This window comes from Pomacea canaliculata, linkage group LG14 (genome assembly GCF_003073045.1).
Source record: "Pomacea canaliculata isolate SZHN2017 linkage group LG14, ASM307304v1, whole genome shotgun sequence".
In the NCBI taxonomy this organism is placed as follows: domain Eukaryota; kingdom Metazoa; phylum Mollusca; class Gastropoda; order Architaenioglossa; family Ampullariidae; genus Pomacea; species Pomacea canaliculata.
In genome coordinates this window covers 1,116,553-1,178,534 of record NC_037603.1, presented here as the reverse complement: position 1 = coordinate 1,178,534, position 61,982 = coordinate 1,116,553, and the positions used below count along the sequence as shown (strand labels likewise).

The window sequence follows — 61,982 nt, the reverse complement described above, 5'->3', positions numbered from 1 at the left end:
CATTTGGATGGTTGCGCGAAACACATTCGTAATGTTTAGTAGTTTAGTTTGTTCCTTATTACTGCTGCGAGAGCACAGGCGGAACAACACCTCGCAAAAGCCGACCGGTGTGGGCACACCTCTCAGTTTAGCCATGTGGAGGCAACAAGACGTCGGAGCACAGTTTAATGTAGAAAATTATAATTTGAGTCATCTGCATTTAGCAGCAGTTCGAATATTTCCGACATCTTGCGCTTTCTAAAGCTGACATTTTTTGTTATCACATCAATGCATCAAATATCAATCCAATCATATACGTCGCGTCGGTGCACAGATCATACATTGCAATCATCAACAGTCATTATTAATCATCATATCGCCTGTTGTGGTGGGTGTTGGTGGTGAGGGGGGGTGGTTGTGGGCGCGTTAATCTCCTACCTGCTGTTATGCTAGACAAGGTAGCGCATCATCTTTATCTGAAGTTATCGCCAATGAAACCTGCTAACAGACACACGGTTCCCATGTTGCATTATGTCCATTGATGAAGCACACGGTTGCAGACGTGTCGAGATTGCTGATTAGAATGCTCTCGCGGTATTGCAAATTTCGTTTTAGACGAGAAAACATACTGGGGATGACGGATAAAGTGGCATTCATCGATATTTTTGGCGTCCCAGAGACCTGCTGTCATCATGCGTCCCTTGACTGGCACTAGCTGACCTGCCGATGTCGGTCGTTGGGGAACCTCACTAGATACACCTGTGGCCTCTTGGGCAATGTTTGCTTTTTTACCACATCATGTTGTGTGTGGCGAATTAATTGGTGTCAACCAGTCTACTGTTAGTCGCGTGTGTCGAAAAGTTCGTGTTTGGTTTTTGGCGACCGATGCATTAACACAGTCATGGGCAAGACCAAAAAGGAATACCTACACCGCACGGATTAATTGATTTACAACGGGTAAACCGATTAGAATTCAGGCTCCAACTGAACAAGTTGCTTGAATTGAAACCGCACAAGGAATACCGGATGACACATCAGTAGAACCAACAGTGCGCTAATCTACGTGTATCCGTGAGGTGAGTGAGTTGGTGTAAAGAGTCCGTCTTAACATTGATTCTCTCTTCACACAAAACGAAGCTGAATACTATAGAAACATATGGATAATTCTTAGACTAAAACGTTAGAAAGAACAGTTTTACAACCTTTTATATGTTAAACATTGACCGACGAAGACACCTTTTTCCATGTTCCAACATTTTGTTGTCTATTAGTGCATCCAGAAGAAGATACTTCATCAAACTTCCTGAAACGTCATAGCGGGACAGTTTTCTCCTGCTTTCAGGACCCTGAAAAACAGAAAGATAAGCAGGAATATACACATCGTGTAAATAAATAGATAACAGCAATTTTGTAGTGTCCCGCTTGAAGCAGGATCGGCAGACACGTTGTATGGAATACAGAGATAAGATATACATACAGAACTGGATCATCACACGCAGAGAGAAAGAGAAAGACGTGGGTTAATCAAAAAAACCGTTTATGAAAAATATAAGACCTCATACTTCACTGCCATGGAGATAGTATATTACTACCATATAGGGACTGGAAAAACACAGGTCAGTGAAAATTGAGCGCACTACGACATGCACCCTGTACATGTGAACAAACCTTGTAAATGTTCAAAGATCCACTATGCAAGGTGAAACTATGATATGATAGATAAACATGAGTAAACGAGTTGCTGCTTGTGAGTTCAACAGAACAAACGCCAAGTCTACCTTCTTGTGAGTAAAGTATTGTCCACTGAATTGTTACAAACTCATGCTACTCGTGTCTATCAACAGCTATGCTCCTCGCTCTATGATAAGCTTAAAAACGTGTAGTACATCTGTACGATGAAAATGCCGAACCGAATGTTGTCAAGATTAACCAGACCATTCACCCTGTCTAGAAAAAAAATATAATATAACACATTCCTTTTTATATGCAAATCTCCTCACACACATTTTTACTGATAAAGTTTGAACAAAATCACTTGTCTACACTTTTCACCACTTAAAGCATATCACGTGTCTCTGTGTATGATCAATAAATATCAGTACCATGCGACCGGTACTGTCACAGACCTGAGCGGACTACGCGACATGTGATTGCAGCCTCCAGATGTCCACTGGGATGAACAACTTCTCGAAGCCAGTCGCCATCCATACCCAGCCATCCGAAGCTGGCTGTTGGCTTTGAGGCATCAGCGTTGACCTCACATCTTAACTGGGTGTTGTCCTCTGACCTGCTCACGTTCACTGATATGATGACCGGATAATCCGCTGAAAACAGTTAGCCAGATTAGTGTCTCGGGCAAACAGACGTCTCCTTATTCTGTTCTGCTCTGTTAATCCTACTATTTGCTGAGAACATTTTATTACTAGAAGTATATCTCAACATAATTTAACTAATGTGAAAAGTTGAAAATGTTGACTGTATAGCGGTTTTTTTTAAGATTAACATTCTGGAAGTGAAGTAATTGTAAATAGGAATGGAATTTGGAAAAAAAACCCTACTTCGCAAAAATTAAAATTTTATATATCGTATTCTCACATGGAACTGTAGGTACGGGAGACCACTCTGTCATGCTAAGGGAGACAGTGCAGACCTGAGAGTTATCCTTCGGATTGAGTTCTCCATCTTGAAACACAGGCTGTTGATAACAGACACAGACACGTGTTTGGCTGAAGACACAAAATCAGAGAAGTATATGCATTGCATCGACTTCATTATGGATTCTATGCACACACCTGGAAATTTTTTATTATCATTTAAATATAAATATTAAACGTTCTAGTTAGAAACATGCGTATAGAAGATGATTCTAAGCATTATCTGGATAAAGAACTTAAATTTTACCAAACAAAGATCTGAAAGAAAAAACGGAAAAGGTCGTAAGAGATGTCAGAATGGATAGGTGCATAAAAGAATTGAAAAGCATAATGTGAAAAGGATATATTTCTGAACTGAAAGAAGGGAGAAAACTACCAGTTCCGGCATCCCTCCTGTGTACAGTTTCTGACAGGACGAGTCGTAGACAGTCATTCACCTGCGTGCCTATAGCGATGGCCTATCGATAGTAGCCGTGATATAAACCGCTTGATAGACTTCTCTGAATTTTGTTAAAATCTCTGACATTTTATTTGGACACTTTTCTAGTCTTCTTCCTTACCATTATCTCTACAGTCACGTCATGTTTGTCTGGTAGTCATCATTTATTGATAACCGCCAAATTCAGAAACAGAGAAGCACTGCCAATGAACGAGGATAATATGGAGATATACTACGTGAAGGAAACATTGTTTTTTTTTTCATTCTATTTTAGCTCAGTTAGGCCACAATTTATAGAAAACTTTAGAGCAGTTAACACCATCAAGTGCAAGACTAAGTGGTCTGTCTGAGTATTAAACTCAGAGGACATAAGCATCCCACCAAACACTAGTAAAAGCAATTATAAATTACCGAACATTCTGTTTTAATGCCTGCATCAGGCAAGATGCATCCCAGTTTGTTGAGAGTCAGAAAAACAGCTTCTTCTTTGGAGAAACTTTCATGAAACTGACCTACATCATCTCTAAAAGCATAAAATATATATTCCTGTTTCGTAACAAGGGAACTTACTAAACAGGACCTGACCTAACTAGTGTAACAGCCAAATAGGAAACATCAATACACATTCCGACTTTGTGAATCATAGTTTTTATTTATAACTGTATTGTATTTCTGACATATTAAAGAAGTTTAATAATATTAGAAAATATATTGATTTCATTAAACCTTACCATAAATTTCCTGAACTTTGCATGCATTGTCTCTGTATTTGAATAATTTTGGTAGCATCAATGAGATTTTTCGGCAAGGTTTCTCATTAAAGTCACACAGGCTGGACCTTAATGAAAAAGGATGAAATCTTACTTCATTGGGAATTATTGTTTCTCGGTAATCATACCCAAACAGACTTTTAACTAGGTTACATTTTTGTGACTAATAGGAGTTTCCAATGGGTTCTTTTCTTATTAGCAGCATAAGCAAACAACATAAACACTTAGACTCGTTATCGACAGATTTTACTTAAAGAACATAGTATGAGATATGTTAGCACAAAGTTCGCTAAACTTCAATCGGGAACAAAAGGATATTAAGTCAAAAATATAAACTGATTTTCAACCAGTATTTATGTTTAATACCTTCTACATATCACTATAATTATATAACGGGTAGGATGTAAAGCAGAAGCCACTTATTTCTCATTTTTCCCCAGTTTTAGACATTAATAACTGTACTGCATTTTCGTGTTGTTTGTATGCTATTTTGCTTTTTTTTTTTTTTCTTTTGGCATTTTCCTATTACTAAGATGACTTGAAATATTATGCTAATCTAATTCTATAGTGTGCTACCTTTACTGCGTTTTATGACAAGTATTAAAGTATATTTAATGAGTGTCTATCTCTCTATATATATGAAAATGTATAAATGAATTTGAACTAAACTCTTTAACCGGTTCCTCAGCTTATTCATCCATTTTCATACTCATTTCGTTAGCTTTTCTCAGGCTTTGCAGGTATTTGGATCATTAAGGTACGGAAACAGAGTCGAGCGCAATATTGACTTTGTAGGACTGTCAGTAGTGAAAGACGAAGTTTTTGTACAAACGTTTGGGTACTTGAGCCTCGTGGGATTTTTTCGGCAGCAATTAATTTTTGCCCAACAAAGGTGAAAAACGCCAGTCGTGCATGATTCAGATGTGGGTAGTTTCTTGGTTTTTTATTATTTTATTTATTTATTTATTTTTTTTTATTTATTTATTTTTTATTATTATTATTTTTTTTTTTTGCTTTTAGAATTTTTGATTTTGGGGTTTTTTTCAACCAATCATTTGAGTGTTGCGTGAAACGTACTCGTTAACTAGTTTAGTTTATTTCTTGTTATTGCTCGAGGGGAGCACAGGGCTACAGCAACACCTAGCTAGCGGACCCGGTGTGGGGCAGCATCTCTCAGTTATTCTCACGTGGAAGTAAAGGACGTCGGAACCACTCGTCAATAAGAAAATAATTAAATGTTAGGTCATCTACACTCAGCAGCCGTTCAGCAATATTTCCTACATTTGCGCTTTCGACAACTGACATTTTTTGTTTGTCACCTTCATCTTCATTATCATCATCATCATCATCATCATCATCATCATCATCATCATCATCATCTTGTGTGGTGGGCAGGTTAATTCTCACCCTCGTATGCCAGACAAAGTAGGTGGTTCGTCTTTTATCTGACAGTTATCGCCAATGAAGCCCTTGCTACAAACACAGTTCCCCTTGTTACAATGTCCATGATAAGCACACGGGGTTGCAGACGTCGTCGGAGATTGCTGGCATTAGAATGCTCTGCGCCCGTTGGGTGTGGAGACGTAGTTATTCGGGTCCTTGGCAGCTCCACCCGACAAATTGTTCATGAAGGCGTCCACATGGGTTCCAGTCCGTTACTTATCAGCATCTGGAAGGTCAAAGGTAAATGACCAAACCATATCGGTGGGTGTAACTGCGTGCAATAAGCCATAAGAGACTTGCTGGCTTAAATGGCACACGGCTTTCTGCAGGCAAAGTTCGCCTTTTTTTTTGTTGGCAGCCATTTTATTGTTCTGATATAAACAGGGACTGGTAAGCTGCGGGCCCCTGCATTAAATATAGGCATACGAGGCCTATTAAGAGATAAAATGAGGGGCCAACAATTAGTATCTAGGCACCAAAGAAAGAGTCGTGAATTACGATATTAAAACTGCGCGTGGAGGTTTCTGCTCTCAGATTAATGTCCAAGAATTCTTACATGTTCTAAACGCCTAAAACGCTAAAAATTCTAAAAGCAGAATATAAAAGATACATGAATGTAGCGACCTAAGACACAGTCTTTAAAACTAACCTGTAATATCAATTTTACAATTTTCAATCAGCCCTTGAATCTCTTGTCTCTGTCTGACAGTGAGACAGAGCTGAGACTGTCTCAAGGCGGTGGAGCAAGTAGTTCTCTGCTTGACTTTCGCTGATGCCAGTCGATGTCGCCAGTGACAGAGTTGGTGGCTGGAAATCTGAAAGTGTCAGGACCACAAATAATGCTTTTTTTTTCCACTTCTTCAAGCTCCAGCTTTCCTCTGCCAACACTACTACGTTACCCAAACTCACCATCTATTACTACAAGCCGATGGATAATGTGAAATTGTCGTTTTTGCCATCAATGAAATCTACTTTTCGCGAAAGAAATGTTACGAGGATGTATTCTTCTCTATTGTCCATGCTTAAACTTAAAAGATGGTTTTTTTTTACCAGTCTCGACAATGACAATGACAAGGACAATGATAATTATCAACTTTATTTGTCCCAGTAGGCAATTTAGACATGGTAGGGTGCTCTAGTTACAGTAAAATTAAAAACAAAAGTAGAACACGTTCACTGCAAGGTGCAGCGTTAAGATGTATATTAGTCTTCTGCGACTTTTAAGTGTGAACTTAAAATGCATGGTTTTTTTCGTAAATATTCTCTTTAAACATGTAATTTTCTAATTATGTTTATATTTTATATATTATTATGCTGGGGAACTGTTTTAATTCAAAAATTGTTTAACATACATTTTCCCATAATATGTAATTGATCTCTTGAGCTCGCTTTAAGGCTCGCAATTTTCAATGCATGGTATGCACACTTGATTAGAATGATGCAGCCTTAGACAAGCTCTTATATTATTGTTTTATTATATTTGTAGTTTTAGGTTTGTCATCTCGTCAAGTTTATATTTATTCACTTACAGAAAATAAAATGTGTTTTTACCTGCGTATCTGCTAGGGTCGTAAACACTGTTCACCTCATCGCTGTCTATGTACAAACCGCCATTGGCAGATCTCTTACCGCTTGTAGGTTGCCATCCAATAAAACCACTTCTTTGACGTTCTCTGCAGTTGCGACACTGACACGCAACGAATTTTTTTTTTTAAATTGGTATCAGTGACAGAAAGGAATTTAATAAGAATTGTATAGGTTAAATAATAAAGGAATGTTCTTTGGCAACAATAATCAGTTACTCATGACCAAGAAGTGAATGCGGGTTAAAATCACAACAATTCTTTTCCCCTTTAATTCAAAATGCATCGTTTAGGTTATCGTTGTTTCTTCATTTACACGAAATTTAGAGTAATTAAGACAACTATATTCAGTAGGTTTTATTCATAATGGAAACAATGGTCTTGAACTCTAATTTAAAATTAATAAATAAAGCGGAAATCTGACTAATCTGTTTTCTTCGAATTACGAAGCATAAAGGAATTCTACCCAGTGCTGAAGAAAACTAGTAACCCTATAAAAGAAATTAATTCTTATCCAAGCCGAAATATTAATTTTACTGGTATCAAAGAACCAAAGAGCAATATTTAATGGCGAAATTATTTACTTCATTCATCTGGTGTGTAACATGAGAATTTTGCTGACAGTAATTGGTTCTGAGAGCATTAATGGCCCGTATTCAGCAAAATAAATAAATAAATAAATAAAAAGAGTAAAATGACAAAACCAACAACATTTTATATATTATTTTGATTAAAATTCATTTCCTTTTCCTAAACAAGGATTGGGTACAATCAATTTCACCATACTTCAAATCGTACCCTGGATTTTGCGCACTCCAGCAATGAAATTATAAATCTAAAGGTCTGATAGCCTGGTTTAAGATGGGGCAGTAAAGGTGTTTGCTTATGTTTAGAACATGGACCAAGCTTAACTCAGCCACTGATTAGTGAGACCAACCCCCTTCATCCCGCATCTTCAGGGTTTCCAAAACGATGAGGTACCCGATAACAGCTGAGGGGACAGGGTGTTCCAGTCACTGACCTGAACAGTCTGTGACTATTTACCTCGAGGTCCAACCGACTAATCAAAAGATTCAAAGTGCCCTAATTACTAAAAATATGTAAATAATGTAAAAATTACTGAAAAAAATAACATTTCGGCTAACCTGCAGCTTGACTATGTTGGTCTTGTAAGTACAAGTCACATTATCACCATTCTTACTGCAGATGCAGTGTCGAGGCACACTAGAATTTCCCGAAGACGGAGGTATAATATCAAACAGGCTTGTCCTATTGTAAATCCTGCCACCAAAATAAGTGTTTTTTGAAGTTTTTTTGAGGTAAGGAAAGGAATGAGCATGGTGCAAAAGAAATATGTAAGTAAATGGTGTCTTACTGCGCAAGAAATGTCAGAACCCTAATCTAGACAAGTGGTACATCCCTCAGTAAGCTGAATACTCGCAGAACCGTATCACAACTGCAATGATCATCTCGACAGCTAAAGCTAAGCGACAGAGACCGGAAAACTAAGATTTGTTTTCTCTGATCGTGCAATCTGGCCTGCCGCGATAGCTTTTTCACACTAGCTTGAGAGACGCATGGTCAAATCATCGTTATTTTGCCCTTCGATGGGTCTATCCCCTTTCTTCAAAAAAGAACCTTACTTTCACATCCCTTTTGCCCTAAATTCACACGCAGACCTATCCTTTAGTCACAAAAATGGGCTATTTAAATTATAAGGGTTTGTAGTACTTTTTATTTATTCGTCTGTTTGCTTAATTGAGGGGAGGGGGAAACCAATAACGTTCAACTGAAGGTCTAAACCATCACAAAATCTTGTGTTAATAACTGCAAGCCCCTTTTTTTCACTCGCGGGACATGAGATCGTGACCTGTTTCTAAAACATTTGTGTAAATTCCAATCTTCAAAGGCTTGTATCTCTTGAGTGTATCTGGTATAAAAATTTTAAATAATAATTTCACATTATATAGAATTATACTGCTAATGATATAAACCATTGTCTTAATTACATGGACTACAAACATCAGGAAAATCATACCAAACATCATTTTCTGAGCTTTAAAATGCAGTAATTTTTCAAAAGATAAAATGCAAACAAGTGACCTGTGCGAAGAAAAATTCCTTACTTCCAGGACTCTGTGAACTTCACCGGCACGTTGTTAGCGGGCATTTTTGTCCAGAACCATTGCGATGGTAGTTCGTTGTTGGCGTTGTTGTCAAACGTCCCACATAAACCCTTCCATGGGAAAGTCAGAGCAGGAACAGATAGGTCAGGTTAAGATGTCCCCATACAATGCTGATGCAGTTACTCTAATCTCAGAACCAGACGGAAAATACAACTGCAGACAAGAAATAAACCATCCGTGACACCTGCTATATCCTGGAACGACTAATTCTTGTCAAGTCACATAAATGAGCTCCGAACTTACAGCTTGATTTGGTTAATGCTGTAGAAGTAGATCATGTCGTGGATAAAATCCTCAACATCGCAATTACAACCAGTTTTCATGAGTAGCTAACAAAATACGACAGTATAAACCAAGCTGTACTGATATTTGCATTCTTATTGTTCAGTTTTGTGAGTGCTTATTTAAGGTAACGTAGCCATGGACGTAGGGAATTACACTGGCTGTTGTAGCTGTTTAAAAAGTAAAATAAACTACACGTGCAGGACTTGTTCACATCATCCAAAATGGGTCTGAGTGGGTCTCGTTAGCTGCATTGTCTATCTGTATACTTCACCGAGACATGTACCAGTCAAAGAACAAATGAATGACTGACTTCTGAAGGTCCTGAAGGCCATTTTTTGATTTCTCAATTTCCACACAGGTAGTGAGAGCATTGAGCATTTTGCTGAGACCTTCAATCCTTTAAGACTTCCACACTTTAAGCTACAAATAGCCCCGTTGGACCTCTTCAAATAGCCTGCATGTACATTGTTCATAACCTGGTCGTTTTGGAAGATATTCGGTCGTCGCCAGCAGAAAGTTGCACGTCAGTGTAGTGTTCGGTCCATGGTCTGTACAAGCCTTGCCTTGTTAGGAGGTGACCCACGCTGTCTTTTGATGTTTTCTTCTATCTTGTCTTGAGGAAGTGAAAAGCCTAATTGTTGTACCTGAAGCCATCTCTCTTCTTCTCATGACACTTATCCTCAATCCAGTTCCTTGGCTCCTTCATCCTTTCTGATATGCTGTTGCATTTCGATACTCGACAGCTGATTAGGGTTCATCTTTTTCTCACTCCAGGGATCGCCTGGGGTCACAAAGATGATAATCGAATTCGACACACAGAGTCACTTCTTTGCTTTGAATTCTCCTAGCATCTCTATGGATGTGGAAATCAGCACACCTTTCATGTTATCAGACAGAATTTCACATCAACAGATCGATAAGGTTTAGGGTGGCAAATTCGCCTCCAACTTGCCCCTGAAATATTTCCCACAATCGACGGGTCTCCAATTTTTCAGTGACTGCAAATTGGAGAATGTGTGCAACGCTTTCCCTTCTGTGTCAGCTATCGGCTGGTCGGAGTTGGCTACTGTTATGTCCACGCTCTCGTCTGGTCCTTATTGATGTCGATTGATGTGCTCGACACTAAGACGAAGTCAATCTGGTTAAGTGTCAAATCACCTGAGGAATGCAGTTCCATTCTCTACCTTTTGTAAGAGTGGAATGTGTTGGCAAAGTTAGTCTGTAGCTTTCAGTGGACTCTAGGATTCAGGCCCTATCACTCGTATCACCAAAGACCAAATGGCTGAAAGTAAGCGTCTGGGCCGACATTCGAATCAATGCCTGATTAGGGGCAAGGGAAGGTCTTTTTGAGAACAGTCTTTGCAGATCCTTACTACCTCTTCATAGAACGCCTCACTTTGTGATTGTCGGTATGGAGGAATGGAACCAAAGCTACAATGTTTCCAGTCCTGTAGTACTTGTTTGTTGCTCAATAGAATTCAAGCTTTCGCTAGTTCTGTTAGATCTATAGGATCAGATTTTTCCTTTCACTAAAAGTTTCATTCTTCTTTAAAATGAAATATTAAAACATAAATGATTGAACCATCCAAGACTAATCAGTGATTATATTGATGTGTTGACAAGACGAGACGTTTATTGAAAACCACTGAAATATAAAATGTCAAGATATGGAGGAATATTTTATATGTGCTTATGTTATCGTCGATCCATCCGTAGCTTGAAGAATAGTCGTACCTTCTCTCAAAGGCCTGGCACGGTGATTTCGGTGACCAACGTGTTGGCCGTAGAAGCCATGATTGCAGCCGTTGACCCTGATCAGATCGTCCTTCTCACGAACGCAACTCCACAGATACAGGTTGCTTTATCATTGTTACAAGGCCAGGTTCGAATCTGAACCTGGGAAAATTGTGTACAAACCAGTCGAGTAACAAGTCATGCTATGATAATTTTGGAGTCAAAAGTTGTTAGTAATTCTTAATATCGACTACTTTACAAACTTCATATGGCTATAATGCCGCTCTTATCCTAGGACGTAAAATTGACCATGCTACACTCCTAATCCACGAGTTTGACAAGCTATCAGTCTGAGCTTGCATTGATTACAAGGTCGTCACAATGGACTGCTGTTATCTCACGGCATTTCTCATACAAACCTCTCAAGCTTACCTAAACCTTACTCGTCAGTCTGTCTCTTTGGTCTGCTTGTGTTTGCCTTACTCTCATGCATTAAACGGAAGAACTTCTCCAGGCGTTCCTTCCCTTTCTCCATCCCCACTGTTTGCAATTCTCTTCCCCTTATCTTTGACTGTCCCTACTTTGGAAACTTTCTAATTTGCCCTCCAAATCCTTCTGTTTAATAAATGTCTTGCAAATATAGTTCTGCACACTCCTAAATCCAATTATGGTGTTTGCTGATGCTTATGTTTCTGTATGGTGGACCGGTTTGCTTGTTGTCTTTCGTGTGCAGTGCATTGAACTCCCATCCACACAGAAGAATACGCTTTAGTAGTAGTAGTAGTAGTAGTAGTAGTAGTAGTAATAGTAGTAGTAGTAGTAGTAAAAGTAGTAGTAGTAATAGTAGTAATAGTAGTAGTAGTAGTAGTATAATAAAATGGAGTGGTTTGCATTCGGACTGACTCAAGCTTAATCGTGTTTCTTAGCTTCGAATTCAACACACTATAAAATAAACTTTTGCAAATGTTTACAGCATCTCCCGCATCTACAACAGCATCATCATGCATAAAATAATAATTAACTTATATTTCATTTATACACATAAGAATACTACTTGTACAATCTAATCAATTTAGACCAATAATTCCCTTAACATATTTGTATATGTATGTGTAACATTTAGATTTTGTATATGTATGTGTGTGTGTGTGACTTGCGGTTTCCCAGACAAAAAGATAAAGATGCTTTCATACTTCCAGTCAAATTATTTACGCATATGTATTAACGCTGTCGGTATTATCAACATAATGAACCATAAAAGCAAGACACTACTTAAATCATCATCCTATATGTATACCTGTAAACGTGTCACAGACATTTGATGATGATTGATGACCGGTTTATTTCAAGGTGCTTAACTTAACGGAATGACATCAGCCACCTAACCCATTTAACCTATTCGACCTAAAATACGTCATTTGTTTTAACTCTTACGCGCGAGAGAAAAAGAGAATCGTCATTATAAATATAGAACTTCAAAAAACAAAAAGCTACGTCAGTTGATCCACGTGGTTTTATATAATCGATGCGTTGGTGCATATCAATGAACGATATCACATAAGGCAGCAAGAGACAGATACAAGAAAATGTTGTCAGGTTATAATTTACACTTTACCTCAAAATCCCTTCTGATGTTTTCGTAGGCAGTGTAGTCCCCCACATTAAGAAGATGGAACTGTCTGTAACAGAGTCAGCTATTTCACCTTTTCTTTGTGCTTACAACAACTAAATATTACACCAGAAAGACAGCAGACATTAATACCAAACTTCAAACAAGTACAACTCCACCATATGTTCACAGTAATTATTTCTGACCTCTTGTCCTCCAGTCCTGTGATATGTGGATCTGTCACCATTTGGCAGAGCTTTGAATCCCGTTGTTCAAGATAAACCTGTGTATCAATGTAAGATAAGAGAAACAAAAGCTTAAATAGATTCCCGTCACAAATTCCAAATTCCACACAGTGTGTTCCTTAATATGTGAGACGGATAAAGGAAGATAGACATGTGATCAGGATGAGTTAGGTCGAAAGATAGAGACAAGTTACAAAGTTGTTCGCATAAAAGAACAATAAATTTCGAGCTCAAAGTCTACTTAAAGTTTCTTGTATACGACAGGGAGAGAGAGAGAGAGAGCGCGTAGAATTTTCAGTAAGATACCAGCCTTTTTAAATGTTTATATCTAAGCTTTTTTCTTTGGTGAGCCAGGAATGTATAAATATAGTATATAGATGTACCTCGATATGTTCACCTATTCAGCTTAATTTCTTCGTGTTCAAATAAACTATTCTCAATAAAATAATGTTAGGTTCATGACACGTTATGTTTTAGGAGAGTTCTCGTTTGTTACAATACACACTGGTTGAAACCTTGATACATTTTATACCTTATTATTTATTACTTTCTGTAATTCAGTCATACTCTTGCTGTCTTCCAGAAAAGAATAAATAAAAAACTGATATAAATTATAATCTTTTTCTTTGTTCTGGAAGACGTTGTTTTCCGGAGACCTCGGCTTCACTGACTTCTTACTTTTTGCTTTTGTCCCTCACCTGTACCGAAGGTATCTGAAGACCGCTGAATACTTTCATATATGGTGAAGGGTCCGCTATAGTCAGACTGCTGAAGGAGACCAGCAAGTCCTTGTTGCCGTCCTGAATCTGGAGGTATCTGGCCTCGATCGTAAAGGATGTTGACATTTCCTGAAGTTTGTTGTCCCAGTCGAACCTGCATAGCGTGTACCTGCAATCGTTTGATACTAGCAGGCGGTCTTTGCAAAAGAAAAGCAAAATCAGATTTACATTTTTCTTTCTGCCATTATCAGAGATTCACACATACACACACACGTACACACACGCACAGATTTACGAACTGATAATTATAAGTGTTGTAATTACATTTTGAGTGTTATCCTAGAAGGATGTTGAGTTTGGGATGGGGGACAAAGACAAAGGCAACCTGCAACATGCCTAAATGGACAGTTGAAACAAATTAATAATACAAAGTTCACGTGATGCTAAAGCTGACCTCCGCCAACTTGATGCCCTTCAACTAAAAGATTTACCCAAATACAACACATATTTGGATGATTTGTCGACGATGAATTGCATAAGACAGGAAGTGTTGACTTTATGACCACCTCTTTCCGGTCCTCGTCGGTGGGTAAATAGATGTGCGTGGGCTCCGTCTGTAAACAAAGCAAATTGTGTTTAAGACTGATGTTGCAAGCTAAATGACTCCAACGAAGAGTAATCTCTTTACTTTAATCAAATGCTTGAATACATTTTTAGAATACCTGACAGTTTAAGGCCACAACTTGATGCAAAAAGACATTTATGTCAAAAGATGGTGTCTTGTTTATAATTTCCCCTGACATAAACTAATGGCGATTTGTTGTCGTCTATTTAAAATTCATGTCTGAGCCCATGATCTGTAGTCACGAAAGCTAAAAACAAACAGATAATAAAAACTACCATCAAGGAGAATATTTCAGTCATCGGTATGTTGCCATGCTTTGCTAGACATTGTTCATTGAAGTACATATTTGGGTTTGATCGGGATGTACTTACACGGAGTGGTGGTATTGTAAATATAGATTGTTAGAAATACTTACTTTAATTCCAGCCCAGTAAGTTCTAGGACTTTCCATCCATGGCCCTACTTTATTGGAATTTTGCTTGAAAACCTTGTAAAAGGCTCGCACTTTGCATCCAATCTATAAGATAACGGAATGAAAACAAAGGAATTAGCTGCTTGCGTACGTGCTCGCGCGCGCGTGTGTGTGAACATAAGCTGAACATGTACTGCGAAATTAGCATTATTCACATTTTATATCTTCTGCTGGTAGACTTGAATTTTTCAGATAACTCAAAGCTCGTCATAATCTGCAATTGTAAAAACTTTGCTGCGACTGCAAGAGTTTCTTATTTCTTTTCTCATATTTTTTGCCCAACACCCGGAAATAGCATAATAGAGGTCATTCCAGGGATCCTATAAACCATTGTTTTATGTAACAGTAATAAAATAATAATCACATGTAATAGTTACATGACTTAAATAGTAATAGTAACACCACAGGACATTAGTAGATGTTCTTGCTTTTCTTACTGTTTATGAACTATGACTTTTATCACTAATACCACTGCATGCGATGAAAGCCTCACGTTTTTATTCAGAAGACCTTTCAGTTTGGACCCGTCTAGTCTCGCCGATCGGGTAGAGTAGCTGACAATTTCTGGAGGAACTGTAGTGTCGTTCTCTACGCCGTCAAACAGCCAGACGAACTCAAAGGCTTGATCCAGGTCGTTGCCATTAAAGGTGATGTCACAGGTGAAATAAAATGTGTCGCCGTCTATGATGGGTCCAAGAAGAGTTGGTGGATGAGTCAGCTGAGGGTAGGCCTCTGACAGCAAGCACAGGCCAAATGAGAGTTACCACGTTGGACAGAATGTGCTATTTGTTGATCATTCTAAGCATTACTATAGTTCTTTACCCCAAAACTGTGCTCATTATTTGAGCATTCAAACCCAACTGCTCAGCGAAAATTGCTGGAAAAAGATAATAAAGTATCACAAAAACATATTCCGGTAGTATTTTATAATGAAGAGGCACAATAAATATTATATTAATGCTCTAATAATATTAAACACTTTCCATCCAAACTTCAACCTGGTCACGCATACGTTGGCTGACATAGAAGTACAAACGCAGGCACCTGTGAACAATCTCACTTATAAGCAAACGCTCAATAGGAAGCTCGTCAACCCACCTTTACACCCGGGTGGAAAACCTGTGTCAGACCATTGTCCAGGGGGGCATGGCTGTTCCTTTCCTGTAAAGTTCAACAAGCGTGCAGTCTTACCTAAGGCTTGCCATTTAATTACTTAACACAGATCTTTGAGTAATGATTACAGAACTATAAAATGAGTTGTGGCAGTTTTCGATTCGTACACGAGTTTTACGTCTTTGTGTGCGTCATTTGAATGATGTCATTTTCAAGAGAAATGGAGATCATAAACTGGACGACGTCATTTTCAAGAAAAATAGAAGTCATTAAGTGACAGCGAACATATCTGTAAATAAACTATCTGCGTCATCTCGACTTCTGATTTTCGTTTGCTGGATTATTGTCCACTTCCCTGCGCTTTCTGCTCTAACTGCTCTCTGTGAAAATGTGAAGGCAAACATGTCTGGTTACAACACGGAGATGGAGAAGCTTTTGCAAAGCATATACCTGCACAATAAGCCACAGGGCAGATTGGTGGGGGATGTAGAAAATACACGAAAAAGCCGTTACAGTTCTTGACCCCGATGTTTATGGCCTGTGCACAGCATGGGATGTGGGAAGTGTCCTCGGTCTCGAAGTTCGCGCATGCTTGTCTTGTCTGGATCCCGTCACTAACGGAAGGATGAGTACCTTTCAGCCATATTGGAACACTGGTGCCGCACTGCACACGAGTATTGGCATTGAACATTGTGTTAATAAAGTGTGTAACGAACATTGGAGACGTGGTGCTAAGCTACTGCTTTGTTTATGTTTATGATCAATGGAAACACACGAACATTTATGCGAATTTGTGAATGGATGTGTTTTAAGTCATGCACCTCTCTCTCTCTCACACACACACAAACACACACACACATGAGCGCTCAAGAGCACACATTAAGAATATTTGCAATATCATTTATTATTCATCCCCAACAAAAACTCTTATTTAATACAAAGCAGTTCTTTTGCCCTTCTGGCGGTAACCATTTTACTTTTTCTATTTTGTGTCTATTGTTGTACGTTGTTTGAAAACGTACCGGACGTAAACTGCAAGAACCGATCTGGTTCTGTCAGGAAGAGTTTTCAGTGTCAGATCCAATGTTGTTACTACTTTTTACTTTTTTAATACAAAAAGTTAAGTAAGAACTAGATTAATTTAGCAATCAAAAGGAGAAAGCTTATGTCAAGTAATCTCTGAATATTCCTATATTTTTGCTTCCTCTTTTATTTATCCGTTCTCGCAGTCTGTATATTCTTGCAATCCGACTAATCAAGATCTGTGTCCAAAAGTTGTGAAAGGAACAACAAATATTCGCTTATTTTATGTGATCCCATGTGTGCTACACCTACACACACATGCGACTTTTTAATCTAAATTATTGTTATCTATTGTAGATTGTAAGGTGCAAATGTTTTTAACCTAATAAATTAATTATTGAATAGTTCAAAATATTTCTATCGAAAGGTAAAGTTATCTGTTGTATATAATGATGCTGCGATTGAGAGGACAGCTCTGAAGGTATTTTATTAGAAAAAGAAAAGGTTACAGAAAGAATGGAAGGGAGAAAAATAAATAAGAAAATATTCTAAAATCTCATTTACGTACATGCATTCGATCAACACACGATTCCGGCATTTTACTTTCTGTGTCTATCACAAACCGATACAGCCACTGACGAGGTTAATGTCACAAAGCAAAGGGTCAGGGTAGGTTGTTTGATATGAGATACTGCGGTGAACGTCTGTAAGATTGTTGTAGTTCCCAGAAAGACAAGGGTCATCCAGGGCAGCAACATCTGGACAGTGCGAAAAGAAAATATGGCTGATAAGCAAGTAGTGTACTACAACCTCCACAAAGTGACACTTTCTCCATCACTACTATCATCATCAACAATAACAACACTGCTACTACGACTGTAGCTACAATAATTATATATATAATACTACTTCTACAAGCGAAGAAGAAAAAAAATACAACTTCAAAAATGGTTTTGTTCTGAACTATTGTTGTATAATGTGTAAAACAACATATCACATAAAGTATAAGTCGCTATAACGTAAACACTTTATTTATGTATTTTAACATCAGAAAACTACAAAAGGATATGCTAAAAATAACCCTAGACACTGAGACTAGAAATATTTTTTTAAAGATGTGAAAACTAATCAAAAGCTGAATTACTCAAGGAATAAACTTACAGTAAAATGTTGCTGTAGCCAGCAAGGATAGTAACAACAACCGCTGCGCTGTGTGTGGAAGCATGGTCATATCCAGAATTAAACTGCAGGCCTGTATTTATTGGGAAAGCTTATCTGCACAATATGCGTAGGAATACAGTTAGCTCAGTATGCACACTGATCAACTGAGATCTCTTTCGCTTTTTTCCCCCACAATAATAGCCATATGCCAATAGAAATATTGTCAAAATCATATTTAATACTAATACAAAGTTAATGATGCCAAAAGTTTCTAAACTCTCTGTTCATAGCCGCTTAATAAAGACACCTTAACTTTTCAGCTGGTTCATGCTAGATGTATACTAGATAAGAGTTAGAAAGGATGTGTGGGGGAGGTGGTGAGTGGGTGTGCTTGCATGCGTGAGACAGACAGACAGACAGACAGACAGACAGACAGACAGACAGACAGACAGACAGACAGACAGACAGACAGACAGACAGACAGAAGGAATAAATTCAAACTACCGTAAAATCCGCGACTTTTCCTTTTCCCTCCTGCAACTTCAACAGCGATGTGGCTTGCTTGTGGATTTTTAATGATTTTTCAGATTTGCATTAAGTTTTCGATGAGCTCAGTGTTAGTGTTGACCGTTAACGTTGTTTAAATTTTTAACTGTTCCCATTTTAAAACCAAAGCTGTATACAATTGAATAATTAAGATCAGTTGCAAAAGCACACACCCTCATCCTGTCGAAAACGAGACAAAATACCTACGATGCAGCTTACAAGTTGTAGATGTCTGTGGCTTATAAACCAATGCGGCTTATTTGTGGAAACAAATTTTTGTTAGTTCAGTGGGTGCGACTTATATACAAGTGCGCTCAATAGACCGAAATTTAAGTAGTTCATGGTACTGAAAAGACAGGTTGACACTGTCTTGTTCTTAGACTGGACTATGAAAAAATCCCTTAAAGCTATGCTGAAAATACTTTCGATTCATCTTTTGAAAAAGTTTACGAAAAGATCGCGGTATGTATGCAATGTTAGTAACCTACTTCACCATCGTCACAGTTTGTTTCAAAACAACAGATAAGCTTGAGGTAGTGTTTCGGTGACCTCCTACGCTAGCTATCATAATTTTAATTCTTTATTTAAGACCAGACAAGATAAAACAACTACTGCACAACATGTCAACGAAAATCTTTATGTAAACATGGTTTTTTCCCAGTATATTTAGGGAAGACTACAAGAAAGATAAGCCGCTTCTCAGGAAAAAAATAAGCAGTAGTTAGACAGTAACTCTCTGGTAAGAGAAGAAGAAAAGAAGTAATATGTTAGAAGAAACACCAGAAAATGGTCATGTTTTTAAAATACAGTTGTGTACAGTACTATCTAACATCTTTGTGGCGAGATCCATCAAAGAGCGCCAAAGGTTTTTGGTTGCAGTAGTTGCAGTTGTGTCTTTCATGACTTTTTAATCCAAATGCTTCAACGTCCTCTTTGATATCTCTTTGTGCTGGGAAGGTAGGAGTATTTGAATACAGCTTTTGCCTCGGTTGACATGGAAGAATCGAATCAGAGATCCAATCTTATCAGAAATCCGTTAGCCAATGAGTTGCTGTACAGTCATGTCTGAGAACTCGGCAGATGGTTGTGACCCGATGTGACAGACACCTGCACCGTTTCTCCTCCTTATTTCATATGCCTCATAAAAATACTCAAAAACACTGTTTAAATTAAAAACACAAAACAAACTGTAGTTATATCTCTTCAGATATCTGTATTCACTAAAAATATGAACTTTATCTCGATCTTCAGACTCTTTACAAAATTATCTTGTTAATAATCTCCTTGAATGTTTATTCTCTGTAATTATCACTTATACTACTATTTTCCCAGTCGCCATTTTTATCATGTCCTTGAGATTCTTTTCTCTGAAATTTTCCTTTTTCTTCTTAATACCCCAACAGCCTACAAACTTTTTTACAGTCAATGAAGGAATTCATTACACAAGTACCAAACGGTGCGGTGTCGTGGCCAAAGGAATTTTTAACTCAAAAGCATTGTATTATTTTCTGTTGTGTGAGAATAAAAACATAATTACACTAATGGAAGCTCTTGTAACATGTCTGAGAATCTAACCTTTCGTTCACTCTTTGCTCCGGTGATCGAGAAATCAGTTTTGTTCAACAGTTTTACAGTTAACTCAGGAACAATTTCTTCGTCAAATTGCTCGCTTAAACTGTCCGGATGTAAACTAATGAATGTAGGTGTTTCTCCACTTACAAGAGAAGGTGAATTGAGGTAGACTGGCAAAATGCTATTGCACACACATAAATGTATTCGTATTCAATGCGCATGCACATACCTGTGCGCTTTCAGCAATGTAGCATTAGGATGTGTAACTACCTGATTCTCTCTCAAGAGTTTTTTTATTTTAACCTTATCCTCACGATCACACTTTGGAGTTTTTCGGACAAAAATTCGCTCTACGTGTGATGGACCAAGGGACTATCACCGTGGTAGTGTCGAGATGACGCGGAGGAATACTCTTTGGTCAGCATCTGCAGTTACACAGACAATCAAACGTTTGTGGTTTTAAAAGAACATATAATCATCTACAGGTAGCTGGACTTTTGTTGTGTAATGTAAGGCTTAGTTCTGAGATCGTGAATGTGCAGATGTGTGTAAGCGTGCGCGTGTGTGCGTGCGTTTGAGAGTTCATAAAGACGATCAGCAATAGAGTAAAAATTGTAGAAGGCACAATGTAGTATGTGAGAAACTTCTGGATGAAATAAACAGTTTTGATGGCCTAGTACTGGTGCTTTAATCTTTTAAACATGTCACCACAGACACAAGCTGCTGTGAACATCACATTGCCTCTCTCACATCACTGAAAATACAATCGACATACAGATCGACCTCATAGTACAACAAAACAGAACAGCGAGCATAATGCCTGTGATACATGCTCTGCTACACTAATTCTTGAACCACTTTATGTAAAGACCAGTATAGACTTTTAATTCTTGCTTTTCATAGATTTTTTTTTTACAACATACCATTTCTCGCTGTGTGGAGAGATGTGTTTGAGGTACTTTCAGCGAATGTGGGATGTCTTCGGGGTAGGTTAGAAAAAAACAAAAAAGTAGGAAGAAAGATATAGGCTCATTTTGAAACACTTGAATTTTTATCTAAGACAAACCGCTTTATGAAACAACATATACAGCCATACTGAAAATTATTTCTATTTACCATTTGATATAAAAAGACGGCACGATATTTAACCTATTTAATGATCGTCTCAACCACAGTCTACTTCAAAACAAAGAGCGAAGTAGAGCTGCGATGACCTGCCATGTTAGTTGTATGATTATGTCAGCTCTTTGTTTAACAGCTTCACAAATGCATGCTAAGGACAAAGCTTTACTAAAACATTCTGTTTAATCTATTTAGGGCAGAATACAAGAATGATAACAAGATTCTCAGAAAAAAACGTGCGTGGTAGTCACGACTCTCTAAAGCAGGGGTGGGCAACATACGGCCCGCTGGCCGGATCCGGCCCGCGACGGGATTTTGACTGGCCCGCAGACTGGTTCTGGTCGTACATGATAATGTGGCCCGCGGCCACATTCTGCCACAATCTCCCACTACATGTACTAATTACTTGCTTACTGCGTCGAATAATAGCGACTGTTAGTTATTTTTTGGTTCTTTGTTTTCTTTGTTTTCAGTTAGAATTAGATTTAGAAGTCGGCAAGAAAGCAGTATGTTTGTTGTGCAGTGAAAGTGTTGCCGTGATGAAAGAGTACAACGGTAGCCGCCATTATGTGACGAAACATGCAGGCTGTGGCAGGCTATGGCAGGACTTTAGCAGCAGCGGAACGGCAAACAAGAGCAACAGAACTGGACAGAAAACTTGTAAAGCAGCAGAATGTATTCGTAAAAACCAAAGTAGCCCACAAAGCTGCTACTCATGCCAGCTTTGTGGTCGCATACAACATTGCCAAGCACAGCAAATCGTTCTGTGATGGTGAATTTGTCAGAATATCACAACACACTTTCCAACACTGGAGACTATGGCACCCCAGATGATGTCAACTGAGAAATACACCAATATGATATCTACACTAGACAATGAATTTGCTCGTCGTTTTGTGGATTTCCAGAAACTTGCTGCTGAGTTTGATATCTTGTCATCCCCGTTTACAACTGACTTTGAAAAGGTGCCGGATGCTCTACAGCTGGAATTTACTGACCTGCAGTGTGACTACCCTGAAAGAGAAATTCCAATCTGAAAGCATTGACAAATTGTATGCGTCACTGAATGAGTCCAAGTTTGCCAACCTGAGAAAGATGGCCATGAAACTACTTGTTCTGTTCGGGTCTACATATAAATTTGTGAGCAAACATTTTCGACCATGAACACTAACAAGACAAATCTGTGTTCCAGTGTAACTGATGTTCACGTGCAGTCGTTACTGAGGATTTCTACGTCCGACATCCAGCCAGAGTTCAAGCAACTTGTTGACAACTTTGATCAGCCGGAGCTGTCTCATTGACTTCAGCAACTATTGAAGTACATTACCTTAACATCATTAAATACTGTTTTCGGTCTCTATGCTTTAAAATTAAAGTTTACGAGTTTACATTCCTTGCATATGTAGATAAATACGCGATTAAGGTATTTATCCAGTAATCTGGCCCGCCAAGGACTTCATTTCCCCATATCCGGCCCGCCGACCGGAGAAGTTGCCCACCCCTGCTCTAAAGTGAGAGAACGGACTGGAAATGCAGAGGACTGAGAAAAGGGGAGACAACTGAGAACGATATAGACGGAACAGTTGTGGGTTCTGTGTATAGACCTAGTGATTGTGTATATATATAATAGAGCTAGTGGTCACACATACCTTGCGGGGTGTATTACATGCTCGGGAATACCGACATACCAAAGATGTCATACACAGGAATGTGAAGGGTAGCCATGTTTTATCACCAGGTAGCCTACAGGTGTGTCTCACTGACTACACAACTCTCTTCCTTCTGATCGTTGTAAGGCACTCAGGGCAAGTTATTTGGTTATTTGTTTGGTTATCGCTTAGTTATTTTATTATTAGTTAAAGCTTGACTACCGTTCTTTTCACATCGTTGTTGTCAGCTTTTCTTTTTAGATGAAACACTCCATCAAAACACATCGGGAAAAGGTTTTCTTTCGTCAAATAGATCATCGACACACAGAGGTACAGACGCGTTTTATCTTCGCCCTCATCATCGCTTTCCTGACAGACGACAGTCGCTGTCCACCTTCATCCTCCATCGACATGACGTCACTGAGGACTAACATCCCGTCAGCAATGACTGATTGTGACATTTCGTGTCATGACATGTCACGGTCAGGGTATAGTGTGTGTTGTGACAAAATGTTGGCAAGCTGTAACAGTGTCATGTGATCGTGGTGTAGGTATTGTATCCTGTCATTGCTATTTATTGGTTTATTTGCTATCTGCTGTATATTTATGTTGTCAGGCTGTAACAACAGTCTGTACCTCTTTTATACTCAGAACAAAAATCTTTATTGAAACACTCATTGTGAAACGTGGGGCGACATTTATAAAGGATTTGAAACAACATTTGTACATCGTGTGAATGTGTTTGTGCCAAACAGTTAAACTTGTAACATGTGTTGTATAAGTGAGCCGCTAGTGGTTGTTGTGTTTACATCAATAAATCTCTTAACTCAATGAAGCGGGTTTTGATGGACCACTCGTGTCTGGATTTAGTCTCAGAGTTCTGTCCCCTTTGTTTACCACTGGCAGTAAACAATATCAGACTAAACACTTTAGTTCACGACACTGACATTACAGTCTGATGAGGCAATTGACAGCACGTGTACAACATCTTATACACACAGTGACACAGATATCACACTGGGAGACTGACAGAGATATTATACTTGTAGACTGTCACAAACCTGCTGAGATGTATTTTTTAATGTGTTTTATTTTTAGTTTTGAAGGGGATAGTGAAAAGAAATTGGAAGGGGGGTTAGAAGACACCTATTACCGCGGCTGTCAGTGTCAACAGCCTTAGGAGTTCGACTCCATACAGGGATGGCCGGGCGGTCTTTGTTTTAATCAAGTGGTGTTGATAGGCTTTTGTTCGTACAAAGGAAAGAGTGTTTGTAGTGTTTTTGATTTTTGTGGTGTGACTGGGATTTTTTTCCTTGACGGGAGCGGGGAGAAGGAACAGTCTCCTCTGTATTGTCAAAGCGTCCGGAGCGGACGAGTTTTTCTATTGTAAACAAGTCTTGAACAGACTTGTGGTGTAGTCCTGACTGGACTGTACAAATCCTGACAGATTTGTATCTTTAATACTTTATGTAACATTGAACCTGTTTAGGTGAGTGTGTACTTCTGTTGATTCTCGGTGAGCCTGTGTTACTGTTGAAGAATGGGGTAGTTTCTGATGAGTGTGAAATATTTGTGTATATTTTATGAATATGTTTGAACTTGTTTTTGTCTAAAGAATGGTTTTGTGGTTTTTTTCTCCAGGTTTTTGTGTTTTTGTGTTTTTCTCTTCTGTTTGTTCCTATTCTTCGTATCCGCCTAGGTTCGCCAGTGGAAACTTCGTGTTAAATGCCAGAATATACTTTATGTCAATTTAACTCGAAACTTTGTGCTACTTCAAGTGTGGATTTTGTGCTGTTTCAAAGTGAAGACTTTGTAAGCAATTGAATAGTGGGAAGGAACATTAGATGCTTTGTGACTGGAAGTGTTCGGACTGTGGGTTGGGAAAATTGGCTTTGTTTTGTGCTTTCTTTTAATTTATAATTACATTATTTTTAAAATTTAAATTGTTGTCGGTGTTTTGATTTATCATCCTCAACTGAAAGGCACTGTAGAGTGCAGGTGACATAGACTTACACACGCAAAAGACAGATGTTGGTTGTAAGAGACTGACACACGACTACAGCAGGTGACAGGTGTGTCAGTGTCAGTCACATTCTAGCGGTTTGTAGTCAGGGGAGACAATCACAAGTTGTGACGTACAGCGGGACATGAGGTGAAGTCGGATAGATCTATAAGAACCGTAATCAGGGTTCTCCAGACAGACGACGACTTTTCTCTCCAGACCACGAACACGATGTCCACTCGCCACCGACACCACGTCACTGCGGGCCGTGGCCACGTCCTCGATGTCATCATCCGTCATTAACCGCACTGGGATATCCGCTTCTTGCAGTCCTGTGACCACACCCGAGTGATCACTAACGTCACCCCAGTACAACACCAGCACGTCTCTCCACTGTAGACAGGGTGGTGTTGTGGTAGAGGTCAATGTTGTAGATGTTGTTGTGCTTCTCCCTGTCAACATGGATATAAACAATAGCATCGTGACGTCATTACGTAATCTGAGAGACACACGTCACTAACAGTCTTATTTACAAGACTGTTTCTCACCCGTTTGTTATTTATCACATAGGTAAGTGTTTAACTGTAAACAACGTTACACTACAGAATACACACACCTACCTGTAACAACAACACGGAGACTGTGTAGGAAGCTGGCCACCTCACGACCGCACGTCACACAGTCAACTGGCCTTGGACCTGGGTGACCCTGACCTCGGTGAGACAGTCGTGTGACTGGCGGGCCGTCTGTGTGGTCGGGCACACCTCGCTCACTGTACGGCAGTACATCACGGTCTGTAGTGATCCTCGAGTCCTGCTCGACTTCCCTGACGACGGACGGGGGAGAGCGGAGGGGTCTGGTTAAATATTCCACTTGCCAGCAGGCGGGTGCATCTCCATCGAAACAACTTGCCGCCCACAGATGCAGACGAGGAACTCGTGTCAGCAGCAACTGACACAAAGTCTGGAAGTTCTCGATTCTGTAGTCAACACTGTAACATAGGATGTAGCTACACGCGTTACACTGTGTACTATTATTAGTGTGTGATTCTGTTTGTGTATCATGTGTAATATTGTTAACAATGATGTCATCAAGTAAGTGATGTCACAATAATGACACTTGTTTAAACACAATCTGTGTAACAGCCGATGCTTTAAAACAAATCTATGTTGACAACACAACACCTCCATCAGGTGTCACAACTGTTGAGGAAACATCACCTGTTAAGCACCAAATAGTTGTAATCCAGTAAATGCAGACAGCATCTACCTGTGTGTCTATCATCACATCACACGCTGTACAACTCACCTGTACTCACTCGCTACTTCATCAGCGATGACGTACAACGACCCTCCGCTCGCCGCCTGTGACAAGTCGTTGACGGCCTTCTCCCCGTCGACACTGTCATCAAGGTCATACAGCAGGAGGTGAGGCTGACCAGGTGATACACCTGCTGACTGTTGTGTCTTTACTGTCTGCAGCAACAGGTGATACAACATGCTGCACGCTGCACGACTCCCACTCCACGTACTGACAACGTAGACGTGGTGACCACATCGCAGCCACTCTAATGGCCATCAGCAGCAGCACCACATGTTTTACCTGTACCGGGCGGTCCGGTGACAAAAGTCTGGGAGGCGGCCCGTGTTAGCAGGTGAACTTGCTCCGGGTAAAGAGTGCTAGCTTTATCATGCAGTGTAGCATCTCCTGGTCCACCACACGGCTCACCCAGGGTCTTGACACTCCACAGTGGAGGACACGTGCATGGCACAGTCCTGTTGTCGCCGGACCACAGAACCTACAACAAACAAATCTGACCATTTGATGTTTACAAATTATCGATAACCAGGCAATCCGCGATTACTTTCGCCTTTTTCTTTAGTATTTGTCGACTAATGGGCACATTTAGTGCTCTTGGGTTATTTAATCCATTGAGTAGACAGTCATGAAGTGTCATGGCGGCCATACATATCAGTGCCGCAGGTGACAGACAGTACGACCGGGCTTCCTGGCAAGTGATGACTGTCTACTGTTTTTTAGGCCTTGTTAAACCTCTTGGTTCGTGCTAATTGATTGCTATATTCTCCTGCATCATGTACAAACGTGACACGCAAGACACGTTACAGATGTCACGCTGTGTTAAACACATGAACTTGCAACTTTTCGGTCTTGGAAGATTTTGTGATGTCAAAGAAGCTTTAACAAACATGAGACAGTCAGCACATTTTACTCTTTGTTTCTTTTGTTCTGTACCCAGCATGATGTTTATGCCCCTCCATGCTTTCTTTGCGTTTTCCTCGCTAAGTCGTTTTCCTACCTTGTTTCTGTGTTCCACCCTACACGTATTTGCCTTTGCCCTGAACTTCTCTTTTTCTTTCATCTTCTGTTTGTCTTCCTGCATAAAAGCTATCTCTCGTCATTGAGACAAACTTTCAGCTCTTTACTCAGCCATGGTTAGTTATTCGGGTAGCTGCAGGTCTGCTTGGTAGGGATGACAGACTCTTTACAGAAGGTGATGTAAGAGGTGATCAAGTCTACCTGACAGTCCAGGTTGGTTCCACAGAGCGTGAAAAACAAGTCCCAATGGGTGGCATCGAAGTGACCTCTACTTGACTCGGCTGCTGTAAACGTCCAGGTCCTATACACCGTGTAGTTGACGGTTCTCGCTGAAGGAGCTGTGTGTATGTGTGTAGCAGGTGAGCAATGATGTGGTCTGATCTGCCAAGCGGCGGGCGGTATTTAGAAACAAAAACATCCAGCACAATACCATAACACCTGTCAAGTAATGTACTCACTCAGCTCGATTAAAGTTTGTTTGCTCTTACAAAAAGAGAAGTACTTGGGGATATGGAATGGAAGCGTGATAGATATGCTTATCTTGTGTGTTTGTGTGTGTGAGAGAGAGAGATGTGGTCTATTTGGTATAAAGCAGTTCGGCAGGGGATAGCAAGGTGCGTGATGTGTGTCACTGACATCGATGACACTGTACAGTTGCTCATCTTTGTACGAAGCATTTCAGAAAACTTTGAAATCACAGAAGAATTGCTGTCAATTGAATCAATGAAAGACACTACTACCGGGGAAGATATTTTTTGATGTGTGGAAAATGCCATGGCCATACAATGCAATTACCATGGCAGAAAATGGCCAGTACACATTATTACTACGGATGGTTGTCCATCTTTGACAGGAAAGAAAGTTGGTCTACTGAAGAGGTTGGGTGACCGTGTTGCAGAGGTCGATTACACCAGGGAGCTGATATTTCTACATTGCATAATACACCAGGAAGCCTATGTAAAAGTGTGCTTGACATGAAACATGTTGTGGATCCAGTTGTGAAAATTGTTCTTTTCATCAAGGCAAGAGGTCTAAATCACAGACAGTTTATCACACCACAGGAAGATATCGGCTCGGATCACAGTGATGTTTTGGATCAGACCGGTGTACGCTGGTTGAGTTTGGGGAAAGTTCTGAGACGTGTCTGGGGCCTGAAAACGGAAATTTTACTGTTTTTGGAGATCAAAGGGAAAGATACAGAATATCCTCAACTCAGAGAACCCGAATGGCTATCAGACCTGGCGTTTGCAGTTGATCTCTTTGAACATTTGAATGAATTGAACACCAGACTTCAAGGGAAGGGCACTTTCGCTCACGAAATGTACTCAACAGTGAAGGCATTCAGGATGAAGCTAAAACTGTTTTCTCGCCAGCTCAGTCAGAATATCACAACACACTTTCCAACACTGGAGACAATGGCACCCCAGATAATGTCAACTGAGAAATACACCAATATGATATCTACACTAGACAATGAATTTGCTCGTCCTTTTGCGGACTTCCAGAAACTTGCTGCTGAGTTTGATATCTTGTCATTCCCGTTTACAGCTGACTTTGAAAAGGTGCCGGATGCTCTACAGCTGGACTGGATTGACCTGCAGTGTGCATCTACTCTGAAAGAAATTCCAATCTGAAAGCACTGACAAATTTTATGCTTCACTGAATGAGTCCAAGTTTTGTCAACCTGAGAAAGATGGCCATGAAACTACTTGTTCTGTTCGGATCTACATACATTTGTGAGCAAACATTTTCGACCATGAACATTAACAAGACAAATCTGCGTTCCAGTCTAACTGATGTTCACGTGCAGTCGTTACTGAGGATGTCTAAGTCCGACATGCAGCCAGAGTTCAAGCAACTTGTTGACAACTTTGATCGACCGCAGCTGTCTCACTGACTTCGGCAGCTATTGAAGTACATTACGTTAACATCATTGAATACTGTTTTCGGTCTCTATGCTTTGAAATTAAAGTTTACGAGTTTACATTAAACACGATTTATTCCTTGCATATGTGTCACTCGGCACAACACTCTGGGTAGGACTGTTTATAGGGGTACCTTGCATCCTGGTTAACGCAGAGACAGAGACTAAAACTGTTGCTGACACAAAGGAATAGACTGGCCACATTACTGAGGACCTGCTGACGGCTGCTCAAGACAGACCTCAGTCACGTGCCGCTGTGTCTGTCCAGTAGCTACTCCCAACGACGTGTAGCGGTGACCAGCATAAGCTTTCACCTGCCCATACGCCAGGGTATGAATAAAGGAAAGAAAGAAAACGAACGAATTGACACTGTTTCAGATCCAGCAGTATCCGGACAGACATCTAAGATCCACTCAAGCTTAGTCACGTGATCGGCTCTACGTGGTTAAGGGTACCTCGTGATAGCAGCGTCACTTAAGGTTAGACTAAAGCGAAAAAGGTTCTTTAGACCTCTATACATGTAGTCATGTCTGAAGACCCACTGGTAAGAGAACACATATATCTCAATATCCATTTAAACCCAAAACGCTTGATTAATGATCTTATCCTCGGCGGACACAAGGAGGTAACAAGCGATTTTAAAGTAAAGAGACCAACAGAGCCAATGACTTCATCATTACCCATGCGGTTTTCAGGACAACAAAATACTTTTCAAAAATAATAAACTTTTTATATCATATCATACATTTCTACAACTCACCTGGCTACCAGTGTCTTGTACACGTCACGTGTCATGTGACTGTCAGGTCCAGCCACAGCCACACGTCGCTGCCACCAGTGTCCGAGTTCCCTCAGCACGTGACTACTGACGTCACACGGTGTCTTGGGGTCAGACAGCTGATCACAGCACAGACACAGACCTGGAATGTCGACGGGGTCTGTTGTTCCCAGACAAAGAAACAGGTCCTGAAATACAACCACGTGATCAAAAGAACGTATTCTTTGCACGACTAAAGGTAGAAACGCTTGTCTCTGACACTCGGGGATAGCTACTACTCCACCGCTACAGTGGAGCGCCTTTCCCAGCAGCGCTGACCACAGAAGGGGTCATCCAGTGCATGACGATAGATTGTCTTTAAAGGAGATAATTGTTAAAGTATGTGAGAGAGAGATGTGGCCATATAAGATTACTCCACAAACTCATTCGAGCTACTTCTGAACGTAAGTCGCTTACGAGTAAAAAAAAACTGTATTTAATTGGTCTGTAAAAAAGTGAAATGTACACAATATTTTAATTTCATGATGTGAAACAGTTTTTACTTGAGCTATGTGGGTGTCGCCGGAGATGGCCTGTTGAAGTTGACGAGCCGTGAGGTTGGGGAAAGCGATGGTCTTAGTGATGCGCAGACCGGGAGCGATGTCGGACACCAGGTGAGACAACATGGCCTCCGCCTTGTCCAGCTGTGACACGGCCTGTTTAAGCTTCTTTTTTATTTGATTATCTATTTCCTGCTGTGACATTTTCAGTTCCTGTAGGTTGTCACCAAATGTCTTCACCTCAAGTACGACCAAACCAAAATGTCGGTGAAGAAGAAGTACATCAAAGTCTCCTTGTTTCCAGTTTCGGGGCAGACACGACGGAAGACTGAGGGCTACAGGTAACTGGGCAACTGCGGCTGAGTAACAAGGTTCACTCAAGTACTGTCCGAACTTCAGCTGACTGAGTCCTACCAAAACTTCTTTCTTCTGTTCAGACATTGTCTGCAGACATTTGAGAACACGATTCATGGCGGCATCGTCTCTGGTATCACTGTCCTGAACTCCAGTAGCTTGAGGACTGGGAGCCTGACCAGCAGCAGGTGTAGTCATCGCTTGTTTGTTGGACTGACCGGCCTTTCCAGGTGCTGGCTGAAGGACCACAATACTCTCACCAGCAATGGACTCTCTGGTCATCGGCCCGCGGTTGAAGTAGACAGGAGGCAGGAAGTAGGCGTCAGAGTCGAGATCAGGGAACGCGGCCTCAACCCATTGTAACCAGAATGTCTGGGCTTGTTCTGATAATGTTAACTGCATCAAAACCGCTTTAGTAGATGAAACTGAAAGCTTGACGTATTACTATAAGTCAATTTCTTTCAACTTTTCTTTGACAAACCTTTATCATTTACTTTTACATAAAACTATTCCAGTTTTCGGAAAGGAAATATTTATTACAAATTACCAATGGTATTATTGTTTACCACTTAGTATAGTTCATGGTCAAATCGCTTTTTTTTAAATTGAACCTTTTGCTTATATTTATACTGTTAGATCCTCATGTAGTTTTTATTTAAATAAATGTATAAACAAACAAACCTTTTGATTGATGAGCTTGACTGCTTCGTCGACCTGAGATGGAACACCACGTATGGTGACAACTTTCCTACCGAGTACAGGTGACGAGTTGACATCAAAGTTTACGTCAGCGCCTGACTGTTTGCTCACCTGGTCAAGTAGACATATGTTTTCTGTAAAAAAAAAATTATTTTTGACTTTTGTATACAAAAATCTAGCCGACAGTTGCATTTGAAACTGTAATTAATACACCAAACTGAGTGGTAATTATAGTTTTCATGCTCCTAATATCTTGTAAAATGCATTTTACAGTCACTACCTTTATTCTTAACCTCATCTCAGTTATATTATCTCTTTTGGTTATACGCCATTCTCTAGAAAGTACGAACAATCAGCATGTTGGCAATGAAATATTATCTTCTTTTGTTTGCTTTCTGTTCAACTGTTCTAGTTTGCTCCTCGATGATGATCAACACCCAGGGTTGTCCATGGGACATATTTTTCTATCCCATCCCATCCCTTCCCTTCCCATCCCATCCCATCCCATGGCAATTTATGCCTGTCCCATCTCATCCAATCCCATGGGACGATTCCCATGGTAATAACATTCCTATGGACAACACTGCGCATTGTTCACATGTTAACAAAGTCATGGCATAATGAAACTGGAATAAAAAAGTATATTTCCTGTGCTTAAAAAGTCTGACAATGCAAGTTTCAGCGTAAATTTATTTTACAATATCAAGTATCGACTACCATTGGAAATACAAATGTGTGCTGTCCCATCCCGTCCCATCCCATGGGACGTTTCCCATTGGATTCCCATGGGATTCCCATTCCTATGGACAACCCTGTCAACACCTAACAAATAGTACATATCCTCACCAGGCTTTGGTCAACAGAAGACCCCAGTGATCGAAGACAACAACATTCTTTGACAGCTGTACTCAACCGATGGAAAAATATTGCAAAGAATATAACTATTTCTAGCTGAATATAGACGCTAATATCCTTCACTATTACAAAAAGACAATAAGCAAATCCCTATTCCTACTAGTTCTATGGGCAGAAGTCAGAAGGACGGTAGAAAGTTATAAAGGACGAAAGGGACTTTCCTGGGCTTAGCCACGCTCCAGATGACCTACTCAATGAAGGTGAAGATGAAACAACAAAGGCCATTACTGCTGTGTGCTAAAGTGTCTAGAAACGCGTAGAATGGTCCAACGAATGAAAGCAGTAATTTTTCATATTCTTTATAGAGAAAGGAACCAGTCTAATCATCCAAGCACGCAAACTCATGTTGAAAGGAACACAGAATCGTATCAGCACTGCGACAGAAAAACTAATAGTAACAGAACAAACTTTGCAACTGTTGTCTTTTCTTTTGCAATGAGCGAAGTAAACGCCGCAAAATCTCTTTGTAGACTTGCTTATTGACCAATATATCATGGTAGATGATAACAAAATCCTCGGCCAAGAACTGCCGTTTATTCAGGGTTTTGTGAGAAGCTGCAACCTGGCTGCTTCACAACGACAATGCATCTGCTGACACCAACCTGAGTATCCGGTAGTTCATGGCCGTACTGGAAAAAACACACTATTCACCTGATCTTGCTCAATGTGACTTTTGTCTTTCTCCCAGTCTCAAAAGGATCATCTGGGGGACCTGTTTTGAAGGCTTACAGGTTACAGACAGGGCTGTAACGACGGAGCTAAAGGGCATCTGAGATGAATCCCTCCAGCAGTGCATAGAACTATGCCAGACAATGAAGATACAATGCATCTCACTTCATGGTGTTACAATAAATGTTCAACCACGTAGTGAAATTGTTTGTGACACCAGCCCCGTTACATTGAGACACACCTCGGAACATCATCAGGATACCTGCGAGGTGGATTTTAAGAAGTTGCAACTGAAGACACATTTGGTATACATGACCGTGAAAAGCATCTATCCCTGTACAAGTTAAGGAACGAAAAAAAGAAATATTTCTCAGAGAATAACACGAAAACCAAACTCACCTGTATTCTGAAGTAGTGCAGCCTGTTCGTCGGTCACGGCGTGTAGGTGAACTTCGACTCCTCCGCCGCCTCTAGAACTTTCTCCTCCAGGGCCTCCTTTCCAGCATTGTCCCTGTAATATTTATTACAAATTTACATGGTAACATCCTACACTGAACTCCATATACACAGCTAGTCTCATAAAAATACGCATAAGAGTATATTTTACAATAGTTTTTACAAATCGTGAAAATTCTTTTTACCATTTATGCAAGTTGTAACCTCTTTCACCTTGACCCGTCTAACCCCAACAGAGTCACAGTCCTGGGTTGACTACACCTTGTCTCACCTGTTGTGAAGCAGACGGCGGGGGACCAGACATGGCTGACAGTGGTCTCCCCTCAGCAGGACCAAGTCTATAAGAGGCAGCGACTGTCGTCTGCGGTTTGTCAGGACAGGATATAGACTGTCATGTCCTCTCTGTGCTTGATGATGGTAGACAGCTAGGATGTCAAATATGGGCGACACTAGATGTAGTGAGATGTTTATTGTCCAAGGCATTCTACAAGGCAACCTACACTATAGCCCTATCCCCACTCTTTCGTGACATCACCCATTATTTTTTCCCAAACTTTTCGATAACCAAATACAACCAATTCAGTGAAATGTCTATGAAATACGGGGACTTATTGCTGACATCAACATTATAGAAAACGTTTATCTGTTTACCATGAAGCGTTTCGTGGGCGTCACTTCTCGCATTCCAAATGTTGTAGTTTAGGGTTAAGGTGGAAGTTGCCAGCCTTATATATGTACATATACATATACATTCCATGCTGGCTTAGACTAACTCATCTCCCTACGAAGTGTGTATCTAGGAAAGCACTAGTAATATTACAAAAGTTACTTCAAAATAATAATACAAAATGTGGCTGAACCATATAATGATAATACTGTACAAATTTAATTTTGGTATCGTTTGGGAAAATCAAGGCGTTGACAATGTTAAAGTTTTGTTGAATGGAGTTCAAACTCAGGCTAATAGACTGTCATCAACAGGACACGATACACTCACCAGTAGCTTATATTTTCTGTATATTCTTTTAAAACAGCTTTATCGAGTACTCCATATCTCTCACCTCATAAATAACAACTGTGAAGACACCTTACATTTACATGAGGTATAATGAATGTTCAGTGTCACAACCTTAGCTACTTTAAACAACAGTTCTCAATGCAATGTCCTTCTAGTTACAGTGACGAGACTAAAATTCACTTTGTGCTTGTTTGTCCTACGTATATCACATTTGAGAGAAAAGACTATTCCACTATTTTATAATTTTTATCTCACTTAAGATTGTCTGTACTCACGGTCGATAATAGTCCAGACACAAGATGACGCCTTGCCATTTACCTCTACAAAATGGAGGAATAAGGAATAACCCACTAGTCTTTACTTGGCCGGTGCTCTATCCTCTATTATTTCTTATCACAAGGTAGTGGTACAAAGTCCAGAAGAGATAACATTAACAGTGGGTTTTTTTATTTCTTGCTCGCTGCGTCATTCGACATAAGTCAAAATGTCAACAACAAAAAAATTATCTCCACTGAGCTGAACTGTTGACATCAAAACAATAGTAATAGCGCGACTGTTCCCGTCTACTGCTCTCCTACTCTTTCTCAAATACACACACTAACACACACTAACATAATAACACTAACACACTAACAGACACTAACACAGACGCTAAATTTAACAACCACAAACACACACTTACACACACACTAATACTAACAAACAAAAACACACGCTAGCAAACACACTAGCTCTAGCACACACACTGTAATATTAACACACAGCTACGCACAAACACACACTAAAACTAACAGACACATACACCCAAACAAGCACACACACACACACTAACCTTAACAAACAGACACACTAACGTAGACACTAACACATACAGACACTTTTGCTCACACACACACACACTAACACACTCAGGCACTATCACCATGTAGCACACAAGGCTAAATGTAGTCATATCGTTTTAACAATGGTTTTACTGCACAAGATTTGGAAAAGACGTAAATTCGTTAGACCATGAGCAGAAGAAGGTTGCTGGTGTCATTTGAGGAGACTTCTCTGTTGGCTCCATTATTAGGGGCTGTTTGTAGACATTTAGTTGATTAAAGTAATAATTACCTTGATTTATCCAGTGACAATAGTATCTGCCTGATTTGGGTTCTCACTGGGTGTGACCATTCTGAATTATGCGTCATAACGATCTATCTATCTAATCCTCATCGTGCATCAGGTTGTACATAAGGCCTCAACCAGAGTCCGACACCGATGTCGGTCGGCTGAAACCCGCTCCAGGTGACCCCATGTCCTGCCCTTTCCTTTCATCTTCCTTTCCACTGTTCTTCTCCAAGTTTCCTTTGGGCGGCCTCGTTTTCTTCAACCGTCTGGAGTCCATCGTATGGCGACTGCGTGATTGTCAGTTGTAGTGATAGTGAAAATGGTTATAAAATATTTTCTCTTTGGTGTGGAACACATCATTGAAACAAACTCCTTATAAACATTCCCAGACTATGCAAAACAGACAAACCACGGACATATGTTGGATATTAGTTCCTGGACAAACTGATTTGATCACATGCACAAGCAGAACCACCTACGCACTCACCGATCAGAGCTTTTCCAAATTCTATAATGAGGGAAGAAAAAACTCGTTTATTTACCCAAACGGCTTAGTGATGGATCTTGTCCAACAGTGGCACCCATGTACTACGGTCAGCACCGCCTGGCACGTCCGCCACAGCCTGCTGCTGACAGACGACTGACCAGGACACGCTGAACTCCGAGGTTGACAACAACATTTGGCTGGGGCTGAAATAATAGCCAGCGCCGACACCATCGGACACTTTCATCTCCAAGCTTTGCTCCACAAGAAACATGCGCACAAAGATAGAAGAGGCAATGGACAGCCAACAGCCACACAAGTACGTTAGAAACAGCGCTGAGCAGACGACTGGTGACGTCAAACACAACAAACGTCAGCTGATCTTTATCTGCCCTATCCCTCTACAGCAGGATAAAAATAGCCTGCGACACTGACGCTGAGGTTCGTCTGCTACGAGCGCGTCCATCGTAAAGTGCCTGGATTACATTTCACGGGAAATTACTAGAAAAATAGCAAACAAATGTCTGTTGACGACAATGTACAGAAATAATATACTGAGACCAGCTGACAGTTAAACCGACAGTGATGTCCATTCGCCTAACTGACTTAAGGGGACTGCACTCTCTTGTTCTTCGATCTGAGTCTCCTCTTGATCTGTGTTTGTTGTGTATTTACACTCATTTGTGTTGTTCTTTCTTTGTCTGCACCATACCGTGTCCACCTACACACAACTTCCTATCAACTGCTCCTTCTTACATCTCGCCATAATGATTTCTTCATACAGTTCGCCGGTGAAAAGGTCACACAGTCGATACAGTGTGCTTTATCGTGTAGTCACATATTATTCGTGTATAGACCTAGTGATTGTATATATATAATACAGCTAGTGGTCACATATACTTACCTACCAAAGATGTCATACATAAGAATGTGAAGGGTAGCCATGTTTTATCACCAGGTAGCCTACAGGTGTGTCTCACTGACTACACAACTCTCTTCATTCTGATCGTTGTAAGGCAGCCAGGCAAGCTATTTGGTTATTTGTTTGGTTATCGCTTTTTTATTTTATTATCAGTTTAAGGTTGACTACCGTTCTTTTCACATCGTTATTGTCAGCTTTTCTTTTTAGATGAAAGACACTGCTCGTTAGGGATTACCTTCTGTTGCCTGCTTCCTGAGTGAGCGGTGTTATCTTCATCGGTAGCAGCGCCTTCTATCTCTCTCGCGCACACACACAAACACACTCCCAAGGAGGAGTCAGTCAGACTCTCCAAGTTTACGAAGGAACTTTCTTGACAGAGGACAGAAATATCAGTGTGTCAACCAGTAAACTGTTAGTCGCATTGTGGTGAAAGTTCCAGTGTTTGGTTTTGGAGACCAGACATTGCCTAATTATGATCGTGGGGATGACACAAAAAGACATACACCGCACTTCCAGTAATTGGATTTATCAACGGGAACTTGATTAGAATTCAGGCTCCAACTGAACAAGAGTTGAATTTGTAAACCGCAAGGGATACCATGCCATCAATGTTAATCAAACAGTGGCGGCTAATCTACGTGTATCCGGTGAGTGAGTGAGTTGTGTAAAGAGGTCGTGTCCTTAACATTGATTCTCTCTCACCAAACAATGGGCTGAATACTTAGATAACATATTGGATATTCTCAGGAGCTAAGAACCGTGCAAAGAACATTTTTTACAACCTTTTTTATTGTTAACATTGACGTACAGAAGACACTTTCCATGTTCCAACATTTCTGTTGTCTGATTACTGCATCCAAAAAAGAACTTTCATCAAACCTTCCTGACACGTCATACTGTGACAGTTTTTCTCCTGCTATCAGGGACCCTGAAAAAACAGTAAGATTATGGGAATTATACATTTCGTGTAAATAAATATGATTAACAGCAACTTTTTTTGTAGTGTCCGCTTGAAGCAGGATCCAGACACGTGTGTATAGGATACAGATTACACGTATGCATGCATAGACATGTGTGACACATCCACACCCAGAGAGAAAGAGAAAGACGGGGTACAAAAAAATTATGAAAATATAAAGACTCCATACTCACTGCCATTGAGATACTATTGCTGACTATATAGGGACTGAAAACACCACGGTCAGTGAAAATTGAGCGCGCACGACAAGCTACCTGTACATGTGAACAAACAGAGTAAACCACTTGTAAATGTTCAAAGATCCCGCTATGCAGATGAAAACTATGTATGCTAGAAAACAGAGTAAACGAAGTGCAGCTTTGTGAGTGTCAACAGAACAAACACCAGTCTACCTGTCTTTGTGAGTAGATAAAGTAATGTCCATCTGCAAGTGTTACAAACCTCATGCTACTGTGTGCTTATCACAGCTATTCTAATTTATCGAATTTATTGTATTCTCAAAAGCTCAGCTCTATGTAATTTATCAGAAGTGGGAGTTTAAAAATAGGACTAGATTGGACTAGAGCTATTTTCAGAAATATTAACATTTCTTGAGCTAAAATAAATGTAAGCCGATGACAGTGAACTTTGTAAAACTACTCCCACCCTCCTTCCCACAAAAAAGACAATTAACATTGAAATATCAAGGACTTTCTCACATTGAACTGTCGGAACGGGAGACCACTCTGTCGTGCTAAGGGAGACGGTGCAGACCTGCGAGTTATCCTTCGGATTGAGTTCGTAGACAGTCACATTCACGGCGTTGCTATAACGACGGCCATCGATGGTAGCTGTGAGATAAAATCGCTTGATGGACTTTTCTGAAAATGAATGAAAGAAAATCTTGCTGGTTGAGTTTAACACATGGTCTTAGTTCTCTTTTTATTATCGTCGTCGTTCAGTAAATAATTGTTTTGCTTTCACCCTATGCAGTACGGGTATGGAGAAATTGATAATATACACGAATAGTAATTATCCGTACTTTTTTTTCCAGAGCTTGAATAAATTTACGTGGAGTTTGAATAAAAGTGAATATAAGACAATATTAAATCAAAAACGAAAACAATAATAAAGATCAAAAAGTTTAAGTGAAACTAACTTTTTCGGCACTGTGGATGAGGTCAGTTTTCTATTTTCTGCTCTACAAGCCAAATACATTTTTGCTGCATGTTTGGAGACGAACTCAAAGGCTTGATTGGGGTTACTGCCGCCGAAGGTCAGGTCACAGGTGAAGTAGAAGGCGTTCTGTTCTATTACTGGTCCATCGAATATCGGCGGGTCAGTCAGACGAGGGTAGAGCTCTGCCACTAAAATAAAATCAGGTGACAGACTACGGTTGGCCGACAAGCCCATTGCAAAGACTTAGAGTCACACAGAAGTCGTTAATAAACAAGAAAATACCGGACAGCAGTACGCAACCGAGAATAATGAGATTTGTTAAGATTTTAAAATTTAAAGATATCTTGACTTTTGAAGCATCATTATCTCCTTTTGTCACCATAAAAGTGCCCATAGTGCATCCTTTTCAAATCTCCGTTCACACACAGATGTTCATTTTAGTGTCTACTCACTATCTTCCCGCCATCAGTCCGACACAAATGTTGTTTAAGACACAATGAGGACAGTTGATCGTCGCTAGGAATAACTTAGGGAAAATCCATTCTACGTCGACCACAAACCGGTACCAGCCGGCGGTGAGGCCATCGTCACACAGTAAAGGTTCTGGGTAGACCGCCTTATAGGCTACACTGCGGTGGATGTCCGTCAGGTTCTTGTAGTTGCCATGGACACAAGGGTCAGACGCCGATTGGGCAACGACATCTGGGCAGAATGCAAACAGTAATTAATGAGCAAGTAGTATCCACTAGTATAAAACTGTGAAACACGTGGAATGAAAACAAATTCCACACACCCACTCATTGGCAAAATCAAAGCGTTGGACACCTTCAACTATTTGTTAAAACTTAAAAAAAAAAATACTCCAAGACTATTATTAGCAAAAATGGCAGTTTACTATATCTTCCCATTAACGGTGTTTCTATAATTCGTTTATATCCTCTTTTACTGATAGTCATCATCTACACTACTTAAGAAATGCCAACATCAGAAGTGCTTTAATCAGATTTACAGTATGTGCCTCTTTAATAAAAGTCCATACCCTTAGGCACGTACGACATAGGTTATCTTCGGATTATAACTGTCCATTTTGTGCAGATATAGATAAAACAGAACTTATTTGTCCAAGGTGTACCAGAGAAATATATACCTTCAAAATTTGCTTCTCTTTAAAATATCAGACAATGAAGATAGTAATTGCTCTGAGAGATTTCCTTAGGTTCCCGAAAATTATTAGCTACAAAATAACACAAGAACAAATACGGAAACTCGTTTAATTCGTTGCAAAACCCCATAAATACTGATTAAATAGACATCATGAATACTTATTGGTTTGAATGGCCTTTCCATGTATTTTTAAAATTAGAAAACTGCATTAAACCTAGATGTCTACAAGGGATTTCTACTTTTTCCTTTTGGTATCTATCTATTCTATTTAAAATGTTTAGAAAGCAGCTCAGACTATATTAAAAGATTAACTCCATATAGAACTGACTTACTGTGAAACGTTGTAATGGTCAATAAGGACGACCACAGGAACCATTTTATTGTTTGTAATCACCCCATGTCCGAATGTAAGACTTGAACTGCGGTTTAGTATTTATTAGAACACCTTATCTGCTCTTCAGGCGGAGGAATACACTTGAAGTCGGTGTACATTGTATTACACAAGCAACCAATCGTTTGTGTTTTGGGATGTCCCTATGACACACATGAAGTTTGCTTTCGAAGACAAACTACTCCAAGAAACAACATATACAGCTGGAAATCATTTCTGTTTACCATTTGATCCATTTCATGCTCATTTCAATCGAAGTTTTCATCAAATTAAACAGCGATGACCTGCCATGTAACCCTAACCCTGTTTTATCATCGTGCCAGATTTTCGTTTAGGTACGATTGAACTGCTGTAAAAATGCGTGTCAGGTACAAATCTTTACTAAAACATTCTGTTTAACCTTATTTAGGGTAGATTGCAAGAATGAGAAGCCGATTCTCAGAAGAAGAAAAAAAGATCCTGCGTGGTAGTCATGACTCTTTAAAGTGAGAGAACGAGTGAAAATGCTGAAGAGTACTGAGAAAAGTGGAGACAACTGAGAAAGATGGATACAGGAAACAGTTGTGGATCTGTGTGTTTGTGAGTCTGCTGTTTGAACACAACTTTGTGCTTGTGTTCTGTATCCGAACACTACTTTTAAAAGCTTTCTGCTGTTTGTTAACATAGAATGGCGAGAATGCTCTTAGGCCTGCAGAGGTCTTCTGTCTACAAAAACTAATTTCACGGTGTTACCTATATCTGAAAAGAACACTGTGCTTTTTGTTTGTGTGCTGGTGTATTTGTATGTGTGTGTGAGAGAGAGACAGAGGGAGAAAGAGAGAAACACGTCATAACGTTTCCATGAATGTATGTTTACAATTTTTTTTTATTTTTTATCTGATATTAAAATACAAGAAAACTTACATAAAAAAATAGGAAATAATTAGATTCATTATATTTTGATTACAAACACAACTTCTACTATTTATTAACATTAAAGTATCATTCCACTAGCTTCAGGGAGACAATCACAAGTTGTGACGTACAGCGGGACATGAGGTCAAGTCGGGGAGTGGTAAGATCTAAATACTTAGGTGTAAATAAATCAAAATCAGGGTCCTCCAGACAGACGACGACTTTTCTCTCCAGACCACGAACACGATTTCCACCCGCCACCCACACCACGTCACTGCGGGCCGTGGCCACGTCCTCGATGTCATCATCCTTCATCATCCGCACTGGGATACCCGCTTCTTGCAGTCCTGTGACCACACCCCACTGATCACTAATGTCATTCCAGTACAACACCAGCACGTCTCTCCACTGTAGACAGGGTGGTGTTGTGCCGACACTGGTAGAGGTCAATGTTGTAGATGTTGTTGTGCTTCTCCCTGTCAACATGGAGATAAACAATAGAATCGTGACGTCATCACGTAAACTGAGAGACACACGTCACTAACACAGTCTTATTTACAAGACTGTTTCTCACACGTTCGTTATTTATCACATAGGTAAGTGTTTAACTGTAAACAACGTTACACTACACAATACACACACCTACCTGTAACACCAACACGGAGACTGTGTAGGAAGCTGGCCACCTCACGACCGCATGTAAAACAGTCACGAGGCATGAGACCTGGGTGACCCTGACCTCGGTGATACAGTCGTGTGACTGGCGGGCCGTCTGTGTGGTCGGGCACACCTCGCTCTCTGTACGGCAGTACCTCACGGTGTCTAGTGATCCTCACGTCCTGCTCGACTTCCCTGACGACGGCCGGAGGAGAGCGGAGTGGTCTGGTTAAATATTCCACTTGCCAGCCGGCGGGTGTGTAGTCTTGGAAACAACTTGCCGCCCACAGATGGAGACGAGGAACTCGAGTCAGCAGCAACTCACACAAAGTCTGGAAGTAGTTGATTTTGTAGTCACGACTGTAACACAGGATGTAGCTACACGCGTTACACTGTGTACTATTATTAATGTGTGATTCTGTTTGTGTATCATGTGTAATATCGTTACCAATGATGTCATCAACTAAGTGATGTCACAATAATGATACGTGTTGCAGCACAATCTGTGTAACAGCCGATGCTTCAAAACAAATCTATGTTGACAACTCAACACCTCCATCAGGTGTCACAACTGTTGAGGAAACATCACCTGTTAAGCACCAAATAGTTGTAATGCAGTAAATCCAGACAGCATCTACCTATGTGTCTATCATCACATCACACGCTGTACAACTCACCTGTACTTACTCCCTACTTCATCAGCGATGACGTACAACGACCCTCCGCTCGCCGCCTGTGACAAGTCGTTGACGGCCTTCTCCACGTCTTCACCGTCATCAAGGTGATACTGCAGGAGGTGAGGCTGACCAGGTGATACACCTGCTGACTGTTGTGTCTTTACTGTCTGCAGCAACAGGTGATACAACATGATGCACGCTGCAAGACTCCCCCTCCACGTACTGACAACGTAGACGTGGTGACCACATCGCAGCCACTCTATGGCCATCAGCAGCAGCACCACAGTTTTACCTGTTCCGGGCGGTCCGGCGACAAAGAGTGTGGGAGGCGCCGTGTGTAGCAGGTGAACTTGCTCCGGGAAGAGTGTTATTACAGCAGTGTAGCACTCTCCTGTCCACCACACGGCCTCACCCAGGGTCTTGACACTCACACGTGGAGGACATGTGCATGGCACAGTCACTGTTGTCGCCGGACCGCAGAACCTACAACAAACGAGTGTGACCATTTGATGTTTAAACATTCTGGATAACCAGGCTATCCGAGATTGCTTTCGCCTTTTCCTTTAGTATCTTTCGAATAATGGGCACATTTAGTGCTCTTGGTTTATTTATTCCATTGAGTAGACAGTCCTGAAGGTTAGAAAAGGGGATTTTTGGAATACTTTCTTTTTTTCGATAATACTCCTCACTTACTTGCAACTTCTCTTACAGAATAGTGTTTTCTTGATGGGTGTCGCTGTTTTGAGCCTTGAAGACCTCTTGCTTCGTGCTAATGATGTAAGGTGCGTGATGTGTGTCACTCGGCACAACACTCTGGGTAGGACTGTTTATAGGGGTACCTTGCATGCTGGTTAACGCAGAGACAGAGACCAACAGAGCCAATGACTTCATCACGACCCATGCTGTTTTCCGGACAACGAAGTACTTACCAAAAATAATATACTTTTTATATCATATCATACATTTCTACAACTCACCTGGCTACCAGTGTCTTGTACACGTCACGTGTCATGTGACTGTCAGGTCCAGCCCCAGCCACACGTCGCTGCCACCAGTGTCCGAGTTCCCTCAGCACGTGACTACTGACGTCCCACGGGGTCTTGGGGTCAGACAACTGATCAGAGGTCAAACAAAGACCAGCCGCGCCGGCAGCATCTGCTGTTTGTGGTTTTCCAAGGCAGTGACACAAGTCCTTTACAGAAATAAAATTCACGATCAGCAGCGAAATGCGCTAAACAGTTTCCACCTGATAGGATGCCTCATACGACCTTTAAGCTACATGCTCTTCACCCCTGCCTTAACCTATGCTTTGCTGAAGATTGGAAACGTTCCATAGCTCTTACACACTATACTTTAAGGTCTTGCTAATTAGTTGGGTAAAACTGTTGACACCACCTCTCTATCCATCGACACTTTTCTTGTCAAGTGAGACGACCTGAATTACACATTAAGGAAACAGAACTACTTCTCATTCTTTCGTGGAAGAGTACGCAGGTAAGGTCCTGACTCGGCTTAAAACTGTTTTAAAACAATAGACCCTAATAATTGTTTTGGCACCTAAAGTACTAAATTTGTGTATTTTAGAACTTCTATATCTCCCACATAAGATTTGTCATTCTTGTCTGTTATTTAACACGACATCTATCAGACCTCTATCATCAAGACAATGGTTTAGAATTAATATTGACAAACTCAACCTACGAATATTACCTGAGTGAGTTGATTGTCACCAGCAATTGCCTGCTCTACCTGATGAGCAGTGAGGTTTGGGACAGCGATGGTCTTAGTGATGCGCAGACCGGGAGCAATGTCGGACACCAGGTGAGACAACATGGCCTCCGCCTTGTCCAGTTGAACGATGGCCTGTTTTAGTTTCTTTCGGATGTTCTTTTCCATATCCTGCTGTGACAGACCAAGTTCTTGTACGTTGTCACCAACAGCCTTCACCTCACAGACCACAAAACCGTACTTCCTGTCAATAAGAAGCACATCAAAGTCGCCCTTGTCCCAGTTTTTCGGCCGAGGAGGGGAAAGACTTGTAGCTAAGGGCACCTGGGCTGCTGCAGCAGCATAACAAGGTTCTCCCAGGTACTCCCCGAACTGAAGTTGACTCATTGCAACAAACACTTCACTGTTCTGTTGAGACATTTTCTGCAGACAAAGGAAAATGCGCTGCATGGCTGCATCATCTCTAACATCACTGTCCAGAACTACAGTAGGTTGAGGACTGGAACTTTGAACAGCGGGAGATGGATTCACCGTTACTTTGCAGGACTGACCGGCCTGTCCAGGTGGTTTCTGAAGGACAAGAATATCCTGACCAGCAATGGTCTCTCTAGTCATGGGCACGCGGTTGATGTAGACAGGAGGCAGGAAGTAGGCCTGTGAGTCAAAGTCAAGGAAGGCGGCCTCAACCCATTTTAACCAAAACTCCTGTGCTCGCTGTAAAACATCTTCCTGCATCAAAGTAATTTTTAGAGAAAATGCTTACGAGATTAGTCGGATTATTCGTGAATTGATATGTAATTTATTTACTATGCAAAGAACCCTTGTTGGTTTATTTGTTTTTCCTACACTTTACATAAGAAAGTAACAGAGTGTAAAAATACGTCTTTTACTTTTCTTGGTAATAGTATATTATTTTAAAATAACTATTTTACAGGGACACTCAAGGCTTGTGATAAGGCTCTGGCGACGGTCAAATGTTTCAAAACTATATTTAGTTACAATTATAGAGCACGAGAGCGATACAGGAGAAATAAAGGATTCGTTTCTTACTTAATTACCACTTATTAGCACTATTTCGGTTGCCGATGTTTATAAACATTGAAAAAATCCAGTGAAATCGACCCTTGTGTCCTTCCGCCGAGAAACCACGATAGCTTCCCGAGATGATCAAGCAGACTTGTCTCCTTATGACATCAGTCTCCTTATGACGTCAGTCTCCTAAAACGTCAGTCTCTGACAGGAAGTGTCTGAGGTCATTGCAAAGATTTGACGTCATCTGTTTATTGTATGACGCACTCTGTGTGTAAGGCTTGTAATGCTCTGTCTTTTGGAAACTGATGAAAAGAAAATTTTGAATCTTTTTCCATCTTTTCGTGGCAATCGTCTGCAGCAAATTCACGAGGCATGGTTCTCACTATGGAAACCTCACGTCATAGGGTCACGTGACGGAGAACGAGACTTCGTGGAAGCAAAATAAAGAGTCCCGTGTAATTTCTCTTATTAAACACAACATTCTACTAAAAACCTTCAACGTTTTCCACATGAACACACATATAAATAGAAGAGATTCAAATTTATCCTACTCTTTACGCGATTCTAAGCAGTTTTATTTTGCCTTTAGAATCCCTTTAATAATCTTAAATTTAAAATGACATTAATTATTAACACATAAGCTTTCTAACTTTCTAACTAAAGAAAAAATCTTAGACGTAGTCTGTGACTTGATTTTTTACAGCTATTAACCGGAGGACAATTACTATTAGCATGAATTTTCTGATCAACACAATAATTATTGCCGATTACGAAAAAGAGCTGATTTTGCATTTTGATTAAATGTGTGTTAAATACATAAAAATAGGTCAGAAATGACTAATTTTAATTCAGAAACATGACTTTTAAAAAACATTGTTGACCAGTGTATTAGCGTGATTTATTTTTATTGACAATAATGACTTTATCCATCGTCACTTCGTGGACATCTCTTTTTGATGACTTTAACCTTCACCGCTCCTTAATGTAGTTACCACACCTGCGATCCAGTCATCTGATTGAGGAGCCTGACAGCAATGTCGATTTGTCTAAGGTCACCCTTTATGATGATAGTCTTCGTGTCAGGTACGGATTTGGGGTCAACCTGTACATCAGCACCTGACCGAGTCCTGACCTCCTGGAGTCGGCGCGCGTTACCTTCAATAATGTAAACAATATGAATTATGTTAAAGGATTACAGTACAGTCGTACAGATTATTGTTTGTGTCTTCATATTTTGTCACTTTTGTTTAGACATTTACAATGCTGACATGACAGTAACCTGTTTGTCACAAACTCAATGAAGGTGTTGCAATGATCTCCTGTCTTGGTCCCAGTGGGCAATTTAAACATGGACAGGTGCTCTAGTTACAGTAGGTTACAAATAAAAGTAGAACATGTTCACTGCGAGCTGCAGCGTTGAGATGTACAGTGAAAGGAAGGCAAATTATATATATATATGGTATAAAACAAACAACAACTTGCATCAAGAATAATCATGTGCGCACCAACATCACACACACACACACACCGACATTTATCTGAGGTTGAGCAGCTAGACCACAGATGGCACAAACGACTTCAGGTGTCTGTTACTTTTACATATTGGCAAGCAATAGCGTTTACCTGAGTCAAAAAATACAAATTCTCTCGTTAGTAAATGTTCAGGTATATATATAAAATTCCTGAAGCTTTCCTGTTTGTTGGTGGCAAAAAGACCTGAAATCCCTCTGTCCGACACCAATTATCTTAGAATAGATGTGAACAATACTGTTCAGACTCTTTCTATCATGGACAGAGACATTGCAAAACCAGCATACAAATGAAAATGATAAAAGACTCAATAAACAACTGGTAGAAACCTGGTACAGTTATACAAATACAGTGTAGAGACCAATGTGTACAGATTTATGTGCAACACAATCCACCCCGTGTCTGTAAGTCTTACAGCCTGTCTGCTCACAATGCCACTTGTCTGTATTTGCAAGAAATACAACTCACCTGGGTGTGTAAGAAAAGCAGCCTCAGCATCAGTCACGTGGAGCAGACAAACTTCGACTTTCCCTAAAGCTCCTGTACCAACAGCCGCCTTCTTTTTGTGTTTGTCCTGTTGGTGAAAACATCAGGTGTGACAATGAGATTAAATTAAATACAAACATATTCTAGATGTGAGGTGCACGTGAGAGGAGACCTGCTCAAACTGGAAACAATTTGATGATTAGAGTAACATGAGTGACATTACACCGACCTAGCGGACGTTTTGTCACGTGTACAGCGACACAAAGTAACGAGACTAAAAATAGAGAATACTAGTGGCGGACTAACTACATGTCAGAATGTCGGAAACAAACTTTGAAGGGTTACGGCCATACGACTGTGTGTTAGAGAGAGAGAGAAAGAGAAAGAGGAGATGGCCAAAGCATACCATTCTCTTCAGCAGCTACAGCGACTTTCCTCTCTCACAACAGGTAACCAGACAGGTAACAGTCGTCTGCCCTCAGCAGGACCCAGTCTGTGAGGAGCATCGTCTGTCGTCTGCAGGAAACTCAATGTAAGCTGTTCACTGAATGAAGCAGATTCTGAAAAACAGCCAGGATGTCTCCCCACTTACTGTCACAATCAAACACAATGCTTCGCTTACTCATAGACTTTTGTATATTGCATGTACTTTACACAAGCAAACTTTTTTGTAATAAATAACACTTTGATTTCTGAGCTCTAACTTTATACGCTGGTGGTGCGATAATTTAACCAGCGGTTTAGTGTCTTGTTAGGAACGTGGGTTATTCCCCTTCTTGAGTTGTCACTGTCACGTGATAACTAGTATAGTGCTATAGTGTTGGTGTCGCACTCTTGCTTTCCCGCAAGTCTAGCAGACACGCAGACGGACGGACAAGCGCAGGGTAGATCCGGTAGTTCAATGGCGGCCTGTCCTTCTGTCCATCAGAAGTAAACGACGGTCTGTGTCGGGTCGCTCAATGAGGGAGAGCGGCGATGGACTGTAGACCAAGCCCCGTATGCTTGTAGACCGTAGAAGGGGTTTAAATGAGTGTAACCATAACCCACGAGTGTAGCGCTGATCGGGCCCAGTATGCATGTAAATCGAATTAGGACAACCAAACAACCGAGACAACGTTTAACTACAAGTAGGTTACATTAGAAATGCTTCTGATCAACGTCGCTGTAGTGTAGTGCTTACGAACGGCGTCTTAAGATTGACAGTGAGTGTGTTCAAGACTTAGTGCCTAGCCCCTCCACCCCACATCCCCTTCCACCGCACGTGTGGTCGCGCGAGCGGCGCGCAGCGCGAGACGGACAGCAACAGCGGGTGACGTAGTACCCAAGCTGCCCTGTACAAAAAGCGGGCGTAAGGCAGCGTCCGCGCACGGCCCGGTGGTGCAACGGTTAGCGCCTGTCACCAATACAGTGGAGGTTGGCTGCCCAGAGTTCATTTCTCGTCTCGGGCACGCTGTTCTTTCTCTGCACGTGGCATCTGTTTACAGGGCTGACTGCTTGCCGTGATCAGAGACGTTAAAGCTCCGTCTATGCACGGCGTAAAACACCAATCCCCCCCATAGTGCGAAATCGCCGAAAGGTTGAAGCACTTTCCTACTAAACAACAAAAACAACAACAACGTCCGCGCCTTTTCTCTCGGTACGAGAACTGGTCCTGCTTGGTATGGCAGTAGGTGACTTTTTGAGTCTGAGTTAGCGAGAAGTACCAAGGCGCAGCGATGCATCTGGTCCGCTGGAAATAGCGGCTCGCGACACTCAGTCTCTTTCTTTTTTTTCCCCACCCTAGGAGTTAGGCGTTAGGTTTTGGCTAGGTAGGTAGGCTAGTATAAGTTTGGTAGTTGTTTTGTTGGTAGATGTGTATATTCTGTAAATAAATTTATGTCTTTGAACTGTAAGCACTCGTGTGAGCGTGTTAGTGTCAGCGAGTACTAGTGTGTCGTACGCATGTCTCCATGTCTGATTTGGCGCTAGGGTGTTAGCGAGAGGCGCCGGTCAGTCCGGTTACATATACAATAGAAGTTAAAAATAAGGGAAGAGGAGGCGAAGTTGCACAGGAAAGTAGCCTAGTCCAGGATCTGCACACTGGACTATATAAGCTGTGGAGCATCTTCTTTACCTCATAACCCAAACCTATCCTAGTAAATCTGATATCAGAAAATCTGCATTTTTCTTCTCATATTCCCACCTCTAATCTACATTACTGAAAATGTCAGCATGTAGTGTATTTTCTGTAATCTCTTATTGCTGTAGTTATAATGTCCCTAGAAAAGTGCCAGATAGGATGAACATGATGTGTTGTTGAATATAATGAGAAGCAGGAGTGAAAGTGGAGTTTTGTTTGCATGCCTGTGTGACAATGAGAGCGAGAGAGATGCAAGAAAATGTGTGAGTGCAGGAGAGACAAAAAGTAAGAGAATTGGAGAATGTTATTGTTATAGGTAAGAGAGAGAGATTGAAGAAACCAGTGCTCCAGACCCTTACCCCCCCAAAAAAAAAAAAAAACCATGACGCTCAGCCGTGTGGACAGGTGTTACTGTGACTCAACCTTTTAAAAAAAGAGATTTTATGGAGAGTCATCATGCAAAAAGTAAATTCTTGAGGTTTGCACATTGAAGTGCCCTGAATGCTCTCAAGCTAGTAAATGAATGAGGAGCAGGAGTGAAAGTGGAGGTTTGCTTGCATGCCTGTGTGAGAAGAGCATGAGAGATGCAAGAACACGTGTAAGTACAGGAGAGAGACTAAAAGGTAAGAGAATGGGAGAATGTTTTTTTTATAGATAAGAGAGAGGGATTGAGGAAACCAGAGTTCCACCCACCACCCCCACCCCCACCAAAGAAAAACCCTGACGCCGACCCTTGTGGATAGGTACTACTGTGACTCAACCTTAAAAAAAAATGATTTTATGGAGAGTCATCACACAAAAAGTAAATTCCTGAGGTTTGCACATTGAAGTGCCCTGAATGCAAAGACAAATGAAGAGTCTTGAAATGTAAATATTTACAAATATAGCTTTGCTCAGTCAAAATTAAGTTGTCTTAAATTCTGTACATCATTAAACTGATAACCCAGATGATGCTTTATTTAATGATTGAAAGCAATTTACTATTTAGTACAAACACATCTACCTAGACTTCATTGCATTTATAAAGTGTCTACGCACATGCTAAATATAAAGAGTGGCATTAGGAGAGGGCAACATTGTAGTAAATGTGGAAAACTGTTTGATATATTTACTAAATATGTTGATTCGAACACACAAAATATAATGTCATTGACAAATGACAAACATTTTTAATACTAGAGATAATTAAATCTGCTAAGTTACAAAGCAATTGCTTACTTACAAAATAAAGTGGTACATAGTAAAAGAACGGATGGCTTGATAAAAAAATAATTTCTAGTTTCCTACATCTAGCACCATACCCTTTGCAAGCACACCTTTCACTTACTATTTAGCAGTTGAAATAAAAAAAAAAATTTTGTGTGTGGGTGTATATATATATTCCTTCTGCATTTTTAACATAGCATAAAATTTCCATGAAATCAATAAAACAAGTTCTCCTGCAGCAATATGTTCATATATCGAGTAAATGCCAATTTCCTGACAATTTACTAAATGCAACAAAAACCCAAATTCCTCTGATTGACACCAATGATCTTATAACTAGCATTGGCAATAGTGTTCAAACTGTTCCTATCATGGACAGACAATCACAGCATTTGGCATGTTTAACCAATGCTTATATTTGTGGGTATTTAATTTCATAACCTTTTGCTTTAAGAATTCTTGAAGAAATATTTTGTGTAATGTAGCACTACTTGGTTCATTCCTTACATCTTCATTTGTGCACTTAGTTCATGTTTTTCAGAGTGTCATCAGTTTCTGAACCTTCTGATTCAAGAATCTTTAGTTTCTTCACCCTTTTAAGGATATTGAGATATTCAAAATATACATATATTCACACGCATGACCATATAACATATGCAATCCCCCTCATTCACACTCACACACACATTCACTGGTCAGTTTGTAACAGTTAATACATTAAAAGCTAATTTTTTGCCTCACTCACTTGTTCTTTCCTTCTTCTAGCCCTTTAATGCAAATTGGATTACTGCATATGTGATCAAATAATTCAAAGTATATAAACACATGTAAACAGCTGAAAAGTTTTGGAGGTGATTTCATTTCTTTTTGGTCCTCTATTTCATTCTTACCTAACCACAGATATATGTATACATATATTCTTACTCATATCTGCTTATATATATAATTCCTTACATACCTACTCATATTTACATATATATATATTGCCCCATGGTGCACACAGCCACTCATATTCACACTCATATATGTATATAATCCCCCATTTTACACACACATCTGCTTATGTATACATGTGTAACCACCCTACTCACACAGCCTTATATCTGCTTGTAACTCCCCCCACACATACACGCATAGATCTCTGCTTTTATATGCATGTAACCTCCCTTACACACACAATCATATATGTGTATATGTGTCACGGACAGTCCGCGGACACGCGCATTCTTTCCACAAACCAAAATATCCTGATCGCTTGAGGGTGGGCGTACCTTCTTAGAGGCACGAATAATTATTCAATTCAAATACAATGTCAAATGAACAAAGGCAAAGTATCCACACTCATAGATTCACTCCTTCATTTCGCCACACAAAGATATATTACCAATATGTTATCATTCATGGCCCACGTACTATTAAAGTTAACAATAAACTCGACTCTCATAAATATTGTCACTGATGAAGAATAAAACAAATGTTCGTTCTTGATGAAACATTAACCTTTTATATTAAGTCTTTGAGTCCCTCCCAAGTCCTCTATTCTAATTAGTCCCACTGATCTTCTTTCCACGAAGTCTATTTATATTGAAAATAAATGGTTTTTACGTACCAACAGTTTACAAAGCAGGACGTCTCGGTCTTGCGCATGCGGCCGCCTCCGAGGTGTTTGGCCGGATGATGTTAGATTAGCTGAAGGCCGGGAGGAAACCTTTCCTCCACCGGCGCTTACTCTCCGGCTGTTAAGAACTGTCCCTTCCAGGCGACAGATGGAGGTCGGTGCACCAGTCTTACACCAAGTTTTTCCGTTCTGGGACCGTTGTTTTCTCGCTTACGCCAGTTTGTGGTTTCTTGGCCCCACCAAGAAACTGTTCTGCGGGATGCCCAAGCCACAGAGCTCCCCACGGTGCGAACACGGACTACAGTGACTCACGATCTGTGAAGTACATCCACCTGTAGTTTAACCACGGTATTACTTCCCGTAATACTTTTTCCGCTGTCGCAGCAGTAGCGAGAAAGTCCCGAGAAAAATCCACCAGCTCTCACTTCGGTTCCGCCGTTAGCTCTCTGCCCACCGTTTTTTCTCTAACGTTATTTTCCTCAATCTTTTACGTCACCTTATTTTGACATCACAATTTACGTCATTTGCTCAAGGGCAAACAACTTCCAGCCCACTACCCTAAATCAAATCAACCACGGTTGTCGATCTTCCCTCCTAACCCCCTCTACTAAGTACTTATCCGTTACATATACATCCGTCATTAATGTCAGTTATCTAACTTCTGGTGTTATTTATGTCTTACTATCGTGATGATCTCAGTACTGACTATATGCCTGCTACTAAAGTTTGAAATCACTCCATCCTTCTTACAATATGTGACCCTCCACTACGAAATGAGTCTTGAGTCGGAAATTTGAGATTTGCCAAATTGCATATTTTTAAAAATTGCAGGTTCAATTTAAAGCATTTGTTAAACATACATATTAATTCTATTCTGTCCCACTAGCAAGCGCCCAGCATCTTGCCTCACTCAGACAACCGTCCACATTTATAAAACACTGACAGAGTGTTAAAGTTTATGTTGACACTTTCCACCTTGCAACTGATATGATTTAAGGAATGAACATGTAACGACTATCACACTTTTGTAGAAAATCGCTTTTGATAATAACACATACACGTAGCCTTTAGAGCCTGATAAAGACAAAGTAGAAAATATATTTGTATTTGCATGGGACATCTATTTTTGAAACATCCAACAACAATCGTATATGGAAAGTAGAGCTAAACGACCTTCAGTAAAAATATTACAACTATAAAACTAAATATGCAGTTTACAGTTTTCTTATCGACCTGGGTTGTGGTATTTTTATTTTGAAATTTTTGGTTGTATACATTTACGTGTTTTCCTTTTTTCTTCTTTAAGAAAATGAATGAAAAAAGCATCTACTTACAACTCGATAAAAATTAGCCACACAATTTTATGGAAAATAAATTTATTCAACTATCAAGTAACAGTTTGGGTTTAGTAAAATGACCTGAGTGTCCCGAGGAAATATTAAATACTTAGTCATCATTGTGAACCACCACCTTTACTCCACTACAAGTAAAAGTAATCAATACAAATTAACATAGACTAACACATATTTGTGTTTTCTATCGGTGTTTTAAATTTAAACCCATTTTGTGCAGTAGATTATAAATTACAGTTGTCTAAAGCTATCCCTTAAACTTTTTCACCTAAAAACATTGGATGATAATTTTGTAATATTTGAAACTGCATATCTCATAAAAGACCTTTAAAGGTTGTAGAAAATTTGAACACTAGTCTATAGTGGTTACTCTAGCAAAATACCCGTTTAGTTGTATTTAGTAATTTAGTATTTGAAAAGACATGTGGTGTCTTCATGCAAAATGACCAAGCGCAAACCCTTTAGTGTCAATGTTTTTTTTCCAGCTTGCAAATTAGTTTTTCAGTCACTTGAGTAGAAATCAGTGTTTTTAACTTGTCATACAATGTGCTTGCGGCTTGTAAGATTTCACGATGCTAAATGGAAGAGCCTCAGACATGATTAAATAATAAATAGTCATGGCTGTGACGGAAATCACGATCTTTACACAGCAATATCTCCCAAACTAATAAAGATGAAGACTCAGTTGTGGTTTATATATATATATTCTTGTACCTTTATGTGAACTTACAAAGACATACACTCAAAAACAAAATAATTTTCTCTGCCGATACTGATTAGAAGGGAAACAATCAGTTGGCATGAATAAAGTACAGTGATACCTCGGTTCTCGAACATAATTCGTTCCGGGAGGACGGTCGAGAACCAAATTGTTCGAGAACCGAAGCAATGAAACCCAAAGGAAATAATGGAAACTGGATTAATTCGTTCCAAGCCCCAGAAAATGCTATTTACTGGCCTAATTTGTATATAATAGATGTAGAAAAACATGAGTCTCAACAAGAAATAAGAATAAAAGTGTATTTATTAAAACAAACAAAAAATAAAATGTACTGTACAGTACAGTAATTGTGTTTCATTTACTGTACTTACAAATAAGGAGCAGTTTCTCCATTTTTCCATTATCTGAGGCTTTGCTTAGTTTATCAGTGTTACACCTTTGGCAACATTGGCAGCCTTTATAACAGCTTTTATTCTTAAGGAAAGTAGAGATGGTTGATTTTGGCATGCCATACTCAGCAGACAGATCCGAAACACGTGTGCCTGTTCATATTTGGCAATGATTTCTTCTCTTCTAGCTCAATAGTTGTTCTCACAGCTTTCCGCTTACCTTTGTCTGCATTACCACTTCTGGCTTTCTTTGGACTCAAGTCTAAGGGTTAAATTCAGTGTACAGTACAGTAATTTGCAATACAGTGATACCTCGGTTCTCGAACGCCTTGACTTTCGACCAAATCGGTATTCGACCAGGAAATTCGAGAAAATTTTGTCTTGGAATCCGAACAAATATTTGGAACTCGAACATCCGAACGTCCGAGATGAGCCGTACATGACTCTCTCCACAAAAACGTGACTCTCTCTCTCTGCACTCACACTGATGACGCAAGCAAGGCGCGCTGGGCTGAATGAACGCCATTCGGCTCAACTCGGCTCATCTCGGGACGTTCGGATGTTCGAGTTCCAAATATTTGTTCGGATTCCAGACAAAAATTTTCTCGAATTTCCTGGTCGAATACCGATTTGGTCGAAAGTCAAGGCGTTCGAGAACCGAGGTATCACTGTAGTTTGTTAGTGTCGCTAGGCGATGGCGATAGCAAACTGATTGGCGGCAATGTCTAAAATATCTTTTTGAGGGAGCCGAGCCCCCGGCCCCCTTATTGCCCTCACCCCAGTTCCTACTCACTGCAGTGTGAAGACACTGTGACAATGTGAGTTCTACATAAACGGGAAAGTCACTACGTCCTCCACCCCGGGTGTCAGAAGCTACCCTGGGGTCGCCGTGTGACAGTTCTATTATTAGCTTGGCTAATGGCGGCTGAGCCGATGCCGTGTAGGTGATGACGGACTACACAGTCGGCTGACAGTCAACAGCCATAGTGACATGACAAAATGTAATTGAACAGTCATATTATACCAATGAAATGCCTTATCGTATAAGAAAGATATCAATGACAACCTGGTCCTAAAATAACCCCACATCAAAAGGATCATTGCTTAAGAGACATGTTAAACCGATAACAACACAGATTTTTTTGTAAACAGAAATAATATATCTGTTGATTACCAGAAATATTAGTAATAACAAGACTAAACAGAATAATATTGTCTAAAGAAAAGTTATTAAGCAAGGATATGCAAGAGACGTGAAACACAAGTGACAATAACTGTGACAGGTTAGCTGGAGCATGTGGAGAATATAAATGTACAGGTGTGTGTGTGTGATTGATTAGGTACAAATGCGAGAGACTGTGTGGATACATTTTTGTACATTTCAATACTGTTCACACTGCTCATTATCGTTCATACTGATTACATTGGCTACTATTAACCATACTGTCTCTTACTGCTCACACCGTTAATGACTGAAGACAAAAACACTTACAGTCTGTCGTCACTTGAGGTCCGCTAGTCTGTGGTGTCGCTGTATTCAAGTAGTTCATGTGTTCACTGCATTCCACTTACACTGGTGTGACTACACGAAATAACATTTACTTATCTGTCTTTTCAGTAAAACAAGTAGAAGGTAAAAGCATATATTTTTGAGAGTGTGTGACTTACCCCTCATCAACTTGATCATAAAGAGGATGTCAAGATGGCGGAATCATGACAGGTCGACAGTGAACAAAAGTTTGCTGTCAAAGTCTATGTTATCGGGTTTTTCCAAAGCGTTGACATGATTTGAATGGAGATTTGTCAGAATAATTTATGTACAGATAATTAGGCCTGTCTTTTTATGTTTATATAGAAATTACAAGACATTAAATGTTTTATTAATGACAACAGACTACGTTCAATATGTGAAGTATGTTTGTCATCATTCATGCGGCGTCTCTTGTAGAACAGGACACAGACTAGCAACACAGGCTTAGGCCTCAATTTGTGATCTGAACCGTCTCATGTTTTCTGTACCAGTCTATTGTTGATGATGTCTCATTTTTTCCTTTTCTATCTCTCTTCTCTCTCTCACACGCACAAACGCACGCCCAAGGAGGAGTCAGCCAAAGGTGTTGTGTGAGGCAACAATTTACAACCTACAGATGGAGGTGAGCAAGTATGTCAGCAGCTTGTCACACAAAGTCTCCAAGTTTACAGAGGAACTTTCTTGACAGAGGACAGAGATACCTGTGTGTCAACCAGTCTACTGTTAGTCGCATTGTGGTGAAAGTTCCAGTGTTTGGTTTTGGCGGCCAGGCATTGCCGATTTATGGTCGTGGGGATAACACAAAGAGACATACACCGCACTTCCAGTAATTGGATTTAGCGACGGGAACCTGATTAGAATTCAGGCTCCAACTGAAGAAGAATTTGAATTGTAAACGCAGACCAACCGCAAGCCATGCCATCAATCTAAAAGATACAAACAGCTTGGCGATGTCTAATCGCAAGCGTGAATCCTGTGAGTGCAGGGTGACAGACTCTTGTGTCGAAAGAGGTCGTGTCCTCATTGATTCTCTCGCCTCACCCAAATAATGGGCTGAATATTTACTTCAGATAACATGTTGATATTCTCAGGAGCTAAGAACCGCGCACAAAGAAATTAGTTTTTACACCTTTTTATTTAACATCATGACATACAGAAGACACTTTCCATGTTCCCAACATTTTGTCTATTACTGCGCATCCAAAAAGAACTTTCATCAAACCTTCCTGACACGTCAAATACTGTGACAGTTTTCTCCTGCTTTCAGGACCCTGAAAAAACAGAAAGATTACAGGAATTATACATTTCGGCGCTAATTAGCGTATATATTTGATGCATTGACCAGCAACTTTTTTTGTAGTGTCGCTTGAAGCAGGAGTCCAGACACGTGTGTATAGAATACAGATTACAGATAGCATGCATAGACATGTGTGACACATTCCACCACCCAGAGAGTAACAGAAGAAACGGGGTGAAAGAGAAAAAAAGAAAAAATAATGGAAATGAAATTATGAAAAGACTACCATACTCACTGCCATTGAGTATGATATCTTCCTCGCTGACCATATAGGGACTTGAAAAACACCACGGTCAGTGAAAGAGCGCACACGACAAGCCACTCTGCTTTACATGTGAACAAACAGAGTAAACCCACTTGTAAAATGTTCAAACATCCCGCTATGTAGGGTAAAACTGTTTGCATAGAAGAAAACAAGTAAACGAAGTGCAGCTTTGTGATGTCAACAGACACAACCGCCAGCTACTGTCTTGTGAGTAGATAAAGTAATGTCCATTGGCAAGTGTTCAAAAACTCATGGCTCTGTGTGCTTATCAACAGCTATTCTAAATTATCGAATTTATTGTATTCTCCAAAAGCTCAAGCTCTATACGCTAATTTATCAGAAGTGGAGTTTTAAAAATAGACTAGATTGGACTTCAGCTATTTCAAAATATTAACATTTCTTGAGCTAAAATAAATGTAACCGATGACATTGAACTTGTAAAACTACTCCCACCCTCCTTCCACAAAAAGAGACAATTAACCCTTGAAATAAATCAAGGACTTTCTCACATTGAACTGTCGGAACGGGAGACCACTCTGCCGTGCTAAGGGAGACGGTGCACACCTGCGAGTTATCCTTCGGATTGAGTTCGTAGAAACACATTCACCGCGTTGCTATAGCGACGGCCATCGATGATAGCTGTGATATAAAATCGCTTGATATCTGACTTTTCTGAAAAATGAATGAAAAGAAATCTTGATGGTTGACTTTAACACATGGTGGTCTTAGTTCGTTTTATTATCGTCGTCGTTTAGTAAATTAATGTTTTGCTTTCACCACCACTATGCAGTAGGGGGTATGGAGAATTGATATCATACACGAAATAGTACATATCCGTACATTTTTTCCAAACTTGAATAATTTTTACGTGAGTTTGAATAAAAGTGAATATAAGACAATAACTAAATCAAAAACGAAAACAATAATAAGATCAAAAAGTTTAACTGAAACGAACTTTTCGGCACTGTGGATGAGGTCATTTTTCTATTTTCTGCTCTACAAGCCAAATACATTTTTGCTGCATGTTTTGAGACGAACTCAAAGGCTTGATTGGGGTTACTGCCGCCGAAGGTCAGGTCACAGGTGACAGTAGAAGGCGTTCTGTTCTATTACTGGTCCATCGAATATCGGCGGGTCAGTCAGACGAGGTAGAGCTCTGCCAATAAAATAAAATCAGGTGACAGACTACCGGTTGGCCGACAAGCCCATTGCAAAGACTTAGAGTCACACAGAAGTCGTTAATAAACAAGAAAATACCGGACAGCAGTATGCAGCCGACAACATGAGATTTGATTAAGATTTAAAAATTTAAAGATATCTTGACTTTTGAAGCATCATTACTCCCCTTTTCTCACCATAAAAGTGCCCACAGTACATCCTTTTCAAATCTCCGTTCACACACAGATGTTCGTATTTTAGTGTCACTCACTGTCTTCCCGCATTCAGGTCCGACGCAAATGTTTGTTTAAGACACAATGAGGACCGTTGATCGTCGCTAGGGAATAACTTAGGGAAAATTCATTCTGCCAAACGGTGTTGAATAGAGGCAAGGTAACGCAAGACTTGTGTAACACAGTGGTAAAAATGTCTGTATTTCATTCTTTAAGTCTCTGTGCACACTATAGAGACCAGTCTATTCATACAGCTTCATGCACACAACTGTTTGACATCCACAAGCATAAAAGCGCGCACACACACACACAGAGTACCACACAGTAAACACAGTATGCACACTACAACAGTAAACAAACATATTGGAACAGACGTCCCGCACTGCACACATGTATTCACGTAAAACGAAATATGTGAATGCGTGAGTGAGTGAATGCGTGCGTGCGTGAGTTAGTGAGTGAGAGAGTGGACAGGGTGTAGATCTCACGAGTGTACTTACCACAGACAAACACAGAAAAAGAGAAGCAGGTATAAAGGAAACAAGGAAGAAAATAAAAAAAGAAGGAATGAATAAATCAAAGAAAGAAAGGAAGGAAATATAAAGTTTCAAAAAGTCTCTCGATCGTACATGTAAAGATCAACACAGTGTTCAGGCCATTTTGCTGTCTACGTCGACCACAAACCGGTACCAGCCGGCGGTGAGGACCATCGTCACAACAGTAAAGTTCTGGTAGACAGCCTTATAGGCTACACTGCGGTGGATGGTCCGTCAGATTCTTGTAGTTGCCATGGACACAAGGGTCAGACCGCCGATGGGCAACGACATCTTGGCAGAATGCAAACAGTAATTAATGAGCAAGTAGTATCCACTAGTATAAAACTGTGAAACACGTGGAATGAAAACAAATTCCACACACCCACTCACAAAATCAAAGCGTTGGACACCTTGAACTATGTTGTTTAAAACTTTTAAAAAGATACTCCAAGACTATTATCAGCAAAAATGGCATTTTACTAGATCTTCCATTAACGGTATCATTTCTATAATTCGTTTATATTCTCTTTTACTGATAGCCATCATCTGCACTACTTAAAGAATGCCAACATTAGAAGTGCTTTAATTCAGATTTACAGTATGTGCCTCTTAATATAAAGTCCCATATAAGTTAGGCACGTACGACATAGGTTATCATCGGATTATAACTGCCATTTGGTGCAGATATAGATGAAACAGAACTTATTTGTCCAAAGGTGTACCAGAGAAATATATAGGCTTCAAAATTTGCCTCTCTTTAAAATATCAGACTATCGAAGATAACAATTTCTCTGAGAGATTTCCTTCTGTTCACGAAAATTATTAGCTACAAAATAACACAAGAACAAATCTGGAAACTCGCTAATTCGTTTGCAAACCACATAAATACTGATTGCAATAGACATCATGAATACTTATGTTGTGAATGACCTTTCCATGTCTTTTTAAAATTAGAAAACTGCATTAAAGCTTGATATCTACAAGGGATTTCTACTTTTTCTTTTTGTTATATATCTATTCTCTTTAAAATGTTTATAAAGCAGCTCAGACAATATTAAAAGATTAACTCCATATAGAACTGACTTAGTGTGAAACGTTTTAATGGTCAATAAGGACGAGCACAGGAACCATTGTATTGTTTGTAAATACCCCATGTCCGCATGTAAAACTTAAACTGTGTTTTAGTATTTATTAGAACACCTTATCTGCTCTTCAGGCGGAGGAATACACTTGAAGTCGGTGTACATTGTATTACACAGACAACCAATCGTTTGTGTCTGGGATGTCACTATGACACACAGGAATTTTGTTTTCGAAGACAAACTACTCCAAGAAACAACATATACAGCTGGAAATCATTTGTGTTTACCATTTGATCCATTTCATGCTCATCTCAATCGAAGTTTTCATCAAATTAAACAGCGAAATACAGTTGCGATGACCTGCCATGTAACCCTAACAGTGTTTTATCATCGTGCCAGCTTTTCGTTTAGGTACGATTGAACTGCTGTAAAAATGCATGTCAGGTACAAATCTTTACTAAAACATTGTGTTTAACCTTATTTAGGGTAGATTGCAAGAATGAGAAGCCGATTCTAAGAAGAAGAAAAAAAATCCTGAGTGGTAGTCACGACTATTTAAAGTGAGAGAACGAGTGAAAATGCTGAAGAGTACTGAGAAAAGTGGAGACAACTGAAAAAGATGGAGACAGGAAACAGTTGTGGA

The 61,982-nt window shown here is 40.1% G+C and overlaps 4 protein-coding genes and 1 long non-coding RNA gene across 6 annotated transcripts; 1 reads left to right on the top strand and 4 right to left on the bottom strand.

The window, feature by feature from the left end:
• Positions 1 to 5,957: 5,957 nt before the first annotated feature.
• LOC112555491 (von Willebrand factor D and EGF domain-containing protein-like) lies at positions 5,958 to 17,501 on the bottom strand. The gene is made up of 14 exons (XM_025223924.1): positions 17,448 to 17,501; positions 16,307 to 16,520; positions 15,842 to 15,904; positions 15,237 to 15,475; positions 14,687 to 14,788; positions 14,101 to 14,260; positions 13,626 to 13,843; positions 12,889 to 12,965; positions 12,689 to 12,752; positions 11,173 to 11,235; positions 8,995 to 9,104; positions 8,014 to 8,149; positions 6,837 to 6,972; positions 5,958 to 6,100 (listed from the first exon to the last, which is right to left on the bottom strand). The coding sequence occupies exons 1-14, from the start codon at positions 17,475 to 17,477 to the stop codon at positions 5,958 to 5,960; spliced, it is 1,755 nt and encodes a 584-aa protein (XP_025079709.1). The 5' UTR covers positions 17,478 to 17,501.
• A 1,906-nt stretch (positions 17,502 to 19,407) lies between these two features.
• Positions 19,408 to 26,469, bottom strand: LOC112555489. Its single transcript, XM_025223923.1, has 3 exons — positions 26,240 to 26,469; positions 25,597 to 25,922; positions 19,408 to 19,535 (listed from the first exon to the last, which is right to left on the bottom strand). The coding sequence occupies exons 1-3, from the start codon at positions 26,428 to 26,430 to the stop codon at positions 19,408 to 19,410; spliced, it is 645 nt and encodes a 214-aa protein (XP_025079708.1). The 5' UTR covers positions 26,431 to 26,469.
• Positions 26,470 to 28,242: 1,773 nt separating this feature from the next.
• On the top strand, positions 28,243 to 28,902 carry LOC112555488 (general transcription factor II-I repeat domain-containing protein 2B-like). The gene has a single exon (XM_025223922.1). The coding sequence runs from the start codon at positions 28,243 to 28,245 to the stop codon at positions 28,900 to 28,902; it is 660 nt and encodes a 219-aa protein (XP_025079707.1).
• A 1,815-nt stretch (positions 28,903 to 30,717) lies between these two features.
• LOC112554930 lies at positions 30,718 to 57,260 on the bottom strand. The gene is made up of 11 exons (XM_025223004.1): positions 56,906 to 57,260; positions 56,730 to 56,819; positions 48,239 to 48,392; positions 47,815 to 47,920; positions 46,814 to 46,971; positions 44,767 to 45,513; positions 44,034 to 44,248; positions 33,874 to 34,027; positions 33,546 to 33,657; positions 31,545 to 31,696; positions 30,718 to 31,259 (listed from the first exon to the last, which is right to left on the bottom strand). The coding sequence occupies exons 3-8, from the start codon at positions 48,239 to 48,241 to the stop codon at positions 33,994 to 33,996; spliced, it is 1,263 nt and encodes a 420-aa protein (XP_025078789.1). The 5' UTR covers positions 48,242 to 48,392; positions 56,730 to 56,819; positions 56,906 to 57,260; the 3' UTR covers positions 30,718 to 31,259; positions 31,545 to 31,696; positions 33,546 to 33,657; positions 33,874 to 33,993.
• Positions 37,782 to 43,106, bottom strand: LOC112554958. Of its 2 annotated transcripts, none has more exons than XR_003097355.1 (8): positions 43,057 to 43,106; positions 42,369 to 42,739; positions 40,770 to 42,198; positions 39,653 to 39,975; positions 39,254 to 39,455; positions 38,814 to 38,975; positions 38,289 to 38,369; positions 37,782 to 38,064 (listed from the first exon to the last, which is right to left on the bottom strand). It is a non-coding gene; the product is annotated as an uncharacterized LOC112554958 (long non-coding RNA). The 2 variants fall into 2 exon arrangements; XR_003097354.1 differs by having other exon boundaries at positions 39,726 to 39,975.
• Positions 57,261 to 61,982: the final 4,722 nt, after the last annotated feature.

What these genes read in the sequence shown, in the direction of transcription:
- LOC112555491 (XM_025223924.1), bottom strand. Translation starts at nt 17,477, where the DNA reads ATGCCGGAATCGTGTGTTGATCGAATGCAT. An exon ending in TTTTCCACCCGGGTGTAAAG is followed by an intron (nt 15,476 to 15,841) that starts GTGGGTTGACGA and finishes GCTTGCTGTCAG; the next exon opens with AGGCCTACCCTCAGCTGACT. An exon ending in ACAGGACTGGAGGACAAGAG is followed by an intron (nt 12,753 to 12,888) that starts GTCAGAAATAAT and finishes ACTCTGTTACAG; the next exon opens with ACAGTTCCATCTTCTTAATG.
- LOC112555489 (XM_025223923.1), bottom strand. Translation starts at nt 26,430, where the DNA reads ATGTTGTATCACCTGTTGCTGCAGACAGTAAAGACACAACAGTCAGCA. An exon ending in GAAGTAGCGAGTGAGTACAG is followed by an intron (nt 25,923 to 26,239) that starts GTGAGTTGTACA and finishes CCTATGTTACAG; the next exon opens with TGTTGACTACAGAATCGAGA. An exon ending in TGACTGTGTGACGTGCGGTC is followed by an intron (nt 19,536 to 25,596) that starts GTGAGGTGGCCA and finishes CTACCTTCCCAG; the next exon opens with CACAAAGAGATATCAAAGAG.
- LOC112555488 (XM_025223922.1), top strand. Translation starts at nt 28,243, where the DNA reads ATGAAACATGTTGTGGATCCAGTTGTGAAAATTGTTCTTTTCATCAAG.
- LOC112554930 (XM_025223004.1), bottom strand. An exon ending in GTGACAATCAACTCACTCAG is followed by an intron (nt 44,249 to 44,766) that starts GTAATATTCGTA and finishes ATTTCTGTAAAG; the next exon opens with GACTTGTGTCACTGCCTTGG. An exon ending in TACAAGACACTGGTAGCCAG is followed by an intron (nt 34,028 to 44,033) that starts GTGAGTTGTAGA and finishes TTGACATCCTAG; the next exon opens with CTGTCTACCATCATCAAGCA.